This window comes from Ostrea edulis, chromosome 3 (genome assembly GCF_947568905.1).
Source record: "Ostrea edulis chromosome 3, xbOstEdul1.1, whole genome shotgun sequence".
NCBI lineage: Eukaryota > Metazoa > Mollusca > Bivalvia > Ostreida > Ostreidae > Ostrea > Ostrea edulis.
The window spans coordinates 41,500,027-41,572,115 of record NC_079166.1 but is presented as its reverse complement, the minus strand read 5'-3'; the positions used below and the strand labels follow the sequence as shown (position 1 = coordinate 41,572,115).

Sequence of the window (72,089 nt, the reverse complement as noted above, 5' to 3'; positions counted from 1 at the left end):
CACTTTTCTTTCTATCCTGAATCTACTGTCCTTCTATCCTGAATCCACCGTCCTCCTATCCTGAATTCACTGTCCTTTCTATCCTGAATCCATCGTCCTTTCTATCCTGAATCCACTTGCCTGTGTATCCTGAATCCACTCTCCTGTTTATCCTGAATCCACTGTTCTGTCTATACTGATTATATGTTATCTTAACATATCAAGATAAAAGGTGAATAAGTGCATGCGTATGGTTTTGAAAATGCTGAGGGGGGAAAAGCTAGCTGAAAATATATCTTCAATTAGAATATTCAGATTTACAGGTCTTACCAGACTTGACAGGCAAATTATGTATTCAGAACGATGAAGATCTCAGTATGATTGTTGTAAATCCAATAATGTGTTTGGGTTGTTTGAGACTGGTTTGTAATCAAATCAACAAAAATCTCTGTTGTGTATTAAACACATGTAACGTGTTTGGTTTGTTTCAGACTGGTTTGCTAAGTGCGGAGGACATTGACAAGTTGTGCTACGATGGACTGGGAGTCCGATATGCCTTCATTGGCCCACTTCAGACTATGCACCTTAATGCTGACGGTTTGTATCTTTGTTTATCAGTGAAATGTTTTCTTTGGAATTTTTTACAAAATAGGTTAATACCTGAGAACTTTGGTTTGTGTTCTTTAAAAGTGATTTCATTAGACAATCGGTAGTTTTTGTAGTTTTATTAAGCAGAAAAAAGTATGACATCAGTTAAAAAGATGTACAGCAAGGAAAAGTAACTCTTGAAAATAATGTCTTAAACTTGAAATTTGTTCATTATAAGGGATTATGAATAGGGATGAGTATTGTCAGTAATTTTCATATAGCAATTGATACATTGCACTGATTTAAACTGTAAATTGAATTTACAATGACAATGTAAGCATTAAATAAGAAAGTCTACCTATTTTTGAACTTTAATAAGAAAGGTCAATGAAAATTTATTTGTAACCCCCCCCCCCCCCCCTCTTGTCAGTCAGCCTGTTGGTTTGTTGGTCAGTAGACCAAGTTTTGTCTGCTCAGTATCATAAAAACCCTCTGCATGACAGACATCATCAAACTCCTTATACTGGTTTCCCTACAGAGTATATGATTCCTATTAATTTTGAGGTCAAAGATCAAGGGTCAGTCTACTCTGGACAGAGGGAAATATTATCCACTGAGTATCTTAAGAACCCTTTGAATGAAAGACATCAAACTTGGTACACTGGTTTTACCTGAGAAGATTATCTCCCCATTTGATTATGAGATCACAAGGTCAAGGGTCAAACTGGACAGAGTAAGATATATTGTCTGCTCAATATCTTGAGAACCCTCTGCTTGACAGACATTACACTTAGTCCTAAGGAGTATAGATGACCTCTATTGATTTTGAGGTTACAAGATCAAGAGCCAAACTACTCAGGACACAATAAGATAGTGACTGCTCGATATATTGTGAACCCTTTGCATGACAGACATCAAACTTGGTAGCCCCTAAAAAAGAAAGGAAATACAAAACCATTGGTCAAAATATCTTGTGGTATTATGACTCCTTTTCACTTTGAATCTCACATGGTCATAAATCAATTCACTCTAGATAAAAGTAAAATCCTGCTCATTATCTTTAGAACCCTTTGCCTGATAAGATAACAAACTTGGTATTGTGTTTTCCCTGACAAGTACATATGTAGATAACCCTTTTTTTCACTATCACTATACAGACATTTTAAATTTACAGTTGTTGATCTTTTTCAATATTGCCAAGTTGGGGTAATATATGTTTCAAAAACATTTCTTGGTTGTTTTTTTTTTTGGTTTGGTTTTTTTTTGGGGGGGTGTTGGGGGTGTTTTTGAAAATTGTTGCAAGATCCTTAGAAACATGCAACCTAAATTTTGTGGTCAATATGTAAATTGATATATTATCATGATAAAATGTATGCAATAAGATTTTAATTATATTTTTTTTTCAAAATTAACCAGGCATTGTGGATTACTGCAAAAGGTATGCGGATGGAGCGTATAATGTACAGAAAGAGACATTTAAGCAGATCCCTGTACAGTATGATGTAGAAACAGCAGAGAAGATCCAGGCTGAATATAATGCTTCAATACCATTGGATAAAATTTCAGAAAAAAGAAAATGGAGAGACACAAGACTTGCAAATTTAGCAAAAATGAAGAAAGCACTAAATGAGAAGAAGTCATAGAAATACATGTATTAGGAATAAAATATTAGAGAAAGATAGTTTATTTGTATAACAGAAAAGAACGTACACATTTAATTACGTTATGGTTTAAGACCATAGCAAAAGATGTGAATGATTCTTAGTCCAAAATGTATCATAATTCTCAGGAATTTCAGTGGAAAAATTCAAGGCTAGCTTTGTGTAATTGTTGCAGTGATTTTGTCTTAACTTCCAATAGCCCTTTTGATTTAATTGAGTTGAAGCAAAATTAAATATAATGTGTATGTAAAAGTTAATGCATCTTTGTTTGCATCATTGTACTTTTATTAGGTCACCCGAGTTACTCAGGTTACCTATTCCTATTGGTCTGCATCCATCACTGTCCATCATTCATCGAGCATTAACAATTGAACACTTTCAACATCTTCATTTAAAATAAATACCATTCAACTACTCAAATATGGTATGAAGCATCTTGGGACAAGGGGACATAAATGATAAATCTCAGGATTCCTGCACCTCTGAGGCCTCAGGGGCGGGGCAAAAATTTACCAATTTTCAAACATCTTCTTCTCTAGAACTGCACATCTGTAAGGAAAACTAAATTCATAGTCATGTAGAGCATGTAGCCTTATACCAAAGTTGTAAATTTCATGATCCCAGGGGTAGGGATTTTAATATCAGAGTGGGACCAAAATGGTGGTAGTGATTACATGTGTATGTTAACAACTGAACATTTTTGACTTCTTTTCTTCATCTCTAAAATCGTATATCTGTAAGGAAAACTAAATGCATAGTCATATAAAGCAGAAAGGTCTCTACCAAAATTGTAAATTTCAGGATCCCCAGGGTAGACGTTTTGACTCCAGGGCAGGGCCAAACTTGGCATATAGTGGTTATGTGTAAAACATTTAGAAAACATCTTTTTTAATGCCATAGATGCTAAATTGTAAACTAACTAAGTATTTAGAAGGATCCCTTTACCAAAAATTGTAAATTTTATCCTAGTTCCAAAGTGGGCCAAAATTATCATAGTGATTATGAAAGACTTCTTTAATTTTGCTGATACTGTATAAAAACTAAATGCATATTTAGGAGAAGCAAAAGGGAATGTACCAAAATTGTGAATTTCGCAACCCTGGGGGCCTGACTCTTGGCCGGGTCCATTAAACAGTCATATAGTGTTTTAACGTAATATATATTCAGTACCATATCTACTCGCCTATAAGTTGGATTTTTGGGAGTTAAATTTTGGTCCAAAACTCTATCTGGCTTTTAGGGGTGTCCTAAGAAGATTAGTATTTTTCTGGGTGGCGTAATGTATAAGCCTAGTATTTTTAAAACAACAACATGGACGAAATAAACAAAATAGTAAATGTTTAATTTGCTGAGAATAAAAAGTGAAATATCGATGTCATATCCCAAAACATTATTGGAACATAGCTTAAGGGTATTGATATGAAATAGATTTGTTGGGGGAAATATCAAATATCAGCGCATTTCTCAAAATATTATTTGAAACACGGGTAAAAACATTACAGCATTGATTTGAAATTATCAACCGATTCTTGAAAAAAGTTAGACCGACTTATAAATGGGTCAATGGCAATATGCCGGTTTCGAGATACATCCGAGTTATTTCCCTTTGGAGAACTCTCGTACTTAGTAAGGTGCAAAACAACTTGTTTACACGCGGGAGTGGGACAGATATTCATCACTGCATAAGTGAATCTGCTCAGTAAGTTTATCATACGCAGTTTCATCACCCAATTTCGACTGATACACAAACTAACACAGGGGCTAAGCCCGTTTTGAGCCCGAACTCTGTGATACCATAAATATACTGCTGCTGAATATAAGAATTTAGCTTAAATATTCAGAACAGAGAAATTATCGTAGGTTTCATAGCCCTTGAGGTAGTGATCATACTTTTAACTCAGGTGACCGATTAGGCCTAGCTGTGAGCCTCTTGTTGACATTTAATATATTCATGGCTATAAACACTAGATTTAAATCAACTGAGTTTATTGAAATGTAAAATATGATTTTTGTCAAGTAGTATTTCTGGTGGGTTTTTTTAAAATTACATAAATGCTCTTGGAGATATAGACATTTCTTTGTGTATGATAAAAAGTCACTATTGAGCCAGAACAATTTATTATATTATGTACATTTAAAAAGACAAATCACACAAAGAATAAGGTATACGAAAGAACTTTTGATTAGTGTCAAGAAGCTTGCCACTGGAAGAGAAACTATTACACCCACCCCTCATTCAAATGATTTACAGAAATTTGAATTGGACCCTTATACATTATGATTTACCATCATTTGTCATGAAATTGACAAGGACACGCAACCTCTTTATACTAAACTTCTCAGTTTGACGTCTAGATATGTCAAGTGTGGTTTTGACCTTTTTGTGGGTCAAAATCTGGAAAGGCTATTTAAAAAAATCATTTACAAATAAAACTTTTCCCTATTTTGTACACAAGATATGTCACCCGGAAAACACTGAAGTCCAGCTGTTGTCATATCTTGAAAAAAAAAGTTGAGAATTAGAGGTTGTTTGTTTACCCTCGTCGTCCGACTGAAATACATCTCGCACCTTATTTATCGAGAGATTTTTGATCTGGCTTTTTCCTTCCTTTTTCTTTCTTTCTTCGGTTTATAATATTCCTACTAGGCCTCCATCTGATTTGAATCTCTTAACAATCCACTGATTTTATGTCTTAGTATAATGTAGTATGAAACTGTGTTATGTTCTCAACATTATCCAAGGGATGTTTAACGCTAAGAGATAAACAAATGTTTATATATATATATATATATATTCAAATTTTGTTTATATTTCATACATGTACTTTCTTATTGTTCCTTTTAGTTCTAAACGTTTTCAAGAACCCAATGGAAATACATTTTTTCCCGTTTAAAGGGACTGATTCACGATTTTTCTTCAAATTTTGTTTTTCACTTTAAATGATCAAAATCTACAGTCTGATATGTTTAGATGGTTTCACAAAAAAAATTAAGGTTATTCCTTATGACATAAGCTCATTATAGAGAGTTTATTATTTGTTTTGAAAACAAAGATTGAGGTGTGTTATTGTTTACGGGGTTTTCAAAATAAATTCAAGTTTAATATATATATCACATCTCAAGTATACTTTAGGTAAAATGTGTCATTTAAATGTTAAAATTTGTGATTTTACAAAATGAACATGCTTTAAAGTACAAAATTAACGTTTCACTGGTTTGTTTGTTTACATAAAAAGACTCGAGTCTTTGTTTACATAACACAGAATCAAAGCTAAAATATTACTCTTATCATTGCGTTCAGATGGTCCAAATTTTGGTTATCAACATTAAATGAGGTATATTTTTAATTTTTAACATCAAAATTGAAAAACATTTCTTTCGAAAAACGTGAATCAGTCTCTAGACTCTGTGTACATTATTGAAATAAAATTTTAACAAGAGTTGGAAATAGAGAACATATTAAAAGCACTTCATACTTTGAAATCTAAAAGAAAATTATTCATCAAAATATGACACTGTCTTTCCATATTCACTTCAATAATTTTTTAATACCATTAGGTGCATAAGAAATATCTTTTAGAAATGGAAGTCAAATAATGATATGACTGTATACCCATTGCCTATATATCGTCAAACTCCTTGAAAGAATTAGTCAGTACACCAAGCCGTGTATTCCAGTTAGTGAACAACCGTGCATTCCAGCTAGTGAACAGCCGTGTATACCAGCTAACGAACAGCCATGTATTTCAGCTAGTGAACAGCCGTGTATACCAGCTAATGAACAGCCGCGTATTCCAGCTAGTGAACAGCCGTGTATACCAGCTAATGAACAGCCGTGTATTCCAGCTAGTGAACAGCCGTGTATTCCAGCTAGTGAACAGCCGTGTATACTAGCTAGTGAACAGTCGTGTATTCCAGCTAGTGAACAGCCGTGTATTCCAGCTAGTGAACAGCCGTGTATACCAGCTAATGAACAGCCGTGTATTCCAGCTAGTGAACAGCCGTGTATTCCAGCTAGTGAACAGCCGTGTATACTAGCTAGTGAACAGTCGTGTATTCCAGCTAGTGAACAGCCGTGTATTCCAGCTAGTGAACACCCGTGCATCCCAGCTAGTGAACAGCTGTGCATTCCAGCTAGTGAACAGGCGTGTATTCCGGCTAGTGAACAGCTGTGTATTACAGCTAATGAACAGCCGTGCATTCCAACTAGTGAACAGCTGTGTATTCCAGCTAGTGAACAGGCGTGCATTCCAGCTACTGAACAGCCGTGTATTCCAGCTAGTGAACATCCGTGTATACCAGCTAGTGAACAGCCATGTATTCCAGCTAGTGAACACCCGTGCATCCCAGCTAGTGAACAGCCGTGTATTCCAGCTAGTGAACAGCCGTGTATTCCAGCTAATGAACAGCCATGCATTCCAACTAGTGAACAGCTGTGTATTCCAACTAGTGAACAGCTGTGTATTCCAACTAGTGAACAGGCGTGCATTCCAGCTAGTGAACACCCGTGTATTCCAGCTAGTGAACAGCTGTGCATCCCAGCTAGTGAACAGGCGTGCATTCCAGCTAATGAACAGCCATGCATTCCAACTAATGAACAGCTGTGTATTCCAACTAGTGAACAGGCGTGCATTCCAGCTAGTGAACACCCGTGTATTCCAGCTAGTGAACACCCGTGCATCCCAGCTAGTGAACAGGCGTGCATTCCAGCTAGTGAACAGGCGTGTATTCCGGCTAGTGAACAACCGTGTATTCCAGCTAATGAACAGCCGTGTATTCCAACTAGTGAACAGCTGTGTATTCCAGCTAGTGAACAGGCGTGCATTCCAGCTAGTGAACAGCCGTGCATTCCAGCTAGTGAACAGCCGTGTATTCTAGCTAATGAACAGCCGTGTATTCCAGCTAGTGAACAGCCGTGTCTTCCAGCTAGTGAACAGCCGTGTCTTCCAGCTAGTGAACAGCCGTGTATACCGGCTAGTGAACAGCCGTGCATTCCAGCTAGTGAACAGCCGTGTATTCCAGCTAGTGAACAGCTGTGCATCCCAGCTAGTGAACAGGCGTGCATTCCAGCTAATGAACAGCCATGCATTCCAACTAATGAACAGCTGTGTATTCCAACTAGTGAACAGGCGTGCATTCCAGCTAGTGAACACCCGTGTATTCCAGCTAGTGAACACCCGTGCATCCCAGCTAGTGAACAGGCGTGCATTCCAGCTAGTGAACAGGCGTGTATTCCGGCTAGTGAACAACCGTGTATTCCAGCTAATGAACAGCCGTGTATTCCAACTAGTGAACAGCTGTGTATTCCAGCTAGTGAACAGGCGTGCATTCCAGCTAGTGAACAGCCGTGCATTCCAGCTAGTGAACAGCCGTGTATTCCAGCTAATGAACAGCCGTGTATTCCAGCTAGTGAACAGCCGTGTCTTCCAGCTAGTGAACAGCCGTGTCTTCCAGCTAGTGAACAGCCGTGTATACCGGCTAGTGAACAGCCGTGCATTCCAGCTAGTGAACAGCCGTGTATTCCAGCTAGTGAACAGCCGTGTATACCGGCTAGTGAACAGCCGTGTATACCAGCTAGTGAACAGCTGTGTCTTCCAGCTAGTGACCTAGTACGGAGCAGTGTCTGTGCCATGACTAGAAGTGGGTGGAATTGTCAATTACCCCCCCCCCCCCCTTTCAGTCGATCGTTGTAGCAGACGATTACCTTTCAATTTATCTGTCATGCAGTCTCAGATTGAAAGGGAAATCTGAGAGATATGCATTGGTTTGTTAACGGGGGATGAAGGTAGCATATATTGCAGAAAAAATGCATAACTGTATCCCGCGTTACCTAAGAAAGACATTCAATTATAAGTTGTATTTATCTGCATTCTTTTTAAAGATTGACAGTTTCTGGCCTGTTCTTAACATCATTTGGTTACTATCTGATCTGTTCGTGACGTCATATAGTTATCTTGTGACTAGTCTGGAGCATGCCTGATCCATAGTCGCGCACTCCCTACATTGCGCGAACGGAATTGTGGGAAGGGGGACCAGACTAGCCTGATCCAATTTCCGCAACACGCTACATTAATGTAACGTAGCGGAAATTGGATCAGGCATGCGCCAGACTAGTTTGTGACGTCATTTTGTCACAGTATTTGATATATGGAATATACAACGACTTTAAATTAAAATGCTTAGCGCCTGGAATTAAAGGAACAGTCGCATCCCTCGCCGCGCCGGGTATCGATGCACGACACCCTGATAATGAAGCACGGGTTATATTCCACTGAGCTTGTCACAGTTTTATAGATTTTACTGCTGTGTGGGTGTGATAGCTTAATATAGTGTATATGCCATCAGGATTTAAAACATCCACACGAGTGAGATACAGACGGACACACCAAAAAATATATGTCCCCGAATCTCCAATTATAGAAGCATAAAAGGAGTGAAAAACGTTGACAAGCATAAAAGAAAAGAAAGAAAGAAAACTGCCCATATTTAGAAAACTATTTCGTACGGGGGGCGGGGGATTCTCGCTGAAAATTTTGGGTGTACAATAACGTATAGAAGGGGGGGATCATTCAACAAAGAGATAGGGGATAGTTTATAACAGTAAACGTCTAGTCTCAGATAAACGTGGGGATACAGGCCCACCCCCTCTTCCTCCTACTACAGGCCTGTACAATATGGCACAAAAATAGGGCAACCCCCGCCGCTTGGTTAAAATTCTACGTGCCTGGATATAGTAATCGAAATCTGTTGATAGTAAAGCTAAAATGAAACGATGTGATCGCCAGTTCAATTTCAAACTCTAAGATACGTTAGATAGGATACAAGGTAGTTGGACTTGAAATTAACCACCGCCTAGGACTGAATCGACACATGCAGATCATATTTTAAATGTACTTTTGTTCAGGCGCAATTCTAAGTTCGTAATTCTTCTTCTACAATGTCGAAAAACACCCCCATAAAACCCCCGGTATTAGAGAAGTAAAAGGATAGACATTCAGGCCAGATCCGGAGTCACAATGTCCATTTATTTCATTGGATAGCGGCCTTAGTGACGTAAACATTAGGTCACGACCCTCAATTTTTGAAGTGGAAGTCACTGTGCAAGATGCCCGAGATTTTGAGTTGTTAATCATTTTGTGTTTGCTCTAACAGCAGACGATAACCCTATATTTTATACACATCTCATTTCTTTGGTCACACAGGCATTCTTGCCGGTAATACAATTATGCAGAGTGCTTCGTCAGATAAAACAAAACCTGGTAATTCATATAATCTGTTAGATATAAAATAAGCGCGTTACGTACTCTAGGACATAGAGTTCATATTGTAAATATTGTTCATCAGGTTTCTCGTACAGTTAGTGTTAAGACAAAAATGCCAACTGGTCAAGAATTGTTTTTAAAAACGAGTTTGAAAGCATGTTTCTCGGATGTCCATTTCGTAAGAAGGCAAAGGAAAACCCGCTAATTAAACTCTAGTTAAATACCCTTAAAATGTGATATCAAGAAGTCTTTTTCAAGAACCAATTGTAACTTGGGTTCTTTATTTCGACGCTGGTGTGGGGTATAGGGGTGAATGATTCAGTGATTGACTGTTTTAAACAACAAAAGAGTCGAAATATCCTTAACGGGGAAGAGATATTTACAAGATACCTTTATTCACCAATGCATTTTGTGTAATCTAGAGGGAATGCACGGTTTGTTTTATCGTGGTATGCAGAACACAACAACAAAACATCTCAATTTTCTTTATCTCTTATTTCCTTTCATAATTTTTCCGTCTTTACAGTTTGTTTGTAAAGCTCTCAAGTGCTTCCTGTGTAGAAGCACCCCTTCGTGTCTTGTAAATACCACTCGGAATAAAGTGACCCACTATACCTTTCACACGATGACATGAATTATGACCTCCTAACTCACTGACCACGTACATAAACAGTATGGTCAAAATTTATGTCGAAGCTCTGCAGAGCTAGCTTATTTTTTCTTATGCTGTGCAATATTCACCGACTAGAAATAAGCTTTATCTTATCTTATTTTATGGACATGGAAGGTCTGTGGTCTCAAACTGTAGACCATATAAGGACATACTACAATAAAATTCATTCATGAAAGATCATCGAAAGGAAGTAACTTGTGCGCCGAGAATAAAAAAGATATGAATTTGATTAAAGATGGCTAGATTATCACACACACACACACAAACCCGTTTATTTGATATATGGAGAATAAGATGCCATTGTTCTTATATTGCACGCACAAACCCATCTACATTGAAAGAGGGAGAATACACAAGTGTTTCACTTTATTCCTATAAGTCATCATAACACTGCACGTCACGGGTTTATCAAGATAGACTACTACATCTCTACACCAGCTGGCCCCAAGACCATCAACTGAGAATAGACTTAAGTCAGAATTTTGATTACTTATATCTTAAGATTTATCTAACACATACTGAAAATCTTATTTGTTTAAGAGAATTATTTCAAAAGTTAGCTGAATTTGAAATTTAGACTTAAGAATATTCTCAGTTTATGGTCTTGAGGCCAGGAGTTTTGTCTGTATATTGAACAAAATTCATAATTTATGTCTTTTTAAATTAAAAACCTGTACGAATCGAATTAATCTTTGGATGTCATGAAAACGACAAACGCTGTTTTTTCCTCAAAACAAAATCTACTTTATCCAGGTGAAATGTTTCTTATTTTCAATTTTCATCTTAAATTCTTATTCATTATTCAATGTGTATAAAATAAAAAGAAGAAACTTTACCGGTATGTCGTACAAGTGAATAGAAAACTAAGTAATCTTAGATACATGCATCATATACATATTACGTACATGTAGGATATACATGGAACTACCACATTCAATAAAAACCGGTAAAACACTGCATCATATAATCCAATACTTTATCCTAAGTGACTCCCTTTTTTGAAAATATTAAGCTTCAAAGCATTTTAGCTCGCCTGAGCTGTTTGCTTTATGAGGCTAAATATACCATCAAACATTACGAATACGATGTTTTGTTTGAGTATGTTACGGGTTACTCACTCTTCCGAATTTTAGCATTTAGATGGTAAATATTTGTCCAGGAAACGGTACATGACAGGTCGTGTTAGCCCAGTGGTTAGACCGCTTGATTCGCGGCTGGGATGTTCTGCGTTCGATTCTTGATCTCTGGCAGCACATCAAGCTTAAAACGATAGCAAATGACTGGAACAGTACCCGACATTAGAAGTCAAAAGTCATGAGTGTTTTAGATATGATCTTGAAGACGATACGATAAGACCCTCAATGCTACACCCTTAAGCCCCAAGCTGCAATAATTAAACCCTATCCGATTTTTTTATTCTGATTTTTTCGAGATAGGGCTACAATTCAATAGGATCTCCGTAATGGTGCAAAATAACTTTAAGAATAACAGATAATAAGTTCCGTGTATTATTTTCAAACGTTGTTTACACCAAAAAGGAGTTCCAACTTTGTGCTTGGGCATGTCTAATAAAGGTGTTTTTCATTAAACATCATGTGCAGCATGCAAAATTCTTCGTATGCTCCGCCATGCTTGTTATTGCGAGATCTCGTAGGTGGATCTACATTGACAATCTGCGCGAAAATGTAGTTACTCGAGCCACTCCGACAAAGAAAGGAAAATTATTTATTTGGTTGCAGAAAGAATTTACACTTTGCTGTTCGTTTTTTAACTTGATATTAAATCTAAACCGTTTTAATACTGATGAAATAGCTTTCTCCCCCGTACTTGTCCATTGATGTAAATACTACCTTATACATGTATGGCATATGCAAATAACTTGACAATCGGAAGTTGAAACTTCAGTTCATCAAACATGGCGCACAGATATGAATCGAGAAATTGGAATATATCGAAATTGTTGAAAACAGTAGAATAGAGCCTCACAATAAACGTAAAGAAAATCAGCAAATGTTTAGAATGATCGAATATGTTGCGGGAGTGAATCACTCCCGCATTTGCACCATTGCTGAGATCCTAAGGAGCTGTAGCCCTGCCCCCTCCCCCGCAAAAAAAAAAATCGGAGAGGGCTACATTATTGCAGCTATTAAGCATCATGCAAAGGTGAAATGTGTGACATTGTGTGACATTTCACATAAGGCTGGTGGCGTCTCTACATGAGATAAATATTCTATTATGGGATTAAAACAACATACACCCCTCCCCCCAATACAAACAAACACTTGTACCACATTCACTTTATTGTAAATATCGAAGTACATGCACATACCCATTACCCTGTCCAACACACAAATGGCCATCCTTTGTTACACATATTCCCATTGGTCGACTGATGCCGAATGGCTGTAGCTTTATCGAAGTCAATAATTGGCCATCGTGGAGCAGAACGTCTATCAATTTATTACCATAATCCGAAATGAGTATGTTACATCTGCAGTCGATGCATATTCCAATAGGTTCGAAATTGTCCCGTTTTCCTTTGTATTCACACTTTAACCGTCCTACACTGTTAAATCCTATGACGCTTCCAGGGCTGGCGTCAATGACCCACAGATCTCTGTTAGCATTCTCAACAATCTTCACGGGTTTCTTCAAAACGGATTCTCCGTTCTTGTAGCATACAATTTCCGACCAATCGCTACACTCGTCGTTAACATAACGCACTACTTTACCATGAGCTCCGGCTCTATACATTGTAGCATAGAATCCCCCCTGTAAAGCTAAACACAATCCACTCGGAACGTAAGGGTATGTGTGCTTTAACTTTACAGTTAACACTGGGGTAATCTTGTATATACTGTGTTCATGAGATACAGAATATATTATTTCACTGGAAGCTGTAACAATAAAACTTCCGGGATAAACGGGACACAACTTCCGGTCCACCTCCTGTACCGTCAGCGGCTTCACAGAAACAAAGAAACCCGTCTTATTGACCCAAATACAATCGTGCCTAGCAAATATATTTTCTATATAGATATCATATCTCCATGATTTTAACACCCTAATTCCCTCTGAAGATACCACCCTAGATTGCCTGATAGAACCAAAGATATCTCCCACTAGATATACAGGTCTAAGTGGATGTAATTCCATCTTGGGAACAGTCGTAAGAGAACTAAATGTGGTATTAAAATTCAGTGCTGACGACTTCGTTTTGATTAATTCTAAAATCTCATAGCTGTTTCCAGTGTTGATGGAATTCTCACATCTCTTCAGTAAACTTTCAATTCTCTTTTTGTTATCCTCAAGATTCCCAAGTTTGCTGGCCAAACCGGGACTGTACTTCAGTCGGTGTGCTTCAATGTCGTCTTTCAACTTACGTGATGATTTTTGAATCTCTTTCATCAAATGTTTTTCTCTCCTATTGCCTTCATTTATCAGTTCCTCGCAGTTTCTTTCTAAGCCAGATTGAATTGAGTAAGCTTCGCGAATGTTTTGTTGAACATGGTTGAACACGTTTTCATTTATCATATTCATATAATCCCCCACTTCTTCCTTCAACTCATTTGTTTTCTCCGTCGCCGACATTAAAACGTGACCATCGTGTTGTCCACTCTTGGGCTGCTTGCACATATTGCACACAAAATCATCACAGTCGTTGCAGTACGAGGTCAATTTAACACTGTGAATCTTACACTTGGTCTCTTGTAATTTGGTCGCCATTCGACTCTGATTTTTAGGCACAAACTTTGACCTACAAAACAAAATACCAACATCATAGATTAGATTTATAGATTATTTCTGTAAAGCAAACAAATGTTTTGTAATTTATAAACTTTCATACATATTTTGTTTGTTTGTTAATAAGTTAGCCCTCCTTCCGCAATGATCTCCTACTGTTGTCTGTTATCAGACCATGTTCCATGAAGGGGAAGTAATTTAAATACGAAATTTTTAGAAGATAGGGCATCGGAGTTTGATTTGACACATTACAAATAAACTTTCCGTTCGGTTTTCTATAGGGTAATCCCAACATTTTTATATCTCTCCAGCTGAACTGTTGGCTTATCATCAGCTAAATAAAGTTCAGTCGAGGGACGTCTGTTTACACACGTAAAAAACAACGCGGATCTTCTGATGCATAGTTACACGAAACTTGCTCTATACGTGCATATGAACGTTTTAGTAAATAAAGTCTCGAGTTCTACCGCTATTTTCATGATTTACGAATATATATTTTGGCATGGAGATTATCTAATGTGTAAAAAGTAAATGCAAAATTGTAATATCTCAAATTTTGCAAAGGTTATCATAAAAATCGAACATTCTGAAATTTTCATTCAATACTTTCGTAAAGATTACCCTCAATTGAACATTTACATTCAGTTTTGTATCATTTTCATTCAATATTATATCACGGTGACCGTGAGTTCGTGGTCGCTCATGCTCAAACTTAAGACGTAAAAATAGGCAGTGATTGCTCCTTTGGAAAACGCAGGTAAGAGTCCCGGGTCTTTCGGAGATCATCTCCCGTGTCGCGGCAGGCGTTGGCACATGAAAGACGGCCCTTGGCGTCAAACACAAGTCTAAATTTGTGACAATTCACCGAAAGATGGTGGCGCTTAAATATGAGAATATAACAATTTTGAGGGTACGTACAACCAAATAACCAAACAAAAAATACTCATGCTGTAGCAATTTCAATGGACAATGAATGAAGAATCACAATAAGATATTTTCGTCGTACAATCTACAGAGATAGCACAATCTTGAGAATCACTATATAATTTAACCCTAATTAATATAGAATTATTTTAAGGTTTGATGACAGCTGGTTTGTTAGAGTTTGTGATATTTTCATATATACAATGTAAATTACTTCCTACTTATTGCGAGTTTTTCTGCATAATTACAATTGTATTGTGTGGCACACACCCTCGCCATTTTTAAACAAAATCTAAATATATATATTATAAACATTTGAGACACTTCAATCTAAAATTTTGGGACAAAAATTATATTAGATCCATTTCTTTCATTATCAGCAAACAAAGGAATATGTGCGCCACCAGTTTCTACTTCCTGTCTATCTCTGCTCAAGAAATTAGTTTGTTTTATGTTTAAATGGTAGATAAAGAACCCGGGAAATGTAAAGGGTCTCAAATGGTTTATAACATTAAGAGTTCTTCAGTGAGCAGATAAAAAGCAAGTCAGACAACACGTTTTATTCTTCCTGTTATATCAACTATACTTGACATCACAATGCTAGGTGTGTCATTTTATAAACATAATTCCACATGCTAATACATTTGCACTTACCAATTTTCTCCACTTCCTGTATGCTCTTCTTATCTTTCAGTTTTAACCTGGGCAAAAATAATCATTGGCGAACGGGTTTCTATTTGTTTCCTGCTCATGCAAATCGTTGACAAATATCGACAACACTTGTATCCCAAACTTCTGCTAATATAGGATGTTGGGTTGAATCCCGTTAACTGCAAATGTAAGCATAAATTCTGAGTACCGTAGGATAATTTACCGTAAACGATGGCAATATAATAGAATATGATTTATTTCCAAATTAGGGCCCTCTCGGGCATACAGCATACATGATTGTTAACATTTCAATGTGCAATGTTTATTTTTAAAAAAAATGACGATAAAAAGAAAAGAACAAAACAAGTGCAAAATATGCACTATTAGTATGAGCAATGTTCATACATGAGACATTTTGAACATGATAATACTTATTCACAACAACATACATATATGCTTATCTTTTAAACATGTGATACTATCAAATATCACCGGATAATGATTAACATTTTTAGAAATCAAAATGAATAATTCCGGATATATCAAATACACTGTACTACATTTAGGAAACATTTAACATTTCACAAGTGCGCTTATATATTGAGAGAGCCATCTTGAAATATTTTTGTGATGTTTTAAACAGAAACTATTTAAACGAAATTACCTGTACTTTATCAGCTCTGAATACCACGACTGCCGGGCATTTGTAACGTCTGTTTACCTGTATCCTCCAACGTGTACCTGTTAAATATAAATCAGATGATCATACTTTTATTTCCGTATGAATATACATTTCCTCTCATCTCATCAAGTGTAAAAAGCGGAACGTGTTCATACCTCCTTGTTTTCTCTACTTTAAGGAAACGTTTGCTTCCAAGAAGACGTAGTTTTCAATCTATGTGTAACGTGTCCGTGTTCACCTGTACAAAAGGTGTCCTAAATACCACCGGTAGCACAGACACCAGCCTGAACAATTACACACGGCTAATTACACATGTAACTACACACTAATGTACTCTACTGTAGCACTCTGATACAAGGAGATGTAACCACACGGTACGACTATAGATAGACGTATCCATACGGAGCGCTGCAACTGTCTTTTGTGGTTTTTCGAGATGCGTCCAAGTTATTTCCCTTTAGAGAACTCTCGTACACAGTAAGGCGCAAAAGAATTTGTTTACCAGCGGGGATGGGATAAATGCCTCGGGAATGTACATAGCAGGTTTCTCACACGCAGTCCATCACCAGAATTCGATTGATACACAAGCTAGTAAGGAAAAAGTATTCGAGGAGTAAATACACAAGAAATCTCCACCACATCACGTTATTTTCTTGCTCGTACATAGCATATCTAGGATGTTACTGACAAATATATGATTTGTTTTTTAGCTCGCCTGAGCGGAAGCGCAAGTGAGTTTTTCTGATCAAAACTTTGTTGTCCGTCTTTGGCGTCGTCGTCGTAAACATTTCACATTTTCATCTTCTTCTCCAGAACCACTCGGTCAATTTCAACCAAACCTGGTACAAATCATCCTTGGGTGAAGGGAATTCAAGTTTGTTCAAAAGAAGGACGTCATTCTCCAAGGGGAGATAATAGCGAAATAGTAAAAATATACTGACAAATTAAAAAAAACAGAATTTTTCTAGAACCAGCAGGCCAATTTCAATTAAACTTGGTACAAAACATCCTCGAGTGAAGGGGTCCAAGTTTGTGCAAATGAAGGGTCATGCTTCCTTAAAAGGGGAGATGATCACAGAAATGCATTAAATAGGGTGGGGTCATTAAAAAATCTTCTTCTCAAGAACCACTGGGCTAGAAAATTTCAAATTTACATGGAAGCTTCCTGACATACGTGTACTGCAAAATCAAGTTTGTTCGAATCATAACCCCCGGAGGTAGGTGGGACCACAATAGGGAATCAGTTTTACATGCGAATATACCAGGAAAAATACTTTAAAATCGTCTTCTCAAGAACTACTGGGCCAGAAAAGTTAAAATTTACATGGCATCTTTCTGACATAATGAAAATTTAAGTTTGTTAAAATCACGGTCCCTGAGGGTAGGGTGGGGCCACAATAGGGGATCAAAGTTTTACATGCGAATATATAGGAAATCTTTAAAAATCATTTTCTAAAGAACTACTAGGCCAGACAACTTCACATTTACATGACATCGTCCTGAGATAATGTGAATTTAAGTTTGTTAAAATCATGGCCTCGGGTGTAGGCACGATAGAGAATCAAAGTTTTACATGTGAATATACATGCATAAAGAAAATCTTTAAATATGGACCAAGGTGCGACTCAGGTGAGCAATGTTGCCCATAGGCCTCTTGTTTATGGTTTTATTTTAGTAAAACATTTTTCGATAGTATTTTATATTTCCTACATTTACATCTCAAATATAAACCGCTTTTCATATTCTTATCGTCTTCCTCAATGATTTTTGGTGCACTCTGTCTCACTTAAACATTCAGAGTAGCACTAAATGAACCTCCTGCTCTGAAGAGCTCTTATCTTGAAACTTACGTGCTGTTAATTCATAATCACAATCATTATTACACGCGATGTTTCATTGCGTTTCTACTTTCACCCGAATTATATATGTATTTAGTTAGTAAAAATGACACTTTACAAATCTGTATTCCATGTCGCTATGAAAAAAAGGAATATTTAATATACCAGAGAGGACCCCCGTTTTATTGTCACATGACCGTATCAGTCACATGACCCGAAATTTTACATTTCAAAGTTCGACGTAAGTGAAAAATGTCATAGCATTGAAATTTAAAGTAATTAGGAATAGTGCGTAGTGAGATTTACTCGAAAAATGCTGGGGGAGGGGTGTCATAAAATTCACTAGCATCTTTGCAAAAATGTCGAACATCGTCAAATTATTGGGTATTTTTCACACAGAATGATCAATTATAACAACATCAAAATAAACCGTACCTTCCCCCCAGCAAGATTCGCAGACACACGTTTCCTCTAGCGGTTTTATACAAAATATCAACAAACGATCTTCATCTTTCACTCGCGCCAAGTCGTTGTTTACACACGAAATCCCTATGTATATTAAGGTCACAATATAATATCCAAATCATCGTGGCGAATACTAAATATAAAAAATTGGAAATTTATACGTGTATATGATATCAAAGAAAAACAATCATTTGACAAGCAGATTTACACATATAATTTTAAAATGGGTAATGAAAAGTAAATACATCATTTTCTCACTGCCGATAATGTATATTACTTACCACCAAGTCCTTACATATAAGCACTAACTATATTTGTTCCTACAAAGAATTTTGGAAGATTTAACTTGAGGTTTTGAAATTATTTCTTGATATCCAGATTTCTTTACGGAGTTCGTTATAAACGCGTTTTACTGTACTGTAATTCGTACTAGAAATAAGCATTTCATTTAGATATCATTAGCATGGTGTTCTTGGTATTTCACTGAAGTTGGTATTTCCCAGCATTTTGTACATTTTGTATAGAATACCTTTTATACTTTTTGTGTAATTCTAATTGAATTTGAAGATGTTTTTCATTAAAGAGGTCATAATGGCTGACTTCCTTTTAAAACATGGACGAAAATATAAATATCAGTAATATTTGTGTATTCATTTTAAAATTCATCGCCTAGATGAATAGCTCAATAGGTTAGTACGACGATTGCTGAACTGTAGATCGCGGGTTCGAGTCCGGCAGGGATTTTAATTTTTTTTCTCCAGAATGCTTTCTACTAAAACTGCATTTTTTGACTAAATAAAATAAATTTGAAAGTTTTAAGTTTCAAAATATTGTTGTACATATCCTTCACTTTTCATCTATATCAAATTTCTTCGGTTTATCATACCTCCTTAAAGGCTTTATATTCACAAAAGCAAAAACATTCTACATATCATGTACTTTAAGGCAACTTGTTCTTTGCTCAAGTAGCTTTCAAGAGTAGTAAAAATACTTTGAACTTTCCTTTATGGAACGCTGCTGCTGTCGTATTTGGTTTAGAATCAGCATTTCGCAGATTCTATGGCCGTTATCAATATTTAACAAATACAACCAGTCATATGATCAAATCTTGGGCCGTTCTTACACACTAATTTTGACTACGGATTACCCCGTTTATATGATCAAAATATAAAGCTTACAGCGGCTGTGATCGGTCGACAAGAAATGCTCACTTCTCCTAGGCTCATCCCTATGGAGCACCAAATTAACATAAACTCAAATAATTGAAGATATCTTCAATTATTTGAAGATATCATCAATTTATTTGATGCGCGCAACAATTTAATTAAAGATCTCTTCAAATAATTAATGATATCTTCAATTCTGAATTATTGCGCGCATTAATTGAATTGATGATAGCATTAATTCTTCAGCTGAATTGATGCGCGCTTAAATTGAATTGATCTCTTCAAATGAATTAATGATATCAACAATTGAATTGATGCGCGCTACAATTCAATTGAAGAGAGCAATAATTGATATAATGCGCGCATTAAATCAATTAATGAGAGCAATGATTGAATTGATGCGCCTACTAATGAATTCGATGAGAGCAATAATTGATTTAATGAGCGCATTAATTCAATTATTGCTCTCTTCAATTGAATTAATGATATCTTTAATTCATTTGAAGAGAGCAATAATTCCTTTAGAGAGAGCAACTATATAATTAAAGATATCTTCAATTCAACATATCCACAATTGAATTGATGATATCTTTAATTGAATTGTTGCTTTCTTTAAAATAATTGATGCGCGCATTAATTCCTTATACAAAGGCAATGTAAATGATTTAAAGATATCTTCAATTGAATTAAAGAGATCATCAAATTATTTATACCGTTATTATTAATTATTAATTCAATTAATTATTGCGAGCAATATTTCTACTAAATTGATGCTCTCATTTAATTGAATTGAAGAGAGCAATAATTGAATTAATGCGCGCATCAAATCTATTATTGCTCTCATTAATTCAATTAATGCGCGCATCAATTGAATTGAAGAGAGCAATAATTGAATTAATGCGCGCATTAAATCAATTATTGCTCTCATCAATTGAATTGATGCGCGCATTAATTCAATTGATGAGAGCAATACTTGAATTGAAGCGCGCATTAATTTATTTGATGAGAGCAATGATTGATTTAATGCGCGCATTAATTCAATTAAAGAGAGCAATAATTGAATTGGTGATATCTTCAAATAATTGAAGATATCTTCAATTATTTGAGTTTATGTTAATTTGGCGCTCCATACACCCCACCTCTGGTATGTGAGGGGTTTGTGTTTGCATTACACTTATTTTTGCATTCTTTATAGGAGTTATGAGATTGATAATTGTTGGTTATCATAATAGGCGCCAGGGTCATGGATATTGCACTATAAACTATATGTACACAATGGAAGAAATTCGAACCACGAATAAATATTTAGATGGACATGTATCTATGAATCAGTGGGATAAGACATTTTTTAAAACGTGAATAAATTAATGTTCTATGGTAATGGCACATGTAGTTAAGCTCCCTGAAACATAAAAAAAAAATGTAAAAAGAGACACCATAGATCGGAGAGAAATATTTATTTGTGGTTCGAATTTCCTCCATTGTTTACATATCAGAGGGGGAACAGGTGCCTAGGAGGAGTAAGCATCCCCTGTCGACCGGTCACACCCGCTGTGAGCCCTATATCCTCTTCAGGTAAATGGGGTTATCCGCAGTCAAAATCAGGGTGCCAAGAACGGCTTAACAATCGGTATGGAACACGTCAGACAGCATTTACAATCTTTCATTCATACTGTTCAGGAACATAGGTTTATTTTTATTCCTGATATTATGAACATATTATTGAAATGTGGAATATGTTTATTCCTGCTTTAAGAAATGTTTTACTTGTCAGGTTTGTAACTGACTGTCTACGGATATATATCAATTGATGAATCTCAAAGGCTGCGAGGTGAAACTAAGATTTATTTTCTTGAGAAACATTATCTGATAAGAGGTAAATTGCACAAAAACTGATATTCGTGTATGGGATGTAATGACATGAATTTAATTGTTAACAAATAATTCCGAATTCTCCATTACCTGTGTGTACTGCTGTTAACACCCCCTGTATTTGTGACTTCAAACAATTCTAAAACTTAAATTTCAGTGGTAACAATAACGGGCGTAGATACATGTAGCACTGTTTTGATGCGTAGGCAATGTAGGTTTCATTGGGGAGAGAAGGGGGTATGGTAGAAGGAAGTGGGTGGTGGAGGGACTCCCATATTACCACTGGGGTGGGGTGGCGAGAAAGTTTAGAAAAATATGGACTGATTTACCGCGTATCAAATTAATCAAAACAAATAAAAGCTACCGTGCATTTTCATAGTTTCCAGTCTGATTCATCGGGGGAATTTATTTGTATGTATTTCACAAATCGGGGGAGTACATTTTGACTAAAATGTAGACAACCTGAGGCTTGACACATACCGGTACCATCAATGGCTTTTCATCACAAGGATTATCATAAAGTTTGTCAAATTTCACATAGCTCATATTCAAATTTTGCACTGTCACCTTTAAAAATAGCATAATTTTTTTTAAAAATCCTCGCGGTATCTTTGTTCACTTTAAAAAAATTTCTCCTGTTCAATTTCATCTTTAAAGTAGACGCTAAAAATCTGACTTCACACAAAGGGCCGCTACTCGAATTTAACTGTCTATAAAGGTTGACGAGGCCCTCGATGTAGACGGCAGTCACATGGCACAATTAAACCATTGAAAAAGCAATATTTTAGTCCGAGGGAAAATAAATGTTTACCGCTGTACTAAAACATATCTGAACGGGTAATTCTGTAATTGTAACCGTGTTGATTGTAAGTTTATAACATGAATGTGGAAGTTTATATGGCGTAAATTTGGTATGGATATTGCAGAATTTATTTATTTTTGCACAGATGAATAATCCATACCTTCAAGAAGGACCCGACGTCACCCTATTTTTGTATGACTCCAACTCACCTTATTTTCATTAACCGTATGCTACGCTATAAAACTAGTCCCAGATAAAAGTGAAAGTACAATGCTGGTATATGCGTTTACCTAAACAAGATATAGGGATCACGACAGATGTGACCGGTTGACAGGGGTTCTCCTCCTAGGCACCTGATCCCACCTCCGATTTATCCAGGGGTCCGTGTTTGCCCAAATCTCTATTTTGTATCACTTATCGGAGTTATGATTGATTGATTGATTGATTGTATCTTGCTTAACGTTTCGCTCGATAATTTTTCACTCATATGGAGACGTCACCAAGACCGCTGAAGGGCTTCAAATTTAGGCCTATGCTTGGTGCTGACGGTCATTGAGCAGTGAGGGTTCTTTAGCGTACCATACCTACTGTGACACGGGTCATCCGTTTTTAAAGTCATCTCCGAGGACCCGTGACATTTACACGTGATGCCGAGCGTTTGGCGAGGGAACCGTCACTACTTGTTTTAACGACTTAAGTCTGTCGCGTCCGGAATTCGAACCCCGACCTTCTGCATGCAGGACGAACGCTCTAACCTCTAGGCCACCGCTGCGGTTATAGGAGATATGGAATTGATCACTGTTCGTTATGTTCACCTTTCGCAAAGTAGTCATGGAAGACTCTGTGTTGTCTGTTATTTCGAGTTCATGAGAAGGTGTAAAATGCACACTACTTAATCGAAATCAATAAGCAAATCATTATAGATCATTTACTTGTCATCATTTTTAAACAAAAATTGCTTAATTCAAATTGAAAATTCACTGTTATCTGCATCCCCAAGATTTTCCCAAACACGGAAAATGATATGCAACTAGCGTAGATTTATTACAATGGAATGAAAGTGAAATTAAACTTTGAATCTTATTCTTTTATTCATTTAATTCTTGTCAGTTATTTACAGATAACTATAAGACAGTGTTGCACGGGGGTGACCCTAGGTCACCTTCTGATTTCATAAATGAAAATCATGTAAATGTGGATTATATTCTATTAATCTACAGCAGTGTCAAGGTGAAATATCCGTTTGTGAAATGTTGCAATTTTTATCTACTTGGCATATTGTGACCAAACTTTAGGCAAATATTGTCCAAATATAGGTATGTTATCTAAACCACATCTATTGTTGCAAATAGAAAATAAAGCATATATAAGGTGTGTTTGTAAGATATGTGAAAGAGAAGTATGAATTTTGGACATAGCAGGAAGTTGGTCATGTGGTCATTCTACCTGTTACTTGGCTATGTATTTGGAATAAAGGTAGAAATATAAACAAAGGTGACCTAAGGTCATCCGTACACTAAAATGTCGGTTACTTCAGGACATCTTTCTATGATGTGAATTTATACAATATCTCCAATAAGGTATACCAAAGGTAACCTTCGTATATTCATTGCATCTATGGGTTTCCAAAATATGATTATTACATCTATGGGTGACCAGAGGTAACCTTTATATGACCATGACATGAATTGGTGACCAGATATAACCCTTATATGGTCATCGCATCAATTGGTGACAAGAGGAAATCCTTATATCACTATTGCATCAATGGGTGACTAGAGGTAATCTTTATATAACCATTGCATCAATAAAGGATACTACTTCAATGGTTGACGAGAGGTTACCCCTTTATGACCACTACATCAATGAGTGACGAGAAGTAACCTTTTTACATCATTCCTCTATGGGTGATCAGAGGTAATCTTCTTATAATAATTGCTTCTATGGGTAAGAAATGGTTACCTTTATACGACTATTTAATTCTACGTGACTAGAAGTAACCCGGTCCATTATATCAATGAGTGATCATAGGGAACCCTTATACGACCATTATATTAATGGATGACCAAACGTACCCTATACATGTATGTCTATGACATCAATGGGTGACCTAAATAACCCTAGTAAGACTATTACATCAATGAGTGATCATACGGAAGCCTTATATGACCATTATATCAATGGATGACCAAACGTACCCTATACATGTAAAACTTATACGGTATCAATTTTTATGCACCAGATGCGCATTTCGACAAATAATGTCTCTTCAGTGATGCTCAACCGAAATGTTTGAAATCCGAAATAACTATGAAGTTTTAGAGCTAAATATAGCCAAAAAACAGCGTGCCAAAAAAGTGGAACCAAATTCGTCCAAGGATAAGAGCTATGCATGAGGGAGATAATCCTTAATTTTGAAATGAATTTCTAAATTTTATAACAACAATTAAATATGCATCCGTATTTTCAAGCTAGTAACGAAGTACTTAGCTACTGGACTGTAGAGACCCTCGGGGACTAACAGTCCACCAGCAGAGGCCTCGACCCAGGGTTCATAATGTAAAACTTATACCCTATACATGTATGACTATGACATCAATGGGTGACCTAAATAACCCTAGTAAGACTATTGCATCAATGAGTGACCATACGGAACCCTTACATGATCGTAACGTTTATGGTGACCACGTGTAACTTTGTAGAACCTCAATGTCAACAGGTTGGGAACAATTCCTTTATATCGAAATGGTCCCACTAAAGCATATTTCTGTTTAGATAGAATTTATTCATCGGTAAGCATTAAAACAAAACAAAATTCGTCAGGAAAATAAAATAAACATACCAACACACAGAAAAGTGAAAAGACATTTTAAAAGGACTCATAACAGAATGAAAATTGGAGCATGTCTATCTGCCAAAAAATGACAATTTCAGATAGAAAGTATGTACATTACCACATTTTCTGATAGAGAAGAGTTTCACTTGCATGTATTATTATGCGGTTTGATTTTGAAATACAAGAACTACTTTCGGGTACTCGGGTCCTACTTGAGGGTACGAATTATCCTTCTGCCATTTTTGCACCAGTTTTACCTCATACTTTAAAATTCAATTCGTCTTCTAAGTTCTTACAATACGATAACGTATAACCAGAGACACATATAACAGAGATAAACATCTCCTAAGGCGGTATATTTACTGTTTAAAACATGTGACGGTCCCATCTATAAATCGTTAATTCCTATTCATTGGTTTGGTAGATATAAACTGATTTAAGTTTATTTTACTCTTACCATAAATTGGAAGTGAACAGAACAAGTTTTAAAATGATTTGCTGATCAACAAATACCACATCAACAACAAAATAGTAGGCAAATCGTAAACATTTCCTGAAATCTCGCTGATTTTTCCGAGTTTGTATCATGTATCACCTATTGAAACTTCACTTTCATTTTACAATGAAGTGAAACATCTTCTGGCAATATTGTATCTTGAATGTTTTAGTGATGAGATTTGGAAGGTTGCAACTTAATATCTTTCATTCTTAAGTCGGTATACGTCATCTAAACCAGTGTGTGGATACCAAAAAACCGAGGGCTGCTTTTTCAATTGGTTAATTGTGCCACGTGACTGCCGACTATATCGAGGGCCTCTGTAAATAATGCACTTCTTGGGCAGCTAAAATATTGTATAGACCTCAAAATTAGCAAGGTTGTGTAGTATTGCAAACTACCGATTTCAAATATTTCAGTTGGTGATAACAATTCGTGTTCAATATCATATCTTTTGCAGACAACATCTTACAACCATCAGTCGAGATAAAGGTACTAAAAGAATGTGTCAATATAACATCTTACAACCATCAGTCAAGATAAAGGTACTAAAATCTTACAACCATCAGTCGAGATAAAGGTACTAAAAGAATGTGTCAATATTTCATCTTACAACCATCAGTCAAGATAAAGGTACTAAAATCTTACAACCATCAGTCAAGATAAAGGTACTAAAATCTTACAACCATCAGTCGAGATAAAGATACTAAAAGAATGTGTCAATATAACATCTTACAACCATCAGTCAAGATAAAGGTACTAAAATCTTACAACCATCAGTCGAGATAAAGGTACTAAAAGAATGTGTCAATATTTCATCTTACAACCATCAGTCAAGATAAAGGTACTAAAATCTTACAACCATCAGTCACGATAAAGGTACTAAAATCTTACAACCATCAGTCGAGATAAAGGTACTAAAAGAATGTGTCAATATAACATCTTACAACCATCAGTCAAGATAAAGGTACTAAAATCTTACAACCATCAGTCGAGATAAAGGTACTAAAAGAATGTGTCAATATTTCATCTTACAACCATCAGTCAAGATAAAGGTACTAAAATCTTACAACCATCAGTCAAGATAAAGGTACTAAAATCTTACAACCATCAGTCAAGATAAAGGTACTAAAATCGTACAACCATCAGTCGAGATAAAGGTACTAAAATCTTACAACCATCAGTCAAGATAAAGGTACTAAAATCTTACAACCATCAGTCAAGATAAAGGTACTAAAATCTTACAACCATCAGTCGAGATAAAGGTACTAAAAGAATGTGTCAATATAACATCTTACAACCATCAGTCAAGATAAAGGTACTAAAATCTTACAACCATCAGTCAAGATAAAGGTACTAAAATCTTACAACCATCAGTCGAGATAAAGGTACTAAAATCTTACAACCATCAGTCAAGATAAAGGTACTAAAATCTCACAACCATCAGTCAAGATAAAGGTACTAAAATCTTACAACCATCAGTCGAGATAAAGGTACTAAAAGAATGTGTCAATATTTCATCTTACAACCATCAGTCAAGATAAAGGTACTAAAATCTTACAACCATCAGTCGAGATAAAGGTACTAAAAGAATGTGTCAATATTTCATCTTACAACCATCAGTCAAGATAAAGGTACTAAAATCTTACAACCATCAGTCAAGATAAAGGTACTAAAATCTTACAACCATCAGTCGAGATAAAGGTACTAAAAGAATGTGTCAATATAACATCTTACAACCATCAGTCAAGATAAAGGTACTAAAATCTTACAACCATCAGTCGAGATAAAGGTACTAAAAGAATGTGTCAATATTTCATCTTACAACCATCAGTCAAGATAAAGGTACTAAAATCTTACAACCATCAGTCGAGATAAAGGTACTAAAATCTTACAACCATCAGTCGAGATAAAGGTACTAAAAGAATGTGTCAATATAACATCTTACAACCATCAGTCAAGATAAAGGTACTAAAATCTTACAACCATCAGTCGAGATAAAGGTACTAAAAGAATGTGTCAATATAACATCTTACAACCATCAGTCAAGATAAAGGTACTAAAATCTTACAACCATCAGTCAAGATAAAGGTACTAAAATCGTACAACCATCAGTCGAGATAAAGGTACTAAAATCTTACAACCATCAGTCAAGATAAAGGTACTAAAATCTTACAACCATCAGTCAAGATAAAGGTACTAAAATCTTACAACCATCAGTCGAGATAAAGGTACTAAAAGAATGTGTCAATATAACATCTTACAACCATCAGTCAAGATAAAGGTACTAAAATCTTACAACCATCAGTCAAGATAAAGGTACTAAAATCTTACAACCATCAGTCGAGATAAAGGTACTAAAAGAATGTGTCAATATTTCATCTTACAACCATCAGTCAAGATAAAGGTACTAAAATCTTACAACCATCAGTCAAGATAAAGGTACTAAAATCTTACAACCATCAGTCAAGATAAAGGTACTAAAATCTTACAACCATCAGTCAAGATAAAGGTACTAAAAGAATGTGTCAATATTTCATCTTACAACCATCAGTCAAGATAAAGGTACTAAAATCTTACAACCATCAGTCGAGATAAAGGTACTAAAATCTTACAACCATCAGTCGAGATAAAGGTACTAAAAGAATGTGTCAATATAACATCTTACAACCATCAGTCAAGATAAAGGTACTAAAAGAATGTGTCAATATAACATCTTACAACCATCAGTCAAGATAAAGGTACTAAAAGAATGTGTCAATATAACATCTTACAACCATCAGTCGAGATAAAGGTACTAAAATCTTACAACCATCAGTCAAGATAAAGGTACTAAAAGAATGTGTCAATATAACATCTTACAACCATCAGTCGAGATAAAGGTACTAAAATCTTACAACCATCAGTCGAGATAAAGGTACTAAAAGAATGTGTCAATATTTCATCTTACAACCATCAGTCAAGATAAAGGTACTAAAATCTTACAACCATCAGTCAAGATAAAGGTACTAAAATCTTACAACCATCAGTCAAGATAGAGGTACTAAAATCTTACAACCATCAGTCGAGATAAAGGTACTAAAAGAATGTGTCAATATAACATCTTACAACCATCAGTCAAGATAAAGGTACTAAAATCTTACAACCATCAGTCGAGATAAAGGTACTAAAAGAATGTGTCAATATAACATCTTACAACCATCAGTCAAGATAAAGGTACTAAAATCTTACAACCATCAGTCAAGATAAAGGTACTAAAATCTTACAACCATCAGTCGAGATAAAGGTACTAAAAGAATGTGTCAATATTTCGAATTTAAAGAGGATTAACACTACTACTTAGTACTGTGAAATGAAACGTCACCAGATATAAGAATGTGCAGGAATGTGAATTAACTTATGTGTGGACTTCTTATGAAACAATACTGTCAAAGTTGCTTTAAAATGGCGGCTCTTGATGTAGTACTGAGGAGGAACCGACTTTGTGATTTCTTCGCAACAGTTCAGCTTTGATAAATTTAAACGCAACCCCAAAATGTGCTAAATCAGGTAAACCACCTGATAGTTTACTTACAGACATACTTCGACAGGTATACTTGGATGAAAAACTCCATCATTAATTGAAATATTGATATTTATTTCTTTTTGTCATACAATTATTCAATTATAAGTACAGCAGCAGTAGTTTGGTCCGCAGGTAGTCTTACTGCATCCAGAGCTTCCGAATATCCAAGAGTTGAGCCACTTTGTATTGAATGTGTTCTTTGGGCCAGGATTGGAGTAGATGTGCAAAGAATTTATGCACCTTGGCAAACTGTTAAAACGAATTAAGTATCATCAATAATGCTCATTTTTTTCATTCTAATGTTGATTCGATATTGAATTTAAAATAAAAGAAATCACAGTCTTCCACATCTGCTTTGTATTTGGATATTTTATAGAACATAGATGTAAGCAGCAGACTAACAACTCAACTTTATGACAAAAGGAATTACTTCAATTTCTCTATAGTCAACTTCTAATATTCATATAGCAATGATCTATCATCACCTTCATATGGTGTTTATGTATCTCAGTTGATTACACAAGACCATGTTCTGTGTATGAACGATTTTTAAATCAAGACCGGCTACTTACAATTAAGATGATGTGACAGGGGTTTCCAAATTATCGTTTAAAGTCGGAATTTCTTATATTCTATTGTCGTTATTACGATCTAATTTACAAATACAATCTGTCATTAGGTCGAATGTTGTGTGACCTTTGCGATATTAATGTGAGAAGATCAAGATAATGATATTTTACGAAAGTAGAGAAAACTTGTATATCATCAATATATATTTCAGACATACAAATACAAATGTATATGTCAATATCTGAAAATTACATTTTTTCGTTACTCAAAATGGTAAAAAATGAAGATAAAACTTAATAAAATGACAGAAATTAGATGTCAACAGTTTAGGAATATTGCTAATTCATAAATATGTTCGAAATAATTGTGTGTATCGGGGAAAGCCTTGTATAATAGACATTAGGGAGTGGAAATACCACCATAGCAATTATAGTCCTTGACAGAATTTTTCACTATAAATAATTATGAATGATTATTTATGGAAAATATAAACTTTTCCATTATTAATAGTTTACCAGATTTTTTTATTCTGTAAATAAAATTCCTCCAAAAGATATATTTCTATAATGCACAAACTTTAATTAAATAAACATTTTACAAAAACTTATGGAATTATAGGAGTATCGCACTACCTGGCAGATTTGGGAAGGTGTCCCTGCGTCATGTTGATAGCGACACATATGTTGTCACATGACCTTGTCTCGTAACAATTTCTTGGTATAGCAGCACTATATGTTCCGCTCTCAGCAAGCCCCATACATGCCGACATCGCAATATCATGATTATCTCCATTGATATTCACGACAGCTAAACGTATAAAAACACATTTGATCAAAGATAGGAAATGCTAAAATAAAATCATGTATGCTGTGACCAGTAATGATACGTTGTACTTACCAACAAGTTTTGCAAGAGACACACAATATGTAATAAAATAAGTTTTTAAAAAAAATCTTTATCTCTGTAGATCAATGGATATGCGAGAGAGAGCATGTTCTGCATGTGATCAATTTTTAAATCGAGACAAGCAACTGGCAAATCAGTTGATCTTACAGTTGTTTCAACAGTCTTGTTAAAAGTCAGCATTTCGCAAATTGTATGACGTTGTAATGATCATATTTCCAAATTCAACCTGTCGTTAGTCGTCAAATGTTATCCGACTTCTTTTATACCATTGACAGATCGTTCTTTACATACTAATTCTAACTACGGATTACACCATTTACATATTCAAGATAGAGTGTCAACAGAGGAAGCTTACTCCTCGTAGGCACCTGAACCCATATCTGATATATCAATAGGTCCGTGTTTGTCCTACTCTTGATAGGAATTATGAGATTGATCACTGTTCGTTATAATCACTTATCATCGAACTATATATATATATGACATGTAAGTGGTCATGTTTGTATTTGTATTAAATACACTTTTCATTATACTGGTTTACAAGTTTAGCTTTCTTCATACTGGAACTGATGTTAAAGGATTCACCCTGTGATAAATAAAACCAGCGAATTCAGATGATTTCCCCTAAAAATTGTTCACATCGCTGACCTATGCCGAGTCATTGTAAAACGGTGCATAACTAACGAAATCGTTCTGTTTTCATAGAATGTAAAATTAGCTTGGAGAAAGACAATAAAATATATACGAAGTGCATTGAAAATACTGGAAACAAATACTACTCACCAAGGGTAACAAACATCAGACCAGCAAACAATTTTGCCATTTCTTCTTTTCAGAATGCTTACCACAGATGCTCTGCTTTTATACTATCTACAAACTTTAATGATAGGAACAGTAAAGCCTCTTGTTTATCCCCTATAAAATATGCCTTTTCAATTTGGAGAGAAACATGTTGACCATGGCTTACTTGTGTGGTGACAGGTGTGGTGACAGGTGTTAATTAACGTTCATCGCACAAAGGCGGTTGCAGTAAAGTGATCATTAAGAAAATCATCTTGTTTCGTTCTAGGCGAGAAAAATGTTGAATATATTAAAAGTTCTTGTTGGTTTTATGCATACGATAAGCACTATCGTATGCATAAAACCAACAAGGACTGTGGTTGTTTGATATATTGAGATTTTTAAAAATTGTTCTCGATATTTGAAATATTCCCAGTTTCTATCAGAAAAAGAATCATTGAAGAATATATAGGTCCTTCCAAACTCTTAGGTCTGAGCTACTCATTAAATAGTAAATGAAATTCTAAATGCAGAGGTGTTTCTTTTCAGGTAAAGGAGAAAAAAGTTGAAAAAGTATTTAAATGCCTGGTAGAATCTCAGTAAAATTAACCATCTTTTTTAATAATATTTCCATAATATTAGAAACATGATCAAATCGTAATGCCTTATGTTTGCGGAATAGTTAAGAATAATTTTGCAGAATCGTCACAGTTCAAATTTGGTAGAAAACATGTCAAAATTACAAATAGAATTTATTAGACCTACTCTTGAATTTCGTTCAGTTGTTTGGGATGACTATTCTGTACACAATACTGACAAGGTTGAAAAGGTACAATTATATGCAGCTAGCATTGTTACTGGTTTTCTTAATCTGGCTGACAAACTTTAATCAAAGTACTTAAAGTACTCGTGGGAGTTGAACATTGTGGAAATTCAGTTAGAACAGATAGCACTGGAAGGGTAGGGGGATAAATGACTGAATATTATCATGATTTTAGATACAAATCAACTGTTGTTATTTTTCAAAGCGTTACAACAGCAAACATGGATAATGGAAGACCCATGGGCCACAACGCTCCTCGAGTAACTGAAGTCGTGTTGTTGTTTTCTAGAATTTCACCCCTTTATATTCTCATGAAAAATGTGACCACATATTATGGCCCAAACATTCAAATCATTATGGTTATCAATGCCTTGCAGTTATGAGGAAGTTTTTTCCCCTGTATATATACATTCAAGTTTAATCCTAGATGTAGCTAATTCTAAGGATTCATTACTTGAAAAGGTAGTCCAATATGCTAAACTGTCACCTGAGTATACTACAGTCCTGTAGAGGATCAATGGAATGGTAAATAATTGTATAATAACTCAAAATAAATGAAATGCAAAAAAAATTAAAAATTGTCCGGCATCGGAAATGCACAAGCCGAGTTGCGCAAGGAATGGGCATAGAGGGAACCGGTAGAAAAGTTTGCAAGAATTATCAAGCAGGGAGCAAAATTTTGCGTACATAAATTTCAGCAGACTTAAATCCTTTGTGACCTTGACCTTTAACCCTTGATCAAAATCAATAGGCTTCTTTGTCTCATCAAGGGCGATAATCCATCTAAGTTTAATTGAGATCCTATAATTTGTTAAAAAATTATAGTGCAGAAAACAAAATTTTCTCCAAATTTCAGTCTATTTATAGCCACTGTGACTTTGACCTTGTGACCCCGGAATCGATAGGCTTCTTGTCTTACTTAATCGATCTAAGTTTGATTGAGATCCTATAATTCGTTCAAGAGCTATGGTGTGGAAAACAAAATTTTCTCCAAATTTCAGTCTATTTATAGCCAGTGACCTTGACCTTTGACCTAGTGACCCCAGAATCGATAGGCTTCCTGGTCTTACTGAGGGTGACAATCCATCTAAGTTTGATTGAGATTGTGTGATTCGTTCAAGAGCTATGGTGCGGAAAACAAAATTTTCTCCAAATTTCAGTCTATTTATAGCCACTGTGACCTTGACCTTTGACCTAGTGACCCCAGAATCGATAGGCTTCCTCATCTTACTGAGGGTGACAATCCATCTAAGTTTGAATGAGATCCTATAATTTGCTCAAGAGCTATGGTGCGGAAATGAAATGTTGATGCGTGCCCGCCTGCCCGCCCAAAGGCACTTCATCAGATCATAAGCCGAGTTCGACTTCATCGCAACTCCGCTAAAAATGAAACACTAGTCAAATAATGTTATTTATTGCCAAGGTATTTGGGATATTATACTGTGGCTCAAACAGGGGGTGAATGAACCTGACAGTATGGGAATCATATAGTGGAATCAGACTTGTGATGCTGGAAATCTATAGTGATTAATAAACTATGCATGTACAAGATCCATAACTATTTTTTTTTCGGTTGGTGAGGGAGAATCCTCATGTCTCTTTCATCTGTAGACAAATAAACAATGTGTTTTGACCAGAGCAATTTCCAATCCTTTTTGCAGCATAAATTCAACATTGTGGCAACTGGGTTAAACTTTGATAGTGAAGTCATACATGGCAGCACCTTATCCCATGATCTTAAAATTTCTGTTCGACACACACTCATGACATCCACTCAAACATTACAGAGTGCAGCAAAATCCCATTGTAATAGGGGATTCAAAATGGATAACTGGTACAAAATATGGTACATACTATTCAAAAAGGATAATGAATTTGACATATTGATGTGTTGGAAAAGGAAATTCTGACATCGGGGCTCTAAGCGTTTTCAAACATTGTCATTTGATAAAAGTGTTCTACATTTTTAAAAATAGAGATTAATATGTCTTTACATACATAGGTGAGAAAGTTTCCATTATTCCTAACCGAGACATACCATGTATGCACAAAAAATTCATAAACAAATATCACACTACTCACGTAGAAAATGTGGACCTTACCGTCATCAAGCGCAGCGAAACACGCCATTTCGAGATTTTCGTCGACGAAAGCTCGGTAACAGTAATGAATAAGGTACACTCATTTTGTATCTATTTTGTGACTTTCTTTATTAAAAGGAACAGTTCTCTAATTTGTAACGTGCAATTACTACGTAATTCAATAACTTGAAGCAGTTTCACTTTGCAACCGGATATAAGAAATTTTATTTCGTATTCCGATCCCAATCGAAAGTTGTTGACTGGGAATGACGTGTTTTAATTCAATATACATGTAACATCAAGCATTTTTTATATCACATTAAAAAAAACCCAAATATATACACATACACAATGTTGTAGAGTTATTTCTTGTAAATTTCCTGAGGTTTCGCCACGGTGTCAATAGGTCTTGTGTGCAGTTGTCGTTCGTTTCCCTATCAATGTTTATAGGTGACGCTGCGCTACAAACGACAATTTTCAACCTTATCTTTTATTTTTCTATGTATATCAGTATCAATTTGATCGAAATTTTGTATTCAAATTGATTTGAATACAATATCATTGCATTTACTTACATGTCAATTATCAAAATTAGATTAATTCAGAAAAGTTACATGGATTATTTAATGGTGGATGTTTATAAAAGTTTATGTTGATTTACCTAGGAGTAAATCAGCTGACACAGAACCCCCGCTGACGACCACTATACAAATCAATACAAATTACTGCGCAGAAAACTGCGTGATGACCCAGGGAGATTGAACATAGTTCAACTCCCAAAAAGTAGACGTTACATCGCAAAAATAGCTACCATGTTCAAAATTTGCGATGGTAACGCCCTGGACTTTTAAAATATTTTTCTTAATAAACTTAAAATTTTGTCCCGTTATAATACACAAAACAAAGACCCGTTCTATATTTAACGATGCAGACTGGAGTTATTCAAAAGATAATTTGTACCGGATTCCGTAAACATTTTCTGTACCAAAACCTTCGACAATTTGACCTGTAAATCTTCTAACATTGTCTAGTTATTGAGTGTAACCTCTGTGGCTTTATATATGTCGTAGAAACTAAAGGATCATTTGATAAAAGAATGTCAGGGCATAGCTTTTAAATAAATAATGGCGGTAATCAACTTTTCTATAATCATTTTAATTCCCATGACCACTCCATCTTGTCCACAAGGGTTATGATTCTAAAATAAAATTACCATCGTATAAGCAATCCAACTTTAAGTACCCCTTCTCGTAGGCAATGAGGAGATCACTGGATCAGGACTTTAGGTACTTTATTTCCATACGGATGCATTGATAATATATACAAAGTAGGAAATTTGAGTAGTCCACAATGAAATAACGTGAGTGTGATGGGACTTTTTCCAAATATACAACAACGTAAACGAACTCATGGACACCGTTCATATAAAAGACCAAATATACACGATGTCACACTGGATTCACTTTTACCTTGCGTCAAAAAACAATTATGTCCACATCGTATTCGAACAAAACTTGACTCTATTCCATTGAGATTTTTGTATGCAAGGCGAAGATAACGAACAGCGATCAATCTCATAACTCCTATAAGCAATACAAAATAGATAGTTGGGCAAACACAGACCCTTGGACACACCAGAGGTGGGATCAGGTGCCTAGGAGGAGTAAGCATCCGCTGTTATTTGCGTTATTTGAACAAGCCAAACATAGTCCATACTTGGATTTTTCAACACCAGAATATAGACTGAACTCTATGATTATGAATGTTGTCCACCACAGACTCTTTAAACCGGGTTATAGATATTTCTTCCGAATCATACCGCCAGATCCTTAAACTCAAATTTACTAACAGAGGAATAGATGCCGTCAGCATAAGCAACATTCTTCGTCATAAAAAGATCAGGTATTTCCTACAAATATACTTCTATTATTGTACTCAAAACCTTTTAATCATAAACAAACCTTGCAGTGCTTAGATATATACCGTCTTATACTTAATCCACTGACGGCTTCGTTAAATCATGATAGCATCAGTCTTTCTCTTTAAATTAGCGACAGAACTTCATTTCTGTTATCAATTCTGTCAAAGATTATGCCAGACGATGAGCTAAATATGTAAAAGGGTGGATTAAAAGTATAAAAGGAATATCAAAATCCCTAGTAGACACATCAAAACAAAAGTACGTACCATATATCCTTCTGTATCTAGCAAACCAGAAGTGATAAAAGAATTAGATAGGTTACACGAGGAATATGTTTAGGTTCCAGCTGACAAAGTTTTAATAACATTGTCATTGTTTGTGAGGCTCATTATTACAACTGTATTGTAAACGAACTTGGCATTAATTCCACATTTAGCAATCGTACTTATACTCCAACTGCCCTCTCAAAAGATGAAATTCTTCAAAATATTGCTTCAGATTTAGACACATTTAATATCCCAGTCAAAGGATGAATAGATATGAATTATCGTACCTAAACTGGATTCCTGAAATTCACAAAAACCAATACCAAGACAAATACATTGCTGGATCGAGTAAATGTTTTACCAAGCCCAGATCTTTGCTCCTCACGAAAATATTAACGGCTGTGAAGGAGAAACTTCAAACATACTGTGCCAAAACCTACATGAAGTGATCTAAATCAAACGTGGATTCTGAAACATTCTGAGGAACGTTTAGTAAATTTGAATTCGCAAAACTTTCCTCAAATTAACAACATCAAACCATACGACTTTTCAATACGTTACACGACTATTCCACATGATGAATTAAATGCAAGACTTTTTGACATCATAGACAGTTGCTTCTGCAACAAAAATGGAAAAAGGAAATATTCTTATCTAGTTATTAGTCATTCAAAAATTTATTTCTTAAACACCATTCTGATTCCACACACAAGTACTCCGAAGATGAAATAAAAAATATGCTGGAGTTCCTCATTGACAATATCTTCGTTAAACTTTGATGATTAGGTCTTCCAGCAGCCTGTTGGAATTCCCATGGGCACGAATTGTGCTCCTTTGTTGTCTGACCTGTTTTTATATTCTTAAGAAGCAGAGTTTAGGAAGCAAAGTTTATTTAAAAGCTTTGACATGAGAAGAAATATCTTGCTGTGGCCTTCAATCGACATTCAGATATATCGACGACATTTTATCTATTAACAACAATCATTTTCATTCATATGTTGATTCGATATATCCCTGTTAACTCGAGATAAAAAAAAAAAAAAAAAAAAAAAAACACTACGGAATCCTCCACATCTGCTTCGCACTTAGATACTTTATTGAAAATGGATATTAACGGCAAACTAACAACTGAATTTAACGACAAAACGGGATGATTTCAGATAGATATATTATTGCGGAAACGTAACAACACTTTTTGCGGGAGAGTAAAAATAACATTTTTCAAAATTTGGGGAGAAAGTAATACGCCCTTGGATAAACGTATATTAAGGAGGAATAATACATCATGGTGTGGATGAAACGTGGAAGATATGTAACAACACTATTTTGAAATTAAAAACTTAAATTTAATTTGTTTAGTCAAAAAATGCAGTTTTAGCAGAAAGCAATCTGAAAAAAGTCAAATACCCCTATTGGACTTGAACCTGTGATCCAGTGGTCGATGTGCTAGCCTACTGAGCTACTCAGTTGCGGAATGATTTTTTTAAATGAATAGACAAATATTACTAATGTTTACATTTTAATCCATGTTTTAAAAGGAAGTCAGCCATTATGAGGATGTAGAGTACCTCCATAATGAGGCTCTCAGGGCATCTGCTAAAAATTAAAGTGGGATATCAAGGAAGCCAATGTCACCTGAGACTAATTGGAACGGTCCTTCGGATGAGACCGCAAAAACCGAGGCCCAGTGTCACAGCAGGTGTGGCACAATAAAGATCCTTCCCTGCTCAAAAGTCATAAGCGCCAAGCATAGGCCTAAATTTTGAAGCCCTTTAGCGGCAATGGTGACATCTCCATACGAGTGAAAAATATACAACCAACTAACAACCTCACGAATATGAAGAATATTTGTTCACTTTTTTGGCCTCCTTGGCAGAGTGGTTAGAGCATCGCGCTCAAAATCACACGGCCTCTCACCTCTGGTCGGCGCGGGTTCGAATCCCGCTCGCGGTAGTAAGTGAGAAAGTTCCCCAGTTTACTTTCGGGGGGTCGATGATCTCTTCCCAAGTACATTGTATCTGAGTTCTCTCTTCCAGTAATAAAAACAGTTTAAACTGGGCATCACCAGAAAAATTGTCGAGTGTGGTGGAAAACAGCAAAACAATCAAACAATTTAAACTAAATAATATGATGTAAACTACATTATGGGAGTTTCACTTTCGATTAGACTTGTACCCTTCGGTAAGTTGTCGTTCAATGTGCTGTCCTGCACCGCACTATTGTATGAAGATAGTCGTAAGTATGCATGCGGCGAATGATTTGCTTATTTGAAACACTATACTCACTCCTTAAACTAACAATGATTGATTGAATTATTACCCTTCCATCATGCAATGCACCACAAACCAACTAATTAATTTTTTAACAGTACTTTCAAGAAATAAAGGTCTTAAAAATCCATAAATTCTAAGTATAACTAATTAAATCATTATGATGTAGTTTCTTTAATTAATTGATTAAACAATTCTCATAATCTTTACTAGAAAAATGGTAGTTGTGCTGATAGAATTTCAACTTCTCGATAAATTCAGACGGTGGCTTATTCATAGCCAGAGTCTTCTAGAAGCATGTCTGTGGACATGTGGGCGTAACAGGGATTTTGCAGGCAAAATATCAAGCAACAGATGTTTTTATTATCAAAATTAAATCTGCATGATTAACTGTAAACATTACGCTTTCCCTATGACTTTTTGTTATGTTCGCGAAGATAATCCTGAGCAATTACTTACCTTATGTTGCATTCCCTGATTCATAGATATTCTTAAGATAACGGTGTTGTACATTATGAAGAATACCTCACTGCTGGATCCAGATTGATATTGATATCAGATAAGCATTAATTTTATTACGGGTGTTGATTGCGATAAGAGAGCATGCTTTCTTAAGTGAAACTGAGTAAGTAAATAAGGACACTTAGAATTTTAAAAAATATATGAATTGTGCATGGAAGATTTGAGTTTTGAAAAACACATCACTGTTCTGTAACAGTAAAATTTGAAGATTTGTCTGAATGTAATCAGGGAAAGAGCTGGCGAAAGTAAAATGGACATGTAGGCATCTGTAACACTTGTTGTCTATTAACATGAATCTAGGAAATGATCGGCGCCTTTGAAGTATACGTTTTCAGCGCTAGGCTATCACGACGTGTTTTCACGGTATTACACGGAGTATATAATTTTACCTTTTGAATATAATGCACAAAAAACGATGAAGAAACTATAAAGATATATTTTCCATGGACAATTTTTGATTGTTCGATTGAGGTGATTTCGTATTCTAACCCTTGATTTTGTTAATTTTCAGATCCTTTGAAATTTGTAGAGTGCTTCATATTGATATTGATTGGCGTTGGTATTTTAAGATGGTTATCATTACTATGCTTCTATACCACCCACCGAATCTACGTGGCATGTTTCTATATCAATTATCACTCTACCACGTGTATGACGTGAATTACAGAATCTTTAGATGTACAAGAACCGCTAGTTATGTATTAATGTTTATAGGTTACGTGGACATTTTTGATTTTATATATATATATATATATATATATACACTTCGTACCAGCGGTGGCCGAGAGGTTCGAATCCCGGCCGCGACACACCTAAGTCGGTAAAAAAAACAGGTAGTGACAGTTCCATCACCAAACGCTCGGCATCAGGTGTGAATGTCACGGGTCCTCGGAGATGACCTTAAAAACGGATGACCCGTGTCACAGTAGGTGTGGCACGCTAAAGAACTCTCACTGCTCAATGGCCGTAAGCGCCGAGATAGGCCTAAATTTGAAGCCCTTCAGCGGTCTTGGTGACGTCTCCATATGAGTGAAAATTTTTCGAGCGAGACATTTAGCAAGATACAATCAATCAATCAATCGTTACTAGCTTGAAAATACGGATGTATATTTAATTGTTATTATAAAATTTAGAAATTCATTTCATAATTAAGGATTATCTCCCTCACGCCTTAGACGAATTTGACTCCATGTTTTTGGCACACTGTATTTCCCTTTGATAGCTCTAAACACACACACACACACACACACACACACACACACACACACACACACACACATATATATATATATATATATATATATATATATAAGATAAGATAAGATAAGATATTCTTTATTTCCTCCAAATTAATGGAGAGTATATCATAATCAAATTATAAACTTATTTGAACAGAACAGGGAAAAAAAATATATTTATAGTATGTACATATTTGAAACTAATGATTATAATCTACAGATTACGGCAGTCTATGACAAAAAAACCTCTATTTTTATACAATGTATTTGCAACAGTTAGCATGATTTGCTTCCATTTTGCATAAGAAATATTTTCAAAGCTTGTACCTTGAACACAACCGATTAAAGATAAAAATTGCCATTCATGATCTTGATATTCAAACAAAGCATACTCTTCTACACTGAGTATTTGTAGAATATTTTCAAGCATAGTTTCTCTGTCTTCCAAGAGGTTAAACAACTTAGCATAAGATGCATATTAAGATTATGTGTATTCCTATTACATAATGGACACAATTTACAAACAATTTTCATTGAAGACACTTGTACTAAAAAGTTAATCAACAATCTTTTGGACGGGTCGTCCTTAACAATTTGCCATAATCTATTAGGCCTCAGCTTTGTGTGTATTTTCCTGAAAAAGTACATATCAGTGTCCACAGAAAGAGAAGCAAGCCATTGCCTTTCTTCTGTTGCCCATATTGCTTTAATAACAAGTTTGGAAAAATCACATTTGTTAAAAACTGTGGCACTGTTGTTTTTGAATAAGTCAATAACTTGATATTTTTCTGCTGTTTGTAACATAATTTTGGTTGAAAAATATTTTTCAGATATCTGAGCATCGACTAGATATTTATAAACTTTATAATGTACAGACGTTTTGTCTGATCTGTGAAGTCTGCCTAGAAACAATAGGCGACACTTGTCTATATAACCCTGTATGGTCCACAGTCCAATATTTGAGATGCTGGAAAGTGATGGGGAAAATTTAGAAAATCCTTGAATGATTCTTGAAAAATGCCTTTGTATATATTCAAGATGTTGTGTGTCCGTAAGTGTTAATGAAGGCCAGATCTCACAAGAGTAGAGGACAGAGGGTAACACGACACGTTTCCATATTTTTGATGAAACAGCTGGATGGATGTCAGAGTTATTAACACCAATAGAATATAATGAGTGAATTTTTGATCTTGCTGCTTTACACACTCGTTCCGCTAGTTTATCACTTTTCATATTTCCTTGTAGAAGGCAACCAGCATAAACAGTACTATCAGACCGAGGGATTTCATTACCAAAAAGAGTAATGCTATAAAATACAGAACATTTGTACGTTTTGTTAAATACAATTGATACACTCTTACATGGATTATAATGAAGTCTCCAAGTAAATGCATACTTTTCTACCTGGTTTAGTAAACATTGTAAGGACCTTGGTGAATTGCTTAATAAAGCAGTGTCATCTGCTAATAAAATACCTGGGATATGTATATCACCTAATATAAGACCATCGTTAGTTTTGCATATTTCGTGTAACAAATCATTTATATACACAAGAAACATAAATGCACTGAGGACTCTACCTTGTCCTACACCTTGTGATATTTTGAAAAGTTTGGAGTTTATACCACCGAATGATACAAAACATTTACTGTCATCATACCAGTTTTTTATAAGTTGCCATAGTCTTGTGTCAATATTAAGGTGATACAATTTATATAAAAGACCATTATGCCAAATTCTATCAAAGGCTTTTTCGTTATCTAAAAATGCACAAAACACTGGAGAACCTTTGTCTACATAGTAACTAATGATTTCTCTTAAAACATAACATGCTGGAACGGCACCATGATCATTCCTAAATCCAAATTGTAATTCATGAGGAAATGATATACCACTATTTATGAAACCATCTTCAATTCTTGATAGTATTATTTTTTCAAACAATTTGCTCACAACAGATGTCAATGTAATCCCTCTATAGTTCGTAGGGTTACACTTATCCTTATTTTTACCTTTGTATATAGATATGATTTTTCCAACTTTGAAGATTTCAGGTACGTATTTTTCTTTAATTATAGCGTTAAATAGTAGACACAATTTTTCAGCAAGTATTTTTCCACTGTGTATAAGATGTTCATTTGTGAGGAAATCCGGACCAGGAGCTTTTCCTTTAGAGAGTAGTTCAATTTGGTGTTTGATCTCCTGAACGGTTATGGCGTCTCGTTGTTCGAAAACAGTATCGTGGTGGTTCAAATTCCTATTGATGTTCTCTACGGTTTTGTCTATGTGGGTTTTGAATTCCTCATCAAACTTTTTAGGATGATACTCTTCGTTGGCAAGATCAGAATAGTATGTCTGCCATAGATTGCACATATCCGCGATGTTTTCTGCGATGAGATCTTTATATTTCAATTTAGTAGGTAATCTTGTACTAGAACGCTTTTTGTTTTTCCACGCAGTTTTATAAAAAGTTCCTATATCAATTTCGGCGACTTTTTCAATTTCATCAAATATTGTACGATTCCAATCTGTTTGTGCGAGCCGATGCAGCTTTCTAAATTTACGTTTTGTATTTTTGTAGTTTATGTATGATTCCCTGTGTTTATCTCTTGGTGATCCGTCAGATTTCCAAATCCTTCTTGAGTTCCGCATTTCGTAATGGGCATTCTGCAGTTCTGATTTTTTCCAGTATGGTTTAAGATGTGGATTGAATTTTCCATACGGTATATGTTCATCAGCAGCTGATAGAAGTGATACGGTAATGTTGACAAGGAACATATCAATGTTTTCCTTCGATAACAGTTCTGTTTCTACTGAGTTCAGAACGTTAGTACATGTATTCTGGAATGCTGTTAAGTCGGTACTGTCGGCAGATTTCCATTTGATAACGTTTCTTGAAAAGTCTGGAGGGAGGTTGGAGAAAACATTAGGAACATCGATTTCACATAGTAGTGGACAATGGTCAGAGACTTTATATTCAAAGTCTTGAAATATTTCTTTATATTTAACTTCTTGTGAAATATATTCAGGGACAAAGATGTAGTCAAGTAGAGACTTGAATTGTTTATCTTTAGTTTGGAAACTAAATTGATTCCCAGATGTAAATAGACTACACATATTTCTATCCTGTATATTTTGAATGAGAAGTTTTGATTTCGGACTTTCGTACTTATTTTGAACGTCTGTGTTAAAATCACCACACAGTACTACAGGACCAATTTCAGTTAATTCATCAAACAAATCGAATACATCTTGCATCACGACTTTGTATTCTTCATAGTTAAGGTTTGTTGAAGGAAGAAGACATCCTATAATGAACATTTTCTGTGAATGATATTCGATTTCTATTGCCATGATTCTTTCATTTGTCTTTATATGTACCTCTCGAACATTAAAATCACTAGAATTTCGAACAAGGAATGCTATTCCTCCTCTTGTGATGTTATGTTTCGATATTCCTGGAGTAGCAAAACATGTTATATTTTCTGGGAATGACGTACGTAATACTGATAAGCAGTTTTTCGGAAGCCAGTGTTCAGATATGAAAACGACATCTGAAAATTCAAGCACATCAGATAACCCTGAAAGGCAGCTGAACACTCCATGTACGTTCCAACATGAGAGGATCATAAAGGTTATGAAAAGAGGCGATACTGACATTACAGTTTTTCTGAGCGGTCCGGTTCAGTGTTTCTGTCATTCCGGATAATCCAATCCCTAACAGAGATGGTATCTGGCCAGAAATCTGGATCTTGGGTTTTCTCGTAGCCATCTTCAGCGATGTTTGCACGAATTACAAATGTAGGGAACCTTCTTGCTGAATGATGAGCGAGGAGACATATGCTCGATACGTTGACATCTTTATTTTCGCACCATTCTTCAATGTCTGCCTTGACGTCCTCGTATGTTGTGCCCCTTGCCTTAATGTTTGCTAAAACAATGCGTTTGGTTCGGCGCTTGTTATACCCCCCGCAACAAGTTGTGGGGGGGGGGGGTATACTGGAATCGGGTTGTCCGTCCGTCCGTCCGTCCGTCTGTAGACGCACTGGTTTCCGGACTCTAAAGCATTATCCTTTCCACCTACCGTCACCATATCATACATATGGACTACCCATGGGATGAAGATGTTCCCTATCGATTTTGGGGTCAAAAGGTCAAAGGTCAAGCGCACTGGACATCTAAGTAGCAATATGGTTTCCGGGCTCTAAAGCGTTATCCTTTCCACCTACAGTCACCATATCATACATATGGACTACCCATGGGATGAAGATGTTCCCTATCGATTTTGGGGTCAAAGGTCAAAGGTCACGCGCACTGGACATCGAAGTAGCAATATGGTTCGGTTTGTCATGCCATTTGTTTTTTACACTCAGAAAAGAGGTAGTTTATACCTATTACCAACACCCTTTAGGAGATTGGGGTAAGCGGGGGGTATTCTTAGTGAGCATTGCTCACAGTACCTCTTGTTTCTAACAAACGTATAGCCTGTAAAAGATGTTTTGGTTTCAGCAAGGTTATCACTATTCCCCTCCAAAGATGCTAGAGCATTTGCGTAGGTTTTTGTCATATTGTGGTTTTCTACTTTCTCTGATTCTTTTCTGTCACGTGACGTAGAGGCATTTACTTCCGGAAAAGTAGTTAGAACACCTCGATCCATTAATATTCTTTCATCAGTTTGTTTGTGAATCCGCGTCACTTCTCCATCGCTTTTCGTGCTGTTAGTGTTCTCATTTTCACTGTGTCGTGTAGTCTTTTGTTGCTGCACAATTTGAGTTTGTTTATCAGCAGAAGGCATTTTGGGAGATCCCTTTGTATTCTGATGACCCCTTTGGATTTTCCTTAATTCTTCTTTGTTGGATTCATTGGCGTCCTCGCAGGACTTTAGCCTTTGCCGTAGGAATTTGATTTCGGATTTTAGTTGTGCTGTACTATCTGCCAGTCTGTTTTTTTCTTCCGCACAAGTTGAAATTTCTGTTTGTAGACGATTGTTATCTGCACGTAATTGACGAATGTCGTTAGTTTTTGACCGTAGTTCACAAGCAAAGGTCGCTTTCAGTTCTGTTAGAGATTCCCTGATAGGGAGGAGTTAGAATTTTAAAAGATATATGAATTGTGCATGGAAGATTTGAGTTTTGAAAAACACATCACTGTTCTGTAACAGTAAAATTTGAAGATTTGTCTGAATGTAATCAGGGAAAGAGCTGGCGAAAGTAAAATGGACATGTAGGCATCTGTAACACTTGTTGTCTATTAACATGAATCTAGGAAATGATCGGCGCCTTTGAAGTATATGTTTTCAGCGCTAGGCTATCACGACGTGTTTTCACGGTATTACACGGAGTATATAATTTTACCTTTTGAATATAATGCACAAAAAACGATGAAGAAACTATAAAGATATATTTTCCATGGACAATTTTTGATTGTTCGATTGAGGTGATTTCGTATTCTAACCCTTGATTTTGTTAATTTTCAGATCCTTTGAAATTTGTAGAGTGCTTCATATTGATATTGATTGGCGTTGGTATTTTAAGATGGTTATCATTTCTATGCTTCTATACCACCCACCGAGTCTACGTGGCATGTTTCTATATCAATTATCACTCTACCACGTGTATGACGTGAATTACAGAATCTTTAGATGTACAAGAACCGCTAGTTATGTATTAATGTTTATAGGTTGCGTGGACATTTTTGATTTTATATATATATACACTTCGTACCAGCGGTGGCCGAGAGGTTCGAATCCCGGCCGCGACACACCTAAGTCGGTAAAAAAAACAGGTAGTGACAGTTCCATCACCAAACGCTCGGCATCAGGTGTGAATGTCACGGGTCCTCGGAGATGACCTTAAAAACGGATGACCCGTGTCACAGTAGGTGTGGCACGCTAAAGAACTCTCACTGCTCAATGGCCGTAAGCGCCGAGATAGGCCTAAATTTGAAGCCCTTCAGCGGTCTTGGTGACGTCTCCATATGAGTGAAAATTTTTCGAGCGAGACATTTAGCAAGATACAATCAATCAATCAATCGTTACTAGCTTGAAAATACGGATGTATATTTAATTGTTCTTATAAAATTTAGAAATTCATTTCATAATTAAGGAATATCTCCCTCACGCCTTAGACGAATTTGACTCCATGTTTTTGGCACACTGTATTTCCCTATAATAGCTCTAAACACACACACACACACACACACACACACACATATATAGATAGATAGATAGATAGATAGATAGATAGATAGATAGATAGATAGATAGATAGATAGATAGATAGATAGATAGATAGATAGATATATATATATATATATATATATATATATATAGGTAAAAAATAAAAATGAAACACGAAGACGTTTAGTAAAGCTTTAGCGCTTTCATTTCAAATCTTCAGAAGCTTTACATTTAGTAACATAGCGACGTTACGTCACAAACAGCGGAACGTTAAAATTAAACAGATTTGTTTAATTTTAACGTTCCGCTGTTTGTGACGTAACGTTGCTATGTTACTAAATGTAAAGCTTCTGAAGATTTGAAATGAAAGCGCTAAAGCTTTACTAAACGTCTTCGTGTTTCATTTTTATTTTTACCTATACTTTTACCGATCATTGCGAAAAGTAACTATTATCTATCTATATATATATATATATATATATATATATATATATATATATATATATATATACATGTACCTCATTATTCCGGTGAACTGCAGGTGAAGGGCTGCAAAATTTAAGCCTATACTCGGCGCTTACGGCCTTAGAGCAGGGAGGGATATTCATCGTGCCACACCTGCTACGACACGGGGCCTCGGTTTTTGCGATCTCATCCAAAGGACCGCCCCATTTAGTCGACTCCTACTACAAGCAATGGGTATTGAGGACGTATTCTAACTCGGATCCCAGGGGAGGGCCGAATGAAACGTGAGGAGGGACGCCTGAAAGGGAGAGCCCAATTAGGGTTCGTTATGTGGAACGAAACTGTAAGAGGGGCCCAAGACAGGAGCTATAAGAGAATGCATGTTCGAGGTTCTATTCTTCTCGAGGAGAGAAGGAATTATGTCAATTCCAAAAGATGAAGATAACGAATAGTGACCGATCTCATAACTCTTATAAAAATACAAAATAGAGAGTAGAGAAACATGGACATGTGAATAAAAATGATATTGTTGGTAGGTAAAACTCCGCCGATGGATAGCCGAGCATAGGCTTAAATTTTGCAGTCCTTCACCGGCAATGGTGACGTCTCCATGTTAGTGAAAGATTTTCGAGAGGGACGTTAAACAATATACAATCAATTTATTATCAACGATATATCTAAATGTCGAGTTGAATAATGTATTATTACATGTTTATTCTTCCTAGGCACCTGGTCCCACCTCTGGTGTGTCCAGGAGTCCGTGTTTGCCCAACTACTAGTATCTATTTTATATTGCGTGTAGGAGTTATGAGATTGATCGCTGTTCGTTATCTTCACCTTTCGTTAATGTTGTACGTTCCAAGTAACTTGTCAGATCTTATTGTTCAAAACTTTATATTGAATAGTAAACTTTTTTCTGGCTAATACCATAAATGTATTGCCATTATAAGAATTGTCTGTATCTTTTTTATTCCATGCAAAACTAGCAGGTACTATAAAAATTTACCCAGATAGTACAAGTATTCATTTTATGATTAAACATTTTTTTGAAGAATTTATCGATGCTAAGTTTGTGAGTAAAATCTCAGGAGTTTACACATCGATAATTTTTTCAAAAAGAATGTTTGATTCTTATAATTCCAATTCGACCCCTGTATTATCAATTTCAAAAATTTCAATAGTTTCCCCGCACGATGTTCTTTGTTTTCAGGCGCGTATGTGTACATGCGATTTTGGATTTATTGATGTGTAAATTCTCATTTAACTTTCATTAGAATTGTAATAAATAACATTGGAATTATTGTCATGTATCTATTATCAATATATCTAATTATATATTTATATCTGTTTATAAACACAATTTGTCTAATTGGCATCCAGACATAAATCTAAATATGCATATCGGTGAAGATTACCACTATAAGACATGATTGCCATTTCGTAAAATTTTGCTGTGCTGTATTGAGAACTTACTATATTTCCACAAAGATGCTATAGAATATATAAGTGCTTCAAACGCAGAAAAATACGTCTTAGAAGTGAAGGAGGGTTATAAAATTACATATATATTTTGAATCATCTACCTATTTTCTATCAGAATCTGCTAAAAAGTGAAAATGAGTAAAAATTGTCATAAGGGCCCTTTTGCCGTGGGTGCAATCATATAAGTTACATCTTCTTCATACAGTGATAAGATATTATATAAATAATATTTAGGAAACCTCTTATGCACAAGAAGAGATAGTCTAGATTGATATAACCCTGTTGGATTATACATAATCTCATATATTCACATTGTTTGTTGGTATGATGATACTGACATCTTCTTTAAAATCAGCAGCAAATGACTGCCATTAATAATGAAGGTGAAGATAACGAAAAGTGATCAATTTCATAACTCCCACAAGGAATACAAAATAGATAGTTGGGCAAACACAGACCCCTGGACACACCAGATATGGGATCAGGTGCCTAGGAGGAGTAAGCACCCCCTGTCGACCGGTCATTACAATACATTGTAAGTCCAGGGAGAGTACATGTACATAACGTAATGTAGATATCAGTCTATTTCCTCTTTCTGTGTAATTTCTACATTCTCACAAGAAGTGCTTGGTGCTTTCTACTGACCGATATGAACAAAAATGAGAGCTACTTGACCATTCCTTGTACCAATATGAAAATAATTTTGTAATGGCATGTTGGTATCTAGGAAGTATAATGACGAGTTGTTTTGTATTGATTGGGATGATTTATTCTAAAGTTGCATTGTGTTTGAGAAAAGAGTCGTACTTCTGTGTTCTTGTTAGAAATTCTTTTATCGAATTGGTTTGCTGAGTATTGTAAGTATGGTTCGGGCTTTCGTGGATAATATTTACTAAGTAATTGAGATATTTGTTATGATATGGTTTGTGTAATTGTCGATACCGATATTTTTCTCGACACTTAGAAAATGTCTCCCATTGGGGGTTTTTTTTATATGAAAAGGATTAGAGATCGTTTTCTTGCCACAAGTAACTATCCTGCTGCTTCCAAATTTATCATTCATGTTGTTAGTTAAGTTATATATCAGCATATTCTAGTTGTAGTTGGACAAATAAAGGATAAAGAGTTTGTAATGTTTTCCTTTCGAGATTAAACTTGCTCTTTTAATACATCATACCAAGACGGCTATAAGATTTAGAGACAATATCTTGTACAAGAAGACTCCAAAAAATTGCTTGTAATTGTAACACCGAAATACTTGCGAGACAGAAATGTATCGTTAAAGACAAGTGAAAGTGTTTGCTTTTTGTTCCTCTAGATATACACGTAGTTAAACATTTTGGTTGGATTAAAAGTTACTAATCATTTTTGGACCATTTGTCAAATTTGATAAGATCGCTATTGGCGTGGCGGAAGTATACAGATTGTCCACTACAACATAAAGTGAGGTATCATAGACAAAGGAGTTTAATCGAGCATTCAATAAGATAATATACATGTATATTGAAAATAGAAGAGGACCAAGAACGTTCCCTTGAGGTACATCCTACTTGATAAGTTTTTCTGTTGAAATCCCCTCCGACCCCGTTTTGATTTAGAGAAAATTATTAATGTAATATATATATATATACGGTGTGACCGTTGGACTGAGCGAAGCATGGTCATTGGCGTGTCTCAAGTGCTAATCATAATTTCGTTAAGTACGATAAATTATAATTCATTTAAAAATATTTTTTATTTTTAGAAATTCCCCTTGCGTTAAACGACCAGTAACATCTAAATATGAAAGGGATGGTATATGAAGATAGCTGCAGGATCCACTTATTTATTTAACGCGGGGAATATATACCGCCAGGCGACGTAAGCGTGCATTGTGACGTCACATTTAGCCTCGGTTTTTTTCTCTCTTTCAGATCAAATAATATATAGACAACAATACATTTCGTTTTCAATTTTAAAGACAGTTAAAACTGAACAAAGGTAACCATCAAATTCAAAGTGGTAATTAGATAGGCGTAAATATGTTGTACATTTTTTTATTTAAAGAAACTTATGAACTCGTTCATCTATTTAGTCGTATTACTGTTTTTCTATTTGATGAGTGGCTAAAAACTTTAACAATAATAATTATCCCATTTATTTTTAACAAACTAAGTGTTTGGATTACAAATTAAACGTCAGTCTTGTATGTTGGCATTCGAAATTAAAACACGAATAACTGTAGAAGCAACTAATGAACAAAACAAAATAGCGGCGCCGATATGGATCGCAGAAGGATAATTGGTACCCTCAAGTAGGACCCGGGGTCACCCGAAAGTAGTTCTTATATTTCGAAATAAATGCGCGTAATGATAAATACAAGTAAAACTCTTATCTGTTAGAAAAGGGTGAATATGCCTACTTTCTGCATGAATTGGTCATTGTCGAAGCAGAAATATTTTGGCAGGTATACATGCTCTAATTTACTTTCTGTTATGAATCCCTTTGTGAGATCTTTCCACTTTTCTATGTATTTCTTATGTTTATTAATTACTATTATTATCAATCAAATTTCATCATTATATAAAACCGAAGAAATATGCTTTAGTGGGACCATATCAATGTAAGGGAATTGTTCCCAACCTGTTGATTAATGGTTCTACAAAGGTTACCCGTGGTCACTATTATGATATAATGATCATATCATGGTTATCTCTGGTCACCCATTGATGTAATAGTCATACAAGGGTTACCACTGGTCATTCATTGATGTAATGGTCGTATAAGGGTTCGCTTTGGTCACCCATTGATGTCATGGTGTCAAATAAAAGTTTCCTCTAGTAATGATCATATAAGCGTTACCTTTTGTCACCTATTGATGTAATGGTCATATACGGGTTACGTCTGGTCACCATAGATAAAATGATCAAATAAGAATAACATTTGGTCATCAAATGATGTAAATATCATATAAGGTTACATCTGGTCATCCATTGATGTAATGATCATACAGGAGTTACCTCTGATCACCCATTGATGTAATGGTCATATAAGGAATTCCTCTGGTCACCCATGGGTGTAAATGTCATTTTATAAAAGGTTTCCTCTGGTCACCCTTTGATGTAATGGTAATACAAGGGTTTCCTCTGGTCACCATTGACAAAATTGATAGAAAGGTGTCCTGAGGTAATCAGTGTATGGATGACCATACGTCACCCTTATTTATATTTCTACTTCTATTTCAAATAAATAGCCAAGTAACAGATAGAGTGACCACATGACCAATCTCCTTCTATATCCGAAAGGACACGCCTTATATATGTTATATTTTTTTATTTACAACAATTCTAATGAACAATTACAAAGTCAAACCATAACATAATTTAGACAAATTACTCATGGACCATCTGAAGATAAATTTGGACAACACTTACTTAGATTTGGTGAAAATATTTACAAACGGATAGACAAATAATCAAAAAAGCTCATTTTATTCTTTGACTCAGGTGAGCTAAACATTTCATCTTGACATTTCGTAGCATTATAAAATATAATCCGACGTAACATAATTTTCAAGTCTGAAATCAATAGGTGACCAGAGGTCACCCTCTAGGTGTAACATTATTTTATTATTATCTGTTAATAAATTAAAAATAAATAAAAGTATGATATTCCAAGTTCAATTTCACTGCATTGTATTTATTATAAGCTAGGTTCATATCACATTCTCGTATTTGGGAAAATCTGTTGGATGCAGATAACAGTGAATTATCATTTTCAAAATTAGGCTATTTTTTGCTAAGAAATGATGACATGTAAATGATCAATAATGGCTTGCTCAATATTCATTTTCCTTTGGCAGTGTACAGTATACAGTGTCTGCATTACTTTTATGTTGGACCATTAACTGTTTAGAAAATAGGGTGACCCTGGGTCCTACTTGAGGGTACGAATTATCCTTCTGCATATGGATCACAAAATTTTCATTGAATGTATATATAGATTATCTCTATTTCTTTGCTGATTTTCTCATATATTTTTTTCCTTTTACATGCGCGTTACCTTTTGAGTCTTGCTTCGAGGACGGGCTTTCGGATGTTGGCTCATTCGAGCTTCGCTCGGTATTACTTTGTTGGAAAAGGTTTCTCTATTCAAATTACAAACTACACGTCATCTAAAAAAAATTTAAATCGTGTGTAATAAAGTATATGAGTGATCTGTTTAACTTTCATAATTACTTTTACACGTGAACACTTCACAACTGAAAGACCCACGTTCGATTCTCAATTCCAGCATTATATCAGACAAAAGGCGTTTGACATAGATAATGACTGTTCGTTCACCATGCGCCCGGCCACGCATGGGTCTTTTGAATATGACTTCAAAAAAAGACATCTAGTATCACTGTAATCTTGGCACAATGAAAGGTGAAGATAACGAACAGTGATCAATCTCATAGTTCCTATAAGAAATGCAAAATAGAGAGTTGGGCAAACACGGACCCCTGGATGTACTAGAGGTGGGATCGGGTGCCGAGGAGGAGTAAACATCCCCTGTCGACCGGTCACACCCGCCGTGAGCCCTTTAGCCTGATCGGGTAATCGGAGTTATCCGTCGTCAACATCAGTGTGCCAAGAACAGCGTAACAATCGGCATGAAACACGTCAGACAGCATTTTGACCCAATAATAGGTTGTATTGGCAAATTAGATCGTTATAACGACCATAGAATTTGCAAAATGCTGATTTTAAACGAGACTGTTGGAACCCCTGCACCATCTACTTGTTTGCCAGTAGCCTGCTTCGATTTCAAAACTGACAATACCCAGAACAAGCTCTTGCATATCGAATCAATTGAGAGATGTAAACACCATATGCAGGTAATAGTGGAATATTGTTACATAGATATGGGAAGTTGACGATGGAGAACTTGAAATTATCCCGTTTGTCATAAAGTTGAGTTGTTAGTTTGCCGTTAATATCTACTTTCAATAAAATATCTAAGTATGAAGCAGAAGTGGACGACGCTGTGGTGTCTTTTATTTCGAGTTCACTGGGATATATTGAATCGAAATATGAATGAAAATTATCATTGTTAATAGTGTAAAACTTATACGTACCAATTTTGATGCACCAGATACGCATTTCGACAAATAATGTCTCTTCAGTGATGCTCAACCGAAATGTTTGAAATCCGAAATAACAATGAAGTTTTAGAGCTATGTTTTAGGGAAAAACAGTGTGCCAAAAACGTGGAGTCAAATTCGTCTGAGGATAAGAGCTATGCGTGAGGGAGATAATCCTTAATTTTGAAATGAATTTCTAAATTTTATAACAGCAATTAAATATACATCCGTATTTTGAAGCTAGTAACGAAGTACTTAGCTACTGGGCTGTATGGACCCTTGGGGACTAACAGTCCACCAGCAGAGGCCTCGATCCAGTGGTTATAATGTAAAACTTATGCGGTACCAATTTTGATGCACCAGATGCGATAATACATTGTCAATATATCGAAATGTCGAATTGAAGTTCACAGCAAGAGATTTCTTTCTTCTCGTGTTGAAGTGTTTGAATAAATTCTGCTTCATATTAATATAAAAACAGGTCAGCTAACAAAGGAGCACAATTCGTGTCCATGGCAATTCCAAAAAGCCATTGCTGTTACGGCTCTGAGCCATGCATAGGTCAAAATCTGTTGTACTTTTAAAACATAAAGTTGCTGATGTCTCTACATGAAGGAAAACTTCCCGAACTGGACGTAAAACAATAAACAAGCAGTAACTAATGGTAACAAAATGAAAAAAAAAACCCAACAACATTGAAACAACTTTGATAAATCTTGCCGTACATAGAGACGAGAACCATATTTATAGTTGTTGATAGTTAGAAGATGAAACAAAATAGTAATTTATTTTAAAAACGGAAGCACACATTCATGAATAGAGTTTCGTCTTGCATCAATGTATTCATAACCACACTTGTGAAGATTTATGTCTCTAAAACTTTCAGTATTTCTAATTTGGTGGTAATGTAATGTGATGGATTATGTAAACTGAAACAAATACTGGAAATTGTTTAATTCTTTTAATAAATATCGTTAGATATTAACAATTGTATAAAAATAAATAGTAAAAAGAGGTAGAAAATTGTCAAATAAATACACAATGAATATAAACAAAAGTTACTGATTTACACCACAAAACGAGGTTTCTTCCTGGGCTGCATTCCAAAGAAAATTTCGGAACACTTCTACCCGATGCAGTCCTGATTTTCCGCGCTGAATCGGCCTTCGAGTTCCATGGGCCATCAACGGTGCGTGCGTAGTGTCCTCCATTAACTGTAGCATCCGGTAAGCCTAGAATTATAAAAGATAATAACTATTATTTCTAAACATAATCCAGCATAATCTCTGCAATCTCAATTCTATCATAATGTAAAATCACCATGATTTCGTGTTTGAAGAGTTGTCGTTCTTTATTCAAGATAACTTTCTCTAGATATATGAATTCGTGTGAACCATGAATAAAAAAAATTAAAACTAAATAAACCCATGGATTTTATTGCCAGATTTCAAGGACAACGCCTACCTTTTTGGATATTTTTATGGGGCACCTCATAACAATCCACTGAACCGTTTCGTAACAAGGGGGCGCTGTAAGAGATCCGGAGTAGGTGTAATAATTCCAACTAAAGGGAAGAATATCCCGGGGTGTGATGTTCTCCAAAATCCTGGTCAACTTTTTAGCCTCTACAGAAATAGAATTATTTTGCATAATATAAAGCTGTTTGTGTAAGAATGTGATGAGTCAAGCCTATAAACTACATGTATTAACAATTAGGCTTCAATTTTACCTGGCTTGGATTTTGGCTTGTACTCTCGAATTTTCTCGTAATATTTCTCCATAAGGTGACTTAGTTCGTGAGCATATCGCACTCTGCAGACTTTTGGTAGGGAGCAGTAATTATTTGGTGTCTGGTTAACCTGGACAAAGTCATTACGTCGACATTTTTTCAGTCCACTACACTCCTCGTCCCCTGAACACCTTGCAACTCCGGAAGCACGACAGACAAGACCTTCTCCAAACTTGTCTGAGCATGCGTTGTTCTTTGTTGTTTTGCAGAAGAGATCGTTAGATCTTTTACAGACACACTTTTCTCTCCGGCAAGCGAGGTCCAATGGTGCGCATGGGCAAGGCTGGTTCACACTCTCCTAGAAGTATCAATAAAAACAAACGATGACGTCATACAAGCAGATACCTAGTCCACAATTTTTAATAAATTAATATTTTTGAAGGACAGATTAAATATACAATATTCTACCTTGTCTCTAAGTTCTAAAGACACGCTGTCAATATTCTCCCGCTCATCCGTCGCCACCTATAAAAATGAAAGAAAATTATGTCATTTTCGAATGAGGAAAACATTTGCATGATTATCTTGACAAGTTTCTTGTAGCGACAGTCTTGTGATATTCCACTTAACAAAAACAATCATCACGTCAATCAAAATTGTCCATTTGTTTCATTAAGAACAAACATTTCCGTGAACTTAGACCGTGTCAGAATTGAATCTCCAACCTTTGACAATAAAACATTCATCAGATAAATGTACCAACCTGAACCTGCACTGCTATCACTGTGATCCCGCCATTCTTTCCCTTGGCTTCTTTTGCGTCCTTAAAGTGCTCATTATAAAACAAAGCATGCACCTGGGAAAAAAAATTTGGAATTTTAATGATGTTTTTATTGTTCTGATCCATTGCTTAATGATAATTAATTTCGAGGAAACTATGCAAGGTATCCATTTATCTACTCGTGAAAGTCGTTGAAAAACTTTACCGAAAGTATTTTTTGTACATATATTTACATATATTTCTTCATAGAAGCTCCATGGGTTCTAAGTAAACATTTAAGCAAGTAAATTCTAAAGAAACATTTATGCATGTACATAGAGAATAGGAATTGAAATTTCATATGTTCTTCTTTAATATTTCTGCAAATTTCATTCCGTTTAGAGTTGTTTCCGGTAAATAAAGTACATATAACGATTTCGCCCAAAGTGTATCAAAGTTTACAGATGATAATGGCATCGCAAATTTCTAAGATACTGTTTATAAGTTTCAGTGGAACATGATCGCTCATATTCATAGTTATGATATAGTCAATGATTTGTTTATTTTAAGTCTCTTCATGGTTTGTTTTTTTTTAAATTCATATCCAAACGCCACCAGCTGTAGGTAAAGTGCCATGAATTTAGCCTTATGCATGCTGCTCAAGGACGTAACATTGAGAGTTCCTTTTGCCAACCGAACGCCTGCCGCGACACGGGACATCGGTTTTTAATGTCTTATCCGAAATATCTCGACTATCACCTCTAAATGAGGTTTTTTGCAAAGGAGCAGTCACTAAGTATCATACACCGGGTGTGACCGGTCGACAGGGGATGCTTACTCCTCCTAGGCACATAACCCCACCCCTGGTGTGTCCAGGGGTCCGTGTTTGCCCAAATATCTATTTTGCATTGCTTATAGGAGTAATGAGATTGATCACTGTTCGTTATCTTTGCCTTTCATCATTGTGTCTTGGGGTTGATGTGAGCTCGAACCAGCAACCTCCCAGTCACCAAGCAAACGCTTTAGCATCTCGTCCACTTATTATGTATTTCAATCATTGCGATTGGTTCAACTCGAAAGTTTTGGAAGAGACATGTATTGACCTAACATATAAGGTCTTGACACCGCAAGTGCGTTATCTAGTACTTAGAATAAAAATCTAGAATTACCTCTATTGGAGCAAAGTTGTTGTCTACTGAGTGCTCAGAGCCCGCAGATTCCAGTATACCAGTATGCACGTGTATTTCTTTGAAGATGAATTTATCGTGGCCCTGACCTGGGACATTAAATAACTTGATTTTCTTATTAGTCGTCTCGAACTCGGGATGGTGACCTAAAACAATGCAGAAATATCATAGACTTTTACAAAGTAGCACTTTTCTTTCATGAACTTAAGTTATGTTTTCACTAATGATTTCTACAGAAAAAATTAAGCTGTAAAACTGTTCACTGTGGAGGTCATTAGTGAACATATAATTATTATGTAAATGTCTGTGGTTGTCAGCTTTAATGAAGAGTCGTTAACAACCCTTTAGTTTAGAAGTTCTAGAATGACACAGGACTTCCTGAAAGACAGTATGCAGGTGGCACTGCCTCGTATCAGTATCTCTATCTTACCAATTTATTCATTAATTTATTTTATTTTTCATTTAATTTTTTTCTATGATATTAAAATAATTATTCAAAATGTGCAAGTAACATAAAACAAGCGTAAACGCTTTGCCAGTTGAAAATATGCACGATTTCTAATGAAACAGATTTAAAACAATTTAACACATTACTTAATTTTGTTAAATGGTTTTGGTATACTTATGCATTCATCAATAGCATGCGATTTAGCCTAATAAATATAAAACCATATTTAGATATGCGCACATGATGAGATAGAACCTTCGTATGTTCCTCGATCTCCTTGAATAAAAACCTTTAAGTTATCATCATCTTAAGTTTAAGATCACAACATCGTCAACTTTGTCTATTCCTATATGTAAGGTATCTCATCGATGTCTATAGCTGTAAAAATAGAATCTGAATTAGGTATCTTGCCGTTGTCTATAAGTGTATATTAGGACCCTAAAGTCCTCTAACTGTTATAAGTTCTTACCGTAGCTATATAGTAGGTTTCTTACCGTTGTATATAGCTATATATTAGGTTTCTTACCGTTGACTATAGCCGTATATAAGGTCTCTTACCGTTGTACATGTATATAGCTATATATTAGGTTTCTTACCGTTGACTATAGCCGTATATAAGGTCTCTTACCGTTGTACATGTATATAGCAATATATTAAGTTTCTTACCGTTGACTATCGCTGTATATAAGGTATCTTACCGTTGTCTATATAAGGTTTCCTACCGTTGTGTATAGCTATATATTTAAGGTATCTTACCGTTGACTATATTTGTATATAAAGTTTCTTACCGTTGACTATAGCTATATATAAGGTTTTTTTTATCGTTGTCAATATTTGTATATAAAGTTTCTTACCGTTGACTATAGTTGTATATAAAGCTTCTTACCGTTGTTGACGGCCTTGCCTTTGATCCTCATACACAAGTTGTGGAAGCTAAGTTTTTGTGTGGCCATATACACAGTGTCGAGAGTCCGGATGTTGATGGGAGACTGTCTCAGATTCCAGAAAGTCGTACAGTTTCCCCACTGGTGTGATATCTTATTCCAGTTTGGGGGTGCTATGATTCACAAAGGAACATAAAAGATTAAGGAGTCATCATGGAAAATTTACATTTCTCTCGTTCCGATATAAAAATAAAACTTGATGTGCTTGGCATTAAGGATTTAGAAAATATAATACATGGGGGAAACTGAGGTTTTAATTATCAAACTTACACAAACAGGACTGTGGATCATAGTTGAACTTGGCTTTCTTGGGGTCGGGCTCGTAACACTTCGTCATCATACACGAGACAGAAGTGATCGTCAATGTTAGAGAAGCGAGTGTAAGAGCTGAACGCAGAGTGGGACCCATAGTCTCTCAAAATCAACCGTTTCCTCGGGACCGTTGTGGAACTCTGAAGGGGATGTCTACCAAGCTGTGTTTTGTATAGGGTTAGCAGAAAACATGAACCCAGGGGTAATTAACATCGTGTAATAATTCCATCGTCATAAATGCATAAAACATGCGAAAGTATGTAACATTGAGTAGGTGTGCTGCTTATTAATTTAATTTTATTGCACGAACTTCGACAGGAAATGTATTCAAATTCAAGACTATTGCTCCTTGCATTTTGAATTTTAATGATATGCAATATTTGTTTGACATGGACACCGACAAGGCACTGTCAGATGAAATATTGCATGCTCTATAAACCTTTTGACAGCAATGTCATTTATTTTCATTAATATTATGAAAGTCAATGTTTATGCAATTATTAACTAGAAATGAAGCACTTCCTGAATCTTTTCTCATTCTAACTAATTAATTTTTTAAACTACATCTTTTATTCAGACATCATGCGATCATTTAAAGAGAAGAATTTTACTTTCCTTCATATGAAGAGAGGTATTCTGCGCTTTTTCAAATAAAAGATTGATTGTTTAAAGTCCCCCTCGAGAATTTTTCACTCTTATGGAGACGTGATTTTTCATACGAAGAAAAAAAAAATGCTTTTTCATATGAAGAGAAATATTTTTCACTGTTTTCATTTGAAGAGAAGTTTATTACGTTGCTTGTTTCACATGAAGAGACGTATTTTTCGGTGTTTTATAGGAAGAGAAGTATGTTGCGCTGTTTTATAGGAAGAGAAGTATGTTGCGCTGTTTTATAGGAAGAGAAATATGGTGCGCTGTGTTGTAGGAAGACAAATATGTTCCGCTGTTTTATAGGAAGAGAAGTATGTTCCGCTGTTTTATACATGTAGGAAGAGAAATATGTTGCGCTGTTTTATAGGAAGAGAAGTATGTTGCACTGTTTTATAGGAAGAGAAGTATGTTGCGCTGTTTCATACATGTAAGAAGAGAAGTATGTTGCGCTGTCTTATATTAAGAGAAGTATGTTGCACTGTTTTATAGGAAGAGAAAATGTTGCGCTGTTTTATAGGAAGAGAAGTATGTTGCACTGTTTTATACATGTAGGAAGAGAAATATGTAGCGCTGTTTTATAGGAAAAGAAGTATGTTGCGCTGTTTTATAGGAAGAGAAATATGTTGCGCTGTTTTATAGGAAGAGGAGTAGGGTGCGTTGTGTTGTAGGAAGAGAAGTATGTTGCAATGTTTTGTAGAAAGAGAAGTATGTTGTGTTGATTTAATGGAAGAGAAGTATGTTGCACTGTTTTATAGGAAGAGAAGTATTTTACGTTGCTTTATAGGAAGAGAAGTATGTTGCGCTGTTTTATAGAAAGAGAAGTATGTTGCACTGTTTTTTAGGAAGAGAAGTATGTTGCACTGTTTTATAGGAAGAGAAGTATGTTGCACTGTTTTATAGGAAGAGAAGTATGTTGCACTGTTTTATAGGAAGAGAAGTATGTTGCGCTGTTTTATACATGTAGGAAGAGAAATATGTAGCGCTGTTTTATAGGAAAAGAAGTATGCTGCGCTGTTTTATAGGAAGAGAAATATGTTGCACTGTTTTATAGGAAGAGGAGTAGGGTGCGCTGTGTTGTAGGAAGAGAAGTGTGTTGCGCTGTTTTATCAGAAGAGAAGCATGTTGCACTGTTTTATAGGAAGAGAAGTATGTTGCACTGTTTTATAGGAATGTATGTATGTTGCTCTGTTTTATAAGAAGAGAAGTATGTTGCACTGTTTTATAGGAAGAGAAGTATTTTACGTTGCTTTATAGGAAGAGAAGTATGTTGCGCTGTTTTATAGAAAGAGAAGTATGTTGCGTTGGTTTAATGGAAGAGAAGTATGTTGCACTGTTTTATAGCAAGAGAAGTATGTTGCACTGTTTTATAGGAAGAGAAGTATGTTGCACTGTTTTATAGGAAGAGAAGTATGTTGCAATGTTTTATAGGCAGAGAATTTTGTTGCAATGTTTTACAGAAAGAGAAGTATGTTGCACTGTTTTATAGGAAAAGAAGTATGTTGCACTGTTTTATAGGAAGAGAAGTATGTTGCACTGTTTTATACATGTAGGAAGAGAAATTTGCAGCGCTGTTTTATAGGAAAAGAAGTATGTTGCGCTGTTTTATAGGAAGAGAAATATGTTGCGCTGTTTTATAGGAAGAGGAGTAAGGTGCGCTGTGTTGTAGGAAGAGAAGTATGTTGCGCTGTTTTATCAGAAGAGAAGTATGTTGCACTGTTTTATAGGAAGAGAAGTATGTTGCACTGTTTTATAGAAAGAGAAGTATGTTGCACTGTTTTATAGAAAGAGAAGTATGTTGCACTGTTTTATAGGGATATAGGTATGTTGTGCTGTTTTATAAGAAGAGAAGTATGTTGCGCTGTTTTATAGGAAGAGAAGTCTGTTGCGCTGCTTTATATTAAGAGAAATATGTTGCGCTCTTTTATAGGAAGAGAAGTATGTTGCGCTGTTTTATAGGAAGAGAAGTATGTTGCACTGTTTTATAGGGAGAGAAGTATGTTGCAATGTTTTATCAGAAGAGAAGTATTTTACGTTGTTTTATAGGGAGAAAAGTATGTTGCATTGTTTTATAGAAAAAGAATGATGTTGCACTGTTTTATAGAAAGAGAATCATTTTGCACTGTTTTGTAGAAAGAGAAGTATGTTGCACTGTTTAATAGGAAAAGAAGTATGTTGCGCTATTTTATAGGAAGAGAAGTATGTTGCACTGTTTTATAGAAAGAGAAGTATGTTGCACTGTTTTATAGAAAGAGAAGTATGTTGCAGTTTTATAGGAATATATGTATGTTGCGCTATTTTATAAGAAGAGAAGTATGTTGCAGTTTTATAGAAAGAGAAGTATGTTGCACTGTTTTATAGGAATATAGGTATGTTGCGCTGTTTTATAGAAAGAGAATTATGTTGCGCTGTTTTATCAGAAGAGAAGTATTTTGCGCTGTTTTATAAGAAGAGAAGTATGTTGCGCTGTTTTATAGGAAGAGAAGTATGTTGCAATGTTTTGTAGAAAGAGAAGTATGTTGCGTTGGTTTAATGGAAGAGAAGTATGTTACATTGCTTTATAGGAAGAGAAGTATGTTGCGCTGTTTTATAGAAAGAGAAGTATGTTGCGCTGTTTTATAGGAAGAGAAGTATGTTGCGCTGTTTTATAGGAAGAGAAGTATGTTGCACTGTTTTATAGAAAGAGAAGTATGTTGCACTGTTTTATAGGAAATGAAGTATGTTGCACTGTTTTATAGGAATATAGGTATGTTGCGCTGTTCTATAGGAAGAGAATTATGTTGTGCTGTTTTATCAGAAGAGAAATATGTAGCGCTGTTTTATAGAAAGAGAAGTATGTTGCACTGTTTTTTAGGAAGAGAAGTATGTTGCACTGTTTTATAGGAAGAAAAATATTTTACGGTGTTTGAAAACACTTTAATCTCGTTTAAAAAACCTTTCTTTCAATTCGAATGACCATGACGATAATAATCAGGAGGAATCTGTTTATTTGTATAGTGAACAACACGACGACAATGAAAATTGATTAATTGATATATTATACATGTATATCGATTGGAGATAGTCTGTGACAAAGTAACACAAAGTACTTTTACTGGGGACTTAAATATTGACAACCTGTAATTATTGACAGAGGGTTAAGCACTACAGGAATACGTCACGTGTCTATCGACTCCAATTTTGTATATTCGAGACGTAAATTTGATACATTTTCTGAATTCTTTGTATATATAGGATATGTGTGGTTTAAGTTTAGGAAGTCATTAGAATTATTTCAAAAGATGTCACACACAACGTTCCAGTCGACTGTCAATCATGCAAACTGTGATTTATGTATTGAATACCTTTTAACATTGGAATCAGATGCGTACATCAATCTTTGATTATTTTGACAGATATTGTCAATGAAATTATGAAACATTATTGATATACTCTTGGGATCAGGTGATATATGTTCAATATAAAGAAAATATATTCCTACCTACCACTGCTTCTGAGATTTGTAGACAAATTTTTGTACTTCGACCTTTTTTAATTGTTGGACTTAATGATGCACTGTTATATGAGATCTGCACTTAGAGTTATTATTATTACTTACATGTACTATGATATTCATATCTAAATTACTGAATTGGTAAAAAAAATAATTAATAATAATAATCTCAGTATACGAATGCAATCTCATATTCAGTTCAAATTCCAGTTATGGAAATTTTGTCGAAAACGAAAGACTTTATTTTCTCCATTTAGTTTAGGCATGATTTTAATTTAACTACACTAATTGATTTGACGATATTTCGAATTCAAACAAACCAATTCGTAACCTACAAATATTGATTTCGTCGGCAAAAATACTCCATATCAAAAGTTTACTGGTTACTAAAAGACTGGATAATGAAATGTGATATTTGAATGGCACCGTAAATATGATATGACAAAATATACCGATTGTAAAACAAAGTAATAAATTAAGTAACATGGTTAATCTACATATCAATTAACGGGCATCACGAAGATCTGCTTTCATAAAGGAGAAGAGCTAAAGAATAAGATATAGATAAAATAATAGGTTTCATGTAAATTTCACAATCAATGCTTTCTAGAAGAAGCTGACTGAACAATTCGAACCCATGGAGGTAAACTATCATCTCATTCTACTGTCGTATATTTCAGGACAGACACAAGTCAACAAACAATCTTCTAAACGATGCAGTCTCCTGACTCTGAATGAGCAGTACGACATCATGAAATCGCCACTTCATTGTTTTTCTGAAGATAGGAATCGTAAGAATGAATAGATGAACTAGGGCTACTTTAAATAATTGAGTTTTAAAAGACAAAGTTTCCCCAGCACTTATTGTTGTTTTAGCTTTCAGTTATTGTGTAATGTTGACAAAAATTTCACTGTAGAGGTAAATAAACTGTTTGTACATGGACCACCACCGATACAGAATCAATCAAGCAGAATGTCGCTCATCGGGTAATTTTGGAGTCGGGAATTGAGCTTTAAAAAATTCTCAAAAAAGTAGTTTGAAATCTTATCGCTTTATTTTTTTTTGACACAATACCATTTAACAAGTGTATCATTTATATGAATAGCGATTTTGGTGCTTCTATTTTTTGCGAATTTTCCTCATCCGCCGTGAATTCCAACATTTCCAGCGAGTCAAAATTACCCAAAAATACGATATCAACGAAGGAAAAAGTATTGAAAAGCCCTCTTCGGTCATTATATCATCTCCGCAAGAGTATCGAAAGACTAAATACAAGGCTCATTTTAACATTCATTTTTAAAAGAAATAAATTTTATTTTTGAAAATACATGAAGGGGTGAACTGCGAAGCTTCACGCCGGCATAGTTTTCATGAAACGCGAGGGGAAAAAATGAAATTTGTCTATTTCATTTTTATTCTACTTTTATTTTCATTTTGAAAATACACGAGGGTATAAACAGCATTTTTCATGAAGCACGGTAAGCGCTTTATGAAAAAAAAGTATACCCGCATAAAATGTAGTTTTAGTTCATATACTAATGTATTTTAAATTATTTAATATTCTAACACATTTTACATTCTACTTTCATTTGTGTCGGAATTTCCATCCATTAAATAAATGTTCTATATTTAACAAGAGTCATATTCACAACTGCAGCACATTCAGGAGGAAATGGCAATCACTACTGGAATTATAAATATTTAAACGAGTAGAATTCTTTCAATTTCTAAAATATGTGTAACGTGAATAAAGTGTTTGTTCTTGGACTGTCACTGGCACTGCAAAGTCAACTAAGTGAAATATCAGCGAAACATTATTCCATCTAATATGATTTAATCATTTATGTCGTACCTACGTGAGCACATACTGATTAATCACATACCACGTAACAGTCATGAGGTTAAAACATTTTTACATTGTAAAAGACAGTATTTGCTGTTGTCAATCAAAGACAAGAAACCTGGTTATGTTTTGACAGGCAATTCTACTGTGGGAATTAATGGGGAACTCAAGCTTACATCGACACGTAGCAACAGGGGGCACTTTTTGACAACGTACATTTTCCGTTATGTTGACATGCAAAGTTAGTTATTTTCATTTAGGGTTTGTTGTTTGTTTGTTTTTGTTTTTGGGTTGTTGTTTTTTTTGGTGTTTTTATTTTTTATTTGATTTTTTTTTTTTTTTTTTTTTTTTTTTTTTTTGGCTTGTAAAGAATTTTTGATGACTTTTCAGGACTTCTCACACACACCCCCCCCCCCCCTCCACCAATTTGTTACGTGCCTGTTACAAACTTTACATTATCTAAATATCCAATCTCTACCCAGAGTTATCGTTCCCGCTACGCTCCACTAATACCTCTGTCAGCGTCTAAAAATCATATCAAAACGTACTAAAACTAACTTAGCATATCAAACTGTAATGATCATATCTAAGCAAATCAAACACTTGTCTGAATTTTATAAACGCAGACGCTGGTAAATATGAGACACCTGAGCGAATTAAAAGGTTTTATATAAATATTCATCCAATAATACTAGAATAATCATGGAATTCGTTGTTTTTGTGAACTTACTGTAAGATTTTAAGCTTAACACTAAAACTTGTAAAATCATACTTTATAATGCAATAGGTAGAAATAAGTTTTGCCAAGAATCTTGACATTCAGACGTTGACAGAGGTGTTGTAGCGCAGTGAATTGTTTGAAGTTTGAAAATAGATTAGTATTCATTCTGTCCACATCAGTAAAATAAATTAAGAAGTCTTGCAATATCGACTCCATTCAGTACCAGGACACACAAGTAAATGACTTGTGTCTCTGGAAGGGGTATAGCGAATGGAAGTCTGGGGCTCTTGAAATGGTCGTGTGAAAATAGTGTTATGCTGTACCAGAAACATCATGTACTACTTTTACTTACGTGTTGGGGAATTGCCCTGGACAGTGTAAAAAATCTATAGCCTTTTGATATACAAATATTGCATGTTGGTGAGGTCAATCCATGATGTATTGACCTCAATGCGAAACTTACTTTACTGACGTTAATAACAGCATTGCATCAAAACCATGATGCCCTTATTGTTCATTTTTTTCCTCAGAGAGACTAAGTAAGTCAAACCATCGTTATACATTTCAAATCTTATTGTGAAAAAGATGGACTTGTAGAAAACAAGAAAAACAATTTGTATCATTTCTGTTTTTAATTCACTTAAATGTAACATCTCAATTGTCAATAACTTGGAGGTGTACCTCGTATTGAGTAAAGTTTAATAAAAAGTAAACATACATAGTACATCGTTATCTAATTCAACTTGTTAGGATAAAGTCGCAATGTGGATGAAAATTAAAACAGACATTAAAATATTATATTGGCGTTAACATTGGTATGAGAAAATAACTATAGTACATATTCTACAGCCGCACTTCCTTAATGCTGGGATACAAAGTTTTAACATTTCTTTATGACTTTTTCATTTTGCGCGATTCAAAACCAAAATATAATTTGGCATCAACACACCATAGAATTTGTTTAAAGGTCGTGATAGAAAAAAAAACCGACATTGTACACGTTTCGATCTTTGTTGACAATAAACCCACGTACATACTTTTCAAGTAAATATATATAAATACCTACAACCATTATAACACACGATCACAAACATGAAATCTTTCACAAAGATCATTTTCACTCGCTCCCTCTCTAAGTTACAATTTGTTCAAACATGAATATCGTGCAGTTTGAGAAATTGTGTCCAACATCTTCAGTTGAACATCACTTGAAATCTGATAGCCATGCTGTATTGAAACTGGTTTTTTTTTTTAAATGTATATATCGGATGTGCGATTACCACATGCTAAAAATACATCGAAGCATAACTGGATCGTTGATTGTGACGCGACAGGAAATATTTTTAAAATATCCGGAATACATGTGACGAACTTGACCACGTGACTGACAATATGGCGGTGTATTAACTGTGCCATGCGACTTTCTTGTCATCCTTTTTATCATCTTTGCCCTTGTTGTTGTCCTTGGCCCTCCCCTTTCGCCTGGACGCCATTTGCTCCTCTTCCTCCTCTCGCAAGGCTTTCAGCTTCCGTCGCTTTTCGTATGCATACACGCCAAAAAAACAACCCAAAAACACAGCGACACCTAGGCCAGCTCCTAGACCCATGTAGGCGCTCTTTTCTAAAAGTTTAAAGAATTGTCGGTAGGTATCTTAAATTATTTCATCATATGTTTTCCTAGATAACTGAATTACTGATTGTACATTTAGAATATGAGATTTCACCGTTTTCTCATTAACCAATATCGAGTACTACTGTGGTTTTATAAATTTTCGTGGGCTGTCATTATATTATGGTTTTGTTATTTAATACTCAATTCAATGGAGATCGTCTCTGAGACCAAAATTTGTGTTTCATTGATTTCTCGATTCTTTAGTGTGGTACAATCATAAAAACAACACAAGTTAATGGTCAACATAATTGGATCAATATATTGTGTTTATGTTAATAACGTCTACCATTGATATGGTTATGTTAAACCACAGTATGAATGAAGTTTTTCTGTGTTTAATACATACCCAATGAAATACCCCCACATTGTTGCTCATCACAATCTACGGAACACCCGCAGTCATCGAACCCATCACATCGATAGGCCAAGGTTATACAACGTTTGTTCGAACACGCAAACTGGTGAGACTTGCACTCTGATAAAAAAAAAAAAAAAAAAAGAAGTTTAAACAGGTGGTTATTTAAAATACAGGAAAGCGGAAGAAACTTGCAATGTAATAAAAAAAAAAATTGCAATGTATTAACACAAAGTAGCAATGTGTAAGATTCAATATGATACAAGTTTGTTGTTTGTTGGGGGTTTTTTTTATTCCGTGAAAAACAACATACGTTTTTCTTTCTTTCATTGTCAAGGGGAAAAGATCAACGATCAAAGATAATTCAAAAGAAATGTTGAAGATTTGTAATCTTGATCTGTTAAAAGATATCGAATGAGTTATCAAGTTTTAAGGGTTATGTTTCTTTAAACACAAAATCTTAAATCCGGGACACCCTTGGATTCCATACATGTTTGAAAACAAATTGTCGATGACTGTGGGAAAGACTTCTTAACGCGGCTCAAAATAGAAGTTATGAGCGAACCATGAACCAGTGCAAGGAATTAAAAACAAGAGGCCCACGGGCCTTAACGATCACCTGAGTATCATAGCCCACACAGGGAGCCTCATATTTGGATTTAAGCCTCAATGTTTTGTGCACGTATTTATTATCTTTCAAAATATGCATACAATTCCTATTCAATTACTGAAGAAGGAAAAAGTTTGAAGCATATAAATCATTTTGACACCGTCCAGAAAACCTAAACTCATGACCCATGGGACGTGAATTTAACAATTTAAGAAGAGGACATCACCACAAATATCAGAATCATGCATATAGTTTATCTCCCATAACTGTGAAAGTAGAGAAGAAAAAATAAGTATTTTGTACATTTTCATAAAGACCTGAACCCCTGACCCAGGAACCATGAATTTCAAGTAGGCAACTTAATGGATATCATAATCATGCATTTAGTTTTTCTCAAATAGATATGGGAGTAGAGAAGAAAATTTTCGAAAATTTAATACATTTTCACTATAGGGCGATGAATTTCACTATTCATTAAATAGAGAGCTTCATGGATATCATAATCATGTAGTTAGTTTTTCTCAAATATATATAGGAGTAGAGAAGAAGATTTTCTAAGATTCAATCCATTTTCACTATATGGTCATATCGACCCTGTCTTAGGGCTTCAACCGCTGCCCCGGGGGCCATGAATTTCACAATTTTGATAGAGGGCTTTGTGAACATAACCATACATTTAGTTTTTCTACCACATGTGTGGGACTCAGGTGACCTATTGCAATTGGTTGTCCTCGTGTGTTAACAATTGAACATTTTTAACTTCTTTTTGATAACTACCATTCCAATTCTTTTCAAATTTGGTATGAAGCATTTTCGGGACAAGGGGGACATACATGATACATTTCACGACTCCTACACCCCTGGGGTCTTAGGGGCGGGACAAAAACTGCCAAACATTGACCAATTTTCAAAAAATCTTCTTCTCTATAACCGCACATGTGTAAGAAAACTCAATGCATAGTGATGTAGAGCAGCAGTAAGACCTCTACCAAAATTGTAAATTTTATGATCCCCGGGTAGGGGTTCTGACCCCAGAGCGGGGCAGAACTTGATATATAGTGTTTATGTGTAAAACACTGGTGTAATTGATACTAAATTGAAACTAAATGGATATTTAAAAAGAGTAGGTAGTCCTGTACCAAAATTGTAAATTTGATAATTCCAGGGGTAAATGTTTGATATTAGGGTGGGGCCAAAATGGTCAGTTATTAAATGTGTGAACAATAAAAAAAATTTAACTTCTTGATAACTACCATTCCAATTCTTTTCAAATTTGATATGAAGCATCTTTGGAACAAGGGGGACATAAATTGTAAATTTCAGGACTCTTTGCACCTCTGGGGCCTTAGGGGCGGGGCAAAAACTTCCCAAAATTGACCAATTTTCAAAAATCTTCTCTACAACCGCACATGTGAAAGAAAAACTAAATGCATAGCGATGTTGAGCAGGAAGGCCTCTACCAAAATTGTAAATTTCATGATCCTCGGGGTAGAGGTTCTGACCCCAAGGTGGGGCCAAACTTAGTATATAGTGTTTATGTATGAAACACTTAAATAACATATTCTTTAGTGCTATTGATACTAAATTGAAACTAAATGGATATTCAGAAGGAGTAGGTATTCCTTTACCAAATTTCATGATCCTAGGGGGTAAGGGTTTGGTTTCAGGGTGGTGTCAACATTATTATAATGATTTGAAGGACCTCTTTAAGTTTGCTGACACAGTATAAAATTTAAATGCGTATTTGGGAATAGCAGAAAAGGATGTACAAAAATATGGTGAATTTCACAACCCAAGGTTTTGACTCTAGGATGGGTCCAAATTAGTCATATCTTTTAATGTTAATATATTACACCTATTATATTATGTAAAGCCTTTCGTCGGTGTACGTACTTTTGAGGGCAGTGAAGTTTTAAGAACACATTTTGTTTTATACTGTTTCTGAATATTAGAATTTAGCTTAGATATTCAGAACAGGAATTTTTTTCTAGATTGTATAGCCCTTGGGAGTAGTGATACTTTTGACGTACCCAGGTGACCGATAAGGGCTGTGGGCCTCTTGTTAAAAAAAATATGGCCTCTTTTTGGCATATTTGGCCCTGCCCATGAGGCCCTGGGGGTGGTAAAGCAATAAATTTCACACTTTATATTCCTCTTATCCTAGAGATGTTTCTGACGCACCAAAATGGTAACAATGGACCTAGTAGTTTTCAAGATGAAGTTAAAAATGTAAAATTGTTCTGAGTGACTCGCTTACTTTTATTAGCATTACTTACTTGGTATTGGGTCTGTTAATGTACTCATATCCGTTCCTAAATAATTCAAAATGAAAATAGAAATTAAGACAAAATAAGCTTGACCTGTGTGCATTCAGTTTCTTTTTTGCACTGTAAATTGCAAATCATGTGTATTAGAAAATACAAATGAAATATATAAATATATATAAACATAAAATCATGAGCTTTAATAATTTATGATCTAGCTATGTTGCTTCTTTTAGAAACCGTTAATCAATTATCAACTTCCACCAATACAACAATATCAAATGGAAACGAATTTCATGAAAGCAATATTTAATTTCGGCTTGATTTCATGCTTGCAAAATGCCATGCCAATAAGCGTTTAAGAGTTAAAGAATTGTCTTTCTTTTCATAGACACAAGGATAAGATGATTATCTTTCTTTTCATTGACGTAAGGGATAGATAATTTCAGGACCTGTGTACGCAGTGGTAAGCGTGGCTGTGAGGCCCGTGGTCGTGTCAGCACCATCAGCTTTGAACTGTATGTACATCCATCGCGCGGTAGCATTCAGCTCAGTATTAGTCTGGTCATCACAAGTGTTCAGAAGTTCATTGGCAGAATCAGACCCATCCGTTAACTGAAAGACATGTTAATTTTACATCAATTGTCGGACACGGTCAATAAAACAGCCAGACAACGGAAGCAGTTACAGCGCTGATGACGTTTTTGTAGCACGCTCTAAAGCTGTTATTTATGTAGAAAAATGTACCAGCAAAGTAAATAATTTATTTAAGCATTGCACCTTTGCAATAACATGTTATACAGTTATTGACTGGGTTCGAGGACAACAGCTGTTTTGTTTGACCCAAGGACGGATCTGTTGCCCGAAGCCGTAGGCTGTTGTCCGAAGCCGTAGGCTGTTGTCCGAAGCCGTAAGCTGTTGTCCGAGGACATAGTCTATAACTTTTTTGTTATGCACCTTCATTCTTTTGAATGCACATGGTTTGCTGACTTTGAACTTTTAACAGGGCAATGTGATTGTGTATATTTATCACGGTATCCACTAGTTAAAAAAAGCCATACTCAATATCCAATGTAATAATTATATTTTTCGTATTTCAGTTCTGCTTTTCATCTGATAATAGGATTACTATAAAGTGCCAAAAACATGCAGCAAAAGTGAAGCTCTTCTAGAACGGTTTACCTAGAAAATTACATCACTTGAAATATCATTTCAACTCATACCACTGTTTTTAATAAATATTGAAAACATAGGTATGAGCTGATATGATATGTTGGCTCTTTTATATCAGC

The 72,089-nt window shown here is 35.3% G+C and overlaps 4 protein-coding genes across 9 annotated transcripts in view; all 4 read right to left on the bottom strand.

Annotated features, from left to right (window-relative positions):
- Nucleotides 1-12,445: 12,445 nt before the first annotated feature.
- Nucleotides 12,446-16,819, bottom strand: LOC125677238 (uncharacterized). Of its 5 annotated transcripts, XM_048915245.2 has the most exons (5): nucleotides 16,320-16,819; nucleotides 16,147-16,223; nucleotides 15,486-15,661; nucleotides 14,011-14,787; nucleotides 12,446-13,920 (listed from the first exon to the last, which is right to left on the bottom strand). In XM_048915245.2, coding segments are annotated over exons 4-5 (1,461 nt in total). In that variant the 5' UTR covers nucleotides 14,013-14,787; nucleotides 15,486-15,661; nucleotides 16,147-16,223; nucleotides 16,320-16,819; the 3' UTR covers nucleotides 12,446-12,461. The 5 variants fall into 5 exon arrangements, with proteins under 5 accessions (XP_048771202.2, XP_056016729.1, XP_056016732.1 ...); XM_056160754.1 differs by having other exon boundaries at nucleotides 15,486-16,223; nucleotides 16,320-16,718; XM_056160757.1 differs by having other exon boundaries at nucleotides 12,446-14,787; nucleotides 16,320-16,718.
- A 12,436-nt stretch (nucleotides 16,820-29,255) lies between these two features.
- Nucleotides 29,256-32,538, bottom strand: LOC125676165 (uncharacterized). The gene is made up of 3 exons (XM_048914057.2): nucleotides 31,464-32,538; nucleotides 30,407-30,581; nucleotides 29,256-29,453 (listed from the first exon to the last, which is right to left on the bottom strand). Exons 1-3 carry the CDS (start codon nucleotides 31,501-31,503, stop codon nucleotides 29,300-29,302), a joined length of 369 nt encoding a protein of 122 aa, XP_048770014.1. The 5' UTR covers nucleotides 31,504-32,538; the 3' UTR covers nucleotides 29,256-29,299.
- A 22,218-nt stretch (nucleotides 32,539-54,756) lies between these two features.
- LOC125675899 (nacrein-like protein) lies at nucleotides 54,757-59,336 on the bottom strand. The gene is made up of 8 exons (XM_048913733.2): nucleotides 59,149-59,336; nucleotides 58,821-58,991; nucleotides 57,469-57,632; nucleotides 56,303-56,395; nucleotides 56,008-56,064; nucleotides 55,540-55,897; nucleotides 55,275-55,435; nucleotides 54,757-55,042 (listed from the first exon to the last, which is right to left on the bottom strand). The coding sequence occupies exons 1-8, from the start codon at nucleotides 59,285-59,287 to the stop codon at nucleotides 54,869-54,871; spliced, it is 1,317 nt and encodes a 438-aa protein (XP_048769690.1). The 5' UTR covers nucleotides 59,288-59,336; the 3' UTR covers nucleotides 54,757-54,868.
- A 7,172-nt stretch (nucleotides 59,337-66,508) lies between these two features.
- LOC130053460 (deleted in malignant brain tumors 1 protein-like) overlaps nucleotides 66,509-72,089 on the bottom strand; it is a 21,539-nt gene continuing 15,958 nt past the window's right edge. For both annotated transcript variants that reach the window (XM_056160753.1, XM_056160752.1), the window contains exons 5-8: nucleotides 71,250-71,412; nucleotides 70,810-70,845; nucleotides 67,915-68,043; nucleotides 66,509-67,517 (exon numbers count right to left, since the gene is read on the bottom strand). In XM_056160753.1, the coding sequence (XP_056016728.1) occupies nucleotides 67,300-67,517; nucleotides 67,915-68,043; nucleotides 70,810-70,845; nucleotides 71,250-71,412 (546 nt within the window). In that variant the 3' untranslated portion in view covers nucleotides 66,509-67,299. The remainder of the gene's footprint in view (nucleotides 67,518-67,914; nucleotides 68,044-70,809; nucleotides 70,846-71,249; nucleotides 71,413-72,089) is intronic.

What these genes read in the sequence shown, in the direction of transcription:
- LOC125676165 (XM_048914057.2), bottom strand. Translation starts at nt 31,503, where the DNA reads ATGGCAAAATTGTTTGCTGGTCTGATGTTTGTTACCCTTG. An exon ending in TCTGATGTTTGTTACCCTTG is followed by an intron (nt 30,582 to 31,463) that starts GTGAGTAGTATT and finishes TTATACGTTTAG; the next exon opens with CTGTCGTGAATATCAATGGA. An exon ending in CACCTTCCCAAATCTGCCAG is followed by an intron (nt 29,454 to 30,406) that starts GTAGTGCGATAC and finishes TCGTTTTAACAG; the next exon opens with TTTGCCAAGGTGCATAAATT.
- LOC125675899 (XM_048913733.2), bottom strand. Translation starts at nt 59,287, where the DNA reads ATGGGTCCCACTCTGCGTTCAGCTCTTACACTCGCTTCTCTAACATTG. An exon ending in AGGCAAGGCCGTCAACAACG is followed by an intron (nt 57,633 to 58,820) that starts GTAAGAAGCTTT and finishes GCATTGTTTTAG; the next exon opens with GTCACCATCCCGAGTTCGAG. An exon ending in CAAGCCAAAATCCAAGCCAG is followed by an intron (nt 55,436 to 55,539) that starts GTAAAATTGAAG and finishes CTATTTCTGTAG; the next exon opens with AGGCTAAAAAGTTGACCAGG.